Below are 61,705 nucleotides of genomic sequence, written 5' to 3'. Positions count from 1 at the left end.
GCAAGGAGAAATAGATAAAATGTATCCTTGCTAGCAGATAAGTCTGTTTCTCCTCTTCACAGAAGAAAGATAACACAGGGCAGGGCTACAATAGTGAGTGATCTCTGTGATAACCAATCAGAGGCTATCGCTGCAATCGTGATCGGGATCCAGTTGCCCCCAGTCTCAGGGCTGGCAACAAGACAAGAACCTTCTGCGATAAAAGATCCTTACCTAACTTGATATTTCTGACATGTGAAGCTCAGCCGGGATGTATGAACTCCCACATATGTTTAGGAGTTCTGTCACCCTGGCACAGCCAGTTGAAATGACCAAAAATCGCAAACCCGGCAGAAGACCGGGCTTAGATGTTGGTACTAGTGAGAAAGCTTGTGGAAGTCACATTGATGGATGAGAGGTGAGTATAGTTGGGCTTTAAAGTACATCTCTCACCTGAGAAATGCATTGCAGATCAAGCATACAGCAGGTGGAAGTCAGAAAACTCTGGTTCCTTATCTCTAAACTTGGTAGTGATGCAGAAGTCGTGATTATCACTGTGGCGTCTGGGCAACTTTAGTTTCGGAAAAAAGTCAACAATGTTAACATGTTTTATTTTTAATTGCAGGTTTGCTTTAAAATGGCTGACAGATATCCTGTAAATTCCTTTTGTTAGATTAGCAAAGTTCAGGAGCCTCTATATTGAATAGGTTATTACTTTAACACTTAATGCTGCATAGTTTGTGGTAAACCATGTGGATTGTACAGTCTGGTTGTAGTGTGTGTGGTGTCTAATGTCTAGAGGTTAAAAAAAAGTATTTCCCTTTTTAGACTGTACGTTTTGAAAGCTTTTTTTGTCATGGTTTTCATAGATCTAGCTAGCAGTGATTATTTCAGCACAAAACAGTTCTTTACACCTAAAGCAACAATTGTTTTGTTTATAATTAAATGGCCTTATTCCTAAATTCGGGATGGTGTTGAGTCCTGTCTTTCTGTTCTTGTCATCTGCAGGGGATGGTGTGTATCAGCGAGGAATGGACTTCATCATAGAAAAGTTGAACAATGGTGAATGGGTGCACGTGTTTCCTGAAGGTAATAATACTATTACAGGCTACCGACTAGTCCTATAAAAAAAGGTAATGTGGTCTCAAGATGAGGGCAAATGTGTGGGCCGCTAATCTTATCAGTGAGAAGGTCCTCTTGTCCCCCTGGGAATCGAGTGTATCTTCAAATGATGGCCGTGGCCAAAAGTTTTGAGAATGTCACAAATATATACATTTTTCACAGAGGCTGTTGCTTCAGTGTTTTTAGATGATTTTTGGCAGATGTTACTATGGTATACTGACATATAATTACAAGCATTTCATAAGTGTCAAAGGCTTTTATTGACAATGTCATTATATTTATGCATTTGAGGTGTTGACCCTTCTTTTTCAAGACCTCTGCAATTCTCCCTGGCATGCTGTCAAATAACTGCTGAGCCACATCCTGACCGATGGCAGCCTATATTTGCATACGCAATGCTTGAAATTTGTCAAAATTTGTGCGGTTCTTTTGTTCACCAGCCTCTTCAGGATTGACCACAGGTTTTCGATGGGATTAAAGTTTGGGGAGTTTCCTGGCCATGGACCCAAAATGTTGTTGTTTTGTTCCCCGAGCTGCTTGGTTGTCATTTTTGCCTTATGGAAAGGTGCTCCATCATGCTGGAAAAGGCATTGTTCATCAACAAACTGTTCTTGGATGGTTGAGAGAAGTTCTTGGATGGTTTTTGTACCATTCTTTATGCATGGCATTGTTCTTAGGCAAAATTGTGAGTGAGCCCACTCCCTTGGCTGAGATGCAACCCCCACACATGAATGGTCTCAGGATGCTTTACTGTTGGCATGACACAGGACTGATGGTAGCGTTCACCTTTTCTCCTCTGACCAAGGTTTTTTTCCGATGCCCCAAACAATCGCAAAAGGGATTCATGGGAGAAAATGATTTTACTCCAGTCCTCAGCAGTCCAATCCCTGTACCTTTTTTCAAAATATCAGTCTGTCCCTGAATTTCCTGGCCTTCTTGACACCAAGCCATCCTTCAAAAGTCTTCTTCTCACACAGCCGACTCAACTGTAGGAGACGGTTCTGGCACTTGCTATACTCTCTTGGGCATCCTGAAGCCTTCTTCACAACAATTGAACCTCTCTCCTTGAAGTTCTTGATGATCCGATAAATGGTTGATTTAGGTACAATCTAATAGCAGCAATATCCTTGCCTGTGAATCCCCTTTTTGTGCAAAGCAATGACGACTGCACGTGTTTCCTTGCAGGTAACCATGATTAACGGAGGAAGAACAATGCTTTCAAGCACCACCCTTCTTTTAAAGTTTTCACTCTGTTATTTTAACTTGGTCAGCATTACGGAGTGATTTCCAGCCTTGTCCTCGTCATCACTGACACCCGTGTTAACGAGAATCACTGGCATGATGTCAGCTGGTCCTTTTGTGGCAGGGCTGAAATGCAGTGGAAATTATTTTTTGGGGATTAAAGCGTAGTTCCAGGCCAAAAGACAACTCTGTCTTAAACAATAGTACACCCCACCTCCTCGTTAATAAAAAATATATTTATTATTATTACATTTTATTTATTTTTTTGGTACATTTTCTGCTCTTTTTCTTCTGGACTTCCATCATATTTTTCTGCAATGCCCCAAAAAAAGCGGCCCGATCCTTTTCTGGGATCCCATGGTGGGGCTCCTCCTTTTCAAATGCCCCCACGGAGAGCTGATTTCCATAGGGGCACTCATATGGGCGCGCTCCCGAGTCCTGCTGCGTCCATTGACACGGACAGCAGGACTCTGCCCCACCCCCTAGCTCCCGTGTCACTGGATTTGATTGATAGCAGCAGTAACCATTGGCTCCCGCTGCCGTTAATCTGTCCAACGAGGACCCGAGACAGCAGCTGGAGCTGCTGGGCTCATTCTCCTTGCTGGAACAATCGGGCTCAGGTAAGAAAAGAGGGGGCTGCTGCAGCACAGAAGGTTTTTCACCTTAATGCCTTAAAGACATTGCTGGATCTAGATGGGCTCAGGTAAGTATTAGGGGGGCTGCTGCACAGTTTTTGAGAATGCATTAGGCTAAAAAAAAAAAAAAACTTTTGACTTTATAACCACTTTAAGGCTACTTTCATACTGAGGCGCTTTACAGGCGCTACAGCACTAAAAATAGCGCCTGCATAGAGCCTCTCCTTTTGTCTCGCTTTCACACTGGTGAGAAGAAACAAGAAAAAAACTCTGGATAGCAGCACTTCGGAAAGAATCTATGAGTAAGCACTGATTTCAGTGTGAAACGCGTCAACACCCCTTTTCTGTATCATCTTTGCTGTGGATTGTTTTATGTGATCTTTAAAAGGATTTTCTTTCCGGAGTGCGGCTATCCAGAGTCTTTTTCTTGTTTCTTCTCACCTGTGCATGTATTAGCTGGCACCTGGGGCTCTCTGTCTGGAAGATATTCATTTGCCGTGACGGATCGGCCTGGAGCAGTGGTTTTCTCTTTTGTACTTGAATTTCTGGGTTTTCACACTGGAGCGCTGCGCTTGCAGGACTTTTTTTTTCCTGCAAGCCGCATCTTTGCAACGTTATAGGAGCGGTGTATTCTCCTCTCCTAAAGCACCCCCTCCCATTGAAAACAATGGGGTAGCGCCGCTGCAGTGGCACTTCTCGGGTGGATTTGCCGAATAGCGCCGCTAAAACAACTGTAAAGCGGTGCTCAATATAGCGCCACTTTACCTCCAACGCCCCAGTCTGAAGGTAGCCTAAGTGTTTCTTCTGTGCTTGGCACACTGGTAGGGAGATCGCTGCTTCTGAGTTATCTTGTTTTGCACATCTGCAACAGCTTCTACAAGGTGAAAACTCCCCTCTTATTGCAGAAGACTCCAGTATGGGCAGGAGGAACATGTACATATGAACTGTGGTAGGGAAATTTTACAACTGTAGCCCCCGAGAAATGTAATCGGCCAGAAATCCATTCAGACTTGTTATTGAATGATCCCTTGTTTATGTATAATTGAAATCTGAAATCTGCTTTTGCAGGAGCGATGCATCAATTATATATCTAGATGCAGTACGTGACAGATGTAGATATATCCCTTTTTTATTTTCAAAAGTTATGATTTTTATTTTTATTTTTTTGTAGGAAAAGTCAATATGACACAAGACTTTGTGCGTCTAAAGTGGGGTGAGTAAGCTTTGTTATGGGTTACACCTCGTACACACGATCGGATTTTCCCGCAGACAAAGCGTCGGCCAGGAACTTGTCTTGCATACAAACGGCACACAATTGTCGGCCAACAAACACAAACGTAGTGACGTGCTATGTGATTTTTCATCTCTTTAGCGCCACCCTTTGGGCACCTTCTGCTAATGTTGTGTTTGAGCATTGATTCCGAACATGCGTGTTTGTACTTTCGACTATTGTCCGATGGACATGTGTACATGCGCACGGAAAATCCGACAACAGACTGCTGTCTGCGGAAAATTTATAAACCTGCCATCCCAACATTTGTCCAAGTAATGTTGGCAAACAATTGTCTGATGGAGCGTACAAATGGTCAGATTTTCTGCCAACAGCCTGTCATCACACAATTACCATCGGAAAATCCGATCGTGTGTACGAGGCTTAAGATGGCTGTTTTGGTAAATTTTAGCTTTAATTCTTCATCATTTTACCCTTACCTTTTCCCTAGGCATTGGACGTTTATTATCTGAGTGTACTTCGAGCCCCATCATCCTTCCTCTCTGGCATGTTGGTGAGTTCTTTATAATATAATGCTTGTGTCTTGGGAGTGCCGCAACAAAATGGCTGCCTGCACTGATTCTTCTTTTGTTATAATGCAGGAATGAACGACGTACTCCCAAATGATCCACCCTACATACCTCGCTGGGGGCAGGTAAGTGTGGAATGTATTGAATGGTAGTCCTCACCAGCTACAGCTGGCTAGTTTTTATGTGTGTCTGTTTTGTGTTGTTTACCAGCCCCTTATGCAGTTGCCATGAGTTACTTCTGATTTCACCAGCTGAGGTCCTTTGTTCTTATTTTATAAAGTCCATGCACTAGTTGAATAGTGTATGGACTAAAGAAGATGCTCAGGTCTAATTTCTGCAAGCTCAGCCAAAAGTTTCTCAATAAAAAGGTAACTCTCTCTACTGTATTTTCATTGTGTTTACAGTTCAAGATATTATTGTCAAGTTTATATGGGAGTAATTCTGGATGTGATGAATGTGTTTTGCTCTTTTTTTTTATATTTAAATAAAACTAATAGAGTTTTGAGTCTCAATGCTCAACAATTCCTAAGATAAAAATGAATTATCCCCGGTGGATTAATAAGCTAACCTTGAGAGAAAGGAGTGCTATATCACGGCTTAACAGAATTTAGCATAGTAAGGCGCAAATATGGCTCCACCTATGCACATACCGGTACACAATTCCAACCTACAATATGCTGTACATAAGCACAATGTTTTTAAAACACTAGTACATATAATAGTACATAGTATTTAGCATGTCCTTTCATGTTTCAAAAGATCATGAGTTCCATTTTAGCAGTAATTTTGCTTTTCAGCAAATGCAACAATTTTTATTTTATTTTTTTCTTCATTGTAATTTGAAAAAAATATGAATGTTTAAGGCCCCTTTCACACGGGACAGATCAGTAATGATCCACCCCGTGATGATCCGCTTGCTCAGCGGGGATCGCTCCGTTTGTCCCCGCTGAGCCGGCGGGTGACGGGGCGGTCCCGGCACACTGTGCAGGGACTGCCCTGTCAGCTCTCCGCTCTCCTCTATGGGGATCGGATGAGCACAGACTGTCTGTCCGTGTTCATCCGATCCGCTCTGTAGACAGATAGAAAAATAGGATTTTCTTCCGTCTGCAGAATCGGACAATAGCGGAGGCGGAAGATATCGGGTGTCTGTGGATATTCATCCGCAGACACCCGCTATCCCATAGGGATGCATATATGTCCATATTTCATCCGCAAACGGATGGATGAAATACGGACATACGGTCCGCATGTGTGAAAGGGGCCTAAAAGCAAGATCAAGACAGTTTCATGTTCTCTCCAAAGGTCCCACCAGGTGTGGTAAGACTGCCTTTGGCGGCTATTTCAGTGCAGTCCCACTGCACCCCCTCTGAAAGTCAAGGCAAAATGCCTTGTCTCTGGTGTGTACTGAAAGTACTGCATCCAGCGTAGTGCAGGTAATCACACTCCGGGCGATAGAACTGTGGGACATTTCAATAATGTTCATAAAAAAAAAAAGAGGTGAAAAGCACCAGGATCGGCGTATCAACACTGTGCTGGTCTGGCTAACTGCGCCACACATTGGCCAATGCATTGTAATGCAGGGGCTGCTGTGAATGAACCCTAAATGTTTAAACTGTGGGCAACTCTCCAATTTTCCAAAAAGGTTCGCTGTATTTTGCCACTCGCAATAAAGCAGGCCTTCGCCCCAAATTAATATTAGTTTTGCCTTCCCTCTCCCATTGGAATATTTAATTTTAATTTTTTGTGCTGCAAGAATGATGTTCTCACTTAGGCAAGAATGATGTTCTGGCTCCCTCCTCCATGTGCCCTGCGACACATCTGCACTTGTGTAGGTTTCCTGGTTCATGCGCAAAAACAGTCTGTTCTGGCAGTTCCAAAACTGTTGTTATGGACGCACTCCCCCATGCAAATATGCCAAAGACCTCTGCCAAAACCACATTTGTGCCCACTGCAAAAATAAAATGGCAGTGCCAAACTAAAGAGACTGAAGTTTCTCTTAAGTGTGTATAGCCAGAACGTCTGTTGTCCTAGTGTCCTTTTATTGACTCTAATTGACCTGGTCACCATTGTCACCGGGTAAGTAATGGGAAACTAAAAAATGTTAATGTCACCAGAACAAGAGATGAGGGGAAGCCTTCCAATGAGGACACCTGTGCCCATCACATGCCTAATAGGGGAGATCCTCTCCATTTGCAGAGATTTCCTGTTGCATCTCTGGCTCAGGAAATTAAATGAAATCTCCCAATAGAGAGGTAGACAGTAAAAAAAAACAGAGGCTTAACCCCTTTTCTGCTCTATCGAACATTTCAAAAAATAAAAATAAAACTGCTCTATACCAACACTTTCTATCAGTTTTTTTCCTGGTTGGCCTCCTTTGTTGTGTTTATTACTAATCCACATTGAAAATAGAATTGTTTCAGTTTCACACCATAATGGTAGATATCTTTTTAATATTTTGATGGGTGCTAAAAAAACAAAAAGATCAGAAGCGCCTTCAAACATTTTGAAGGAAGAATCTTCACCTGAATTCTTCCATATAAATGACAGAAAGCTCTATGTGGAGGTTTTCTACTGATGATTGTTGCTCATAACTAACTAATCCACTCTCTTCCTTAACTTTACAGAAGATTACTGTTCTAGTGGGGAGGCCATTCAGTGCTGCATCTTTGGTGGAGAAGTTGAGAGCTGAAGACAGAACTCCTGTAAGACCCTTCTATATACATTCTCCACAAACATGGACTTTTCTTTGTATTTTCTCTTAAAGTAAACATTTTGAGCAAGCTAGACCATTCACACTGAGCATATCAGAAGGTAATGCATAAGCAGAGGTAATCTGGAGTGAAACCCTTATGTCAGAACAATTAGAAGAACCAACGATATGGCAGCTGAAGATACATGTACTGGAAATCTTAACTTTTCCTGCAGAAGTCAAGCGCTTGACCCCTTGGCGGCTATAGCATGGATCAGAACCAAGTGCCACATTCACTTGGTCCCTTGGAGAGTTCAGTTAGGATTTTTAAAATGAGTGATGGATATTAATATATAATGTAAACACACACACACACACACACACACACACACACACACACACACACTTGTGCTCATAAGTTCACATACTAATTTGATTTCTTGGCCATTTTTCAGAGAACTTTTCTTTCACTCGTGGTCAGTGTTTGGCTGAAGCATTTATTATCAATCAACGGTGTTTACTCTTTTTAAATGATAATGACAACAGAAACTACCCAAATGACCCTGATCAAAAGTTTACATACCCCAGTTCTTAATCCCGTGTATTGCCCCCTTTTAACATCAATGACAGCTTGAAGTCTTTTGTGGTATTTGTGGATGAGGCTCTTTATCTTCTCCGATTCGTAAAGCTGCCCATTCCTCTTGGCAAAAGTCCTCCAGTTCCTGTAAATTCTTGGACTGTCTTGCATGAACTGCATGTTTGACATCTTTTCAGAGGGGCTCAATGATATTGAAGTCAGGAGACTGAGATGGCCACTCCAGAACCTTCACTTTATTCTGCAGTAGCCAATGACAGGTTGACTTGGCCTTGTGTTTGGATCATTGTCATGTTGGAATGTCCAAGTACGTCCCATGCGCAGCTTCCTGGCTGATGAATACAAATGTTCCTACAGTATTTTTTGATCACATTCTGCATTCATCTTGCCATCAATTTTGAACAAAGTTCCTGTGCCTTTTGTAGCTCACACATCCCCAAAACATCAGCGACCCACCGCCGTGTTTCACAGTAGGGATGGTGGACCTTTCATCATAGGCCTTGTTGACTTCTCTCCAAATGCAGTGTTTATGGTTGTGGCCAAAAAGCTAAATTTTGGTCTCATCACTCCAAACAAAACTTTGTGGCAGAAGGTTTGAGGCTTGTCTCTGTGCTGTTTGGCGTATTGTAAGCGGGGTACTTTGTGGCATTTGCGTAGTAATGGCTTTCTTCTGGCAAGTCGACCATGCCGCCCATCTTTCCTCAAGTGTCTCCTTATTGTGCATCTTGAAACGGCCACACCACATGTTTTCAGAGTCCTGTATTTCGCCTGAAGAGATTTGTGGGTTTTTCTTTGCATCCCAAAGAACTTTCCTGGCAGTTGTGATTGAAATTTTAGTTGGTCTACCTGACCGTGGTTTGATTTCAACAGGACCCCTAATTTTCCACTTCTTGATTAGAGTTTGAACACTGCTGATTGGCATTCTCAATTCCTTGGATATCTTTTCATATCCCTTTCCTTTTTTCTACAGTTCAACTACCCTTTTCTGCAGATTCTTTGACAGTTCTTTGCTTTCCCCATGACTCAGAATCCAGAAACCTCAGTGCAGGCATGGATGAAAGATGCAAGGGTCTGTCAGGGAGTCCAGAAACTCATTGACCTTTTATACACACACACTAATTACATGCAAACAGATCACAGATGAAGATGGTTACCTTTTTTAATGGCCATTGAAGCCCCTTTGTGTCAACTTGTGTGCATGTTATCAGGCCAGAGTCTCCAGGATATGTAAACTTATGATCAGGTAATTTGGGTAGTTTCTGACTAACCATGAGTGAAGGAAAAGTTTTTGTTTTATCATTTATTCTCTGAAAAATGGCCAAGAAATCATAAATTCTGCCAGGGTATGTAAAAATAAAATTAAATAAATAATAATAAAAAATATATCTATATATATATATATATATATATATATATATATATATGTATTTTTTTTTTTTTTTTTTTTTTGTGCTCATAATATTTTTTTGTTATTAACAGAATGATGGGCAAGACACAGCCTGATTTTTGCAGGAAAAGTAATGATTTGTATGTAGCTTAAGCTGGTTGTATCTCTTTTTGACATGCTGTTTTCATTGAAGGTTGTCTGCTTATTTGATCTATTGCTTACTTTTAATGTTCCAGGTTTGACTAGTTTACGCTAAAGCCTAACTCAAGAATTTAAATATTTAATATATTTAAATTTAAATATTTAATTTTAATATTTAATTTTTTTTTTTTTTTAGCTTTGGGTAGAGTGGAAAAGAGTTACAATTTTATCTGTGGCCAGGGGCGGACTGACCATTGGGGCACTCGGGCAGTGCCCGAGGGCCCCATGCCACTAGGGGGGCCCATCAGGGTTGCCAGCCTCAAACCGGGGACAGTATGTAAAAATCTGTGTTTTTTTTTTTTTTAATTCCAAGATTATAGCTGCCGCCTCTGCAGTACCTTTTTCAGTGTGTGTGTGTGTACTGTATGTGTGTGTATACTGTGTGTCTGTGTGTGTATACTGTATGTGTGTGTATACTGTGTGGCCCCATAATCTTCTATTGCCCGGGGGCCCCATGAGTTGTCAGTCCGCCCCTGTCTGTGACTCAGTTGAGGAAATCCCCTCCTTTGTTTTCCCTTTTGACACTTGTACAAGCAGTGGAAGGTGCAGTTGTCACCAGGGCAGGAAGGCATTAAGAGCAATTAAAAACATTGGATGTTCTAACCTTTCCCATCTCTACTTAAGTGTGGGGCTGATTTACTAAAAAATGAAAAGTGCAAAATCTGGTGTAACTGTGCACGGCAACCATTCAGCTACTAACTTCAGCTAGTTCAGTGTTTCTCAAATCCAGTCCTCAGGCCCCCCCAACAGGTCATGTTTTCAGGTTTTCCATTATTTTTCACAGGTGATTTGATCAGTTTCACTGCCTTAGCAATTACCACAGCCATTTCATCTGAGGGAAATCCTGAAACCATGACCTGTTGGGGGGGCCTGAGGACTGGATTTGAGAAACACTGAGCTAGTTCAATTAGGCTTTGACAAATAACCTGGAAGCTGATTGGCTTCTATGCAGAGGTGTACCAGATTTGGCACTCAAGTTTTAGTAAATCAACCCCATACTTTGATGGGAAGATCAAAGAGTGAGATGGAAAGGTTAGAACTTCTAACAATGTTTTTATTGCCCTTCACGCTTGTGTCTGTGTCTCTGTTGTTTCCTATTATGCCTATGTAGGGGGAGGTAGGTGACCATCCCTAAAGCAGTTTGTGATGTGGAAAAATTGTAGAAACCAGGCAAGAAATCCAATGTAGTTGGTCCGTTCTTTCCCCAGGAATGGCTGTCCAGTCGGATTTCAAAGATAGTGTTGTGGAAATGCACTTTAAAAACAGGTTTCAGATCAGCTGAAAATGATATATTTTAACAAAGGATTAGCTATCCTACTTTTCTCTGCAGGTGGAGATGAGGAAAGTGGTTACTGACTATATCCAGGAGGAGTTCCATAAGCTGAAATCCCAAGCTGAAAATTTACACCAGAGTTTCCTGGAGCAAAGATGACACCACCTTAAGTGACCTCGGTGCACAGCCACCAATGCTGGCATTCCTCCAATCACCAGATGCCTTCCTGCCTGAATTACCCACCCAGACCTCCTGGCAATGGACCATTTTGGGGATACAAGAACACGGTTTCCATTTTAGCTTAGTTATCTATAATTACTGTGGCGCATGTGCCAGACTTGCTGCTAAATAATAATGAAGGAGAATGATTTTATGTTCTGCATGTGTGAATGAATACATTTTCTACTGACCCAGGCAACAATAACCACACAGTGAGGAATCGGGTTTCTAAAATATATTTGTAAAAACTTCCAGTTCCATTGATCTGTGCTGGTCCTAGCGATTTTTAGTAATTTTTTTTTTTTTTCTTAATGCAGACTTATCTGCCTAAATTTTAATAGTGGTATTACTGTGAGGGAGGGAAGGTCCATCATATGATTTGATATTACCCAAAAGTTGTGCTACACCCCTTATCTTGCCTCCATAGCACCACTTGCTAATTAATGCACATGAGCCAAAAAACAACAACTCAGGTTTGCTGTCAAAGGGCCTTCTGCCTGATTAGAAGCCAGTCCCCTCTTGCTAGCATTGAAGGTTGGTGGGCAAATGTGAAAAAAGCTGAGCATGCTACACATTTGCTTGCCGCACTCATTACTAGCAGGGCAAGTGTTATCCCAAGTCAAGTAGCTGAGGCACACAAAAGCCAAAACAGTAGATTGCTGAGCCTTGAATGGTTACCCACATCCTGCTATAATATTCAGCGACCAGGATGTCTCACTGGCTGATTGTCAGGCAGTAAGGTCCCTGATAGCCATTGGGCATGTTTAAATTACCTTTTTTATTTTATTTTTTTAAATAAAGCATAGCAAGGATAAAGGTTGGTCTTTCATGGGCAACACCTACATTTTATACTGAACCTTTCATTTCCTCATAGTTATTCATTTTTAAGAAACCATTACACCCAAATTAGATTTCTTCATTTAGGATAAATAGGAATGTGTTTGTTTTTTTTTTATTTTTTTTTTCTTTGCTCTACAAAGTGTAAGCCCTTGTACACACGGTCGGAGATTCCGACAACCAAATCCGTCGGATTTTGTCCGTCTGATTTTGTCCGTTTGGATCTTGTCCGAAACTGTTGCATGCACACGGTCGGACAAAGTTGTCAAAAAATCCGATCTTTCAGAACGTGAGGACGTAATTTTGTTACGATGGGACTACATTCAGGCTAGTAGCCAATAGCTTTGATGTAGGAATTTGATCTGAGCATGCGTGGCACTTTGTCCGATCGGAATTCTCTACACGTGATCGGAGTATGTCTGATCGGAGCAGTTTGTCGGAAAATATTTGCGGCAAGTTGAAAAATTTGGTCCGACGGAAACAGTCAGATGCAGACAACACACAGTCGGAATATCCGACAAAACGCTCTGATCGGACACATTCCGCCGGAATCTCCAACCGTGTGTACAAGGGCTTACAGCCACCCTGGACCCCATCATGCAGATCTGCCCCCACCCTTGGCAAAGCCAAGCTAACCATGTTCTTTTGCCCGTGTAATCTAATGGAAAATGCACTAAAGGGAGCATTATACAAGGCTCATTATATCTGTAGTGATAACAGTGGCTTGGTCTCCGTCTCATTGTCATGCTGGTGGAAAGAGAATGTTTGCCAGCATTACCCATGTAAAATTGAAGCCTGGTCCATTCCCAACGTTTGGAAATCAGTTTTGGGTGTTCTGCTCAGGTGACAAATTCTTTAATTTTATAATTTTTATCGCAAATGGTCAGACTAGAAGCCAGCAGATGTGGAAGAACTTGCAGCTGAAAAGGGCATTCTGTGACATGTAGTTCCCATAACAGTGCCTGGCTTCAAAGTAGGGCCATTCTTCATACAGGGTTTTGTTTTTATATATAATGAAGTGCAAAACTACCAGTTGCACACCGGATGGGGATTTCTATACTTTGTATCTCCCTTTCCATTCTTGTAAGTCTCATTGTCTTGTTATATTTTTCTATTTATTATAACAAAATATAGGTCAGACATTTGGTTCAAAGATTAACAATTTTATTTACTGTGTTTTTTTTATTTGCTTTTAGCAATATGGCTGAAAGAATTTTATACTGCTGATTTTTTTTTTTTTTGGCATCTCTTTCTAATAAAGATGGTTCAAATTTTCATTCCAATTTTCTGATGACATTTTGTTGATAAAATGCTCCAATTGCTGTGTGGTGGGTTTAGGGCTCATTGACATTATAGTTACATAGTAGGTGAGGTTGAAAAAAGACACAAGTCCATCAAGTCCAACCCATGTGTGTGATTACCGTATTTTTCGCTCCATCAGACGCACCTGACCATAAGACACACCTAGGTTTTAGAGGTTGAAAACAAGAAAAAAAATATTCTGAACCACATAGTGTACTAAAATATTTTCCAGTGGCCATGAAATGCAGAGTGACCATTGCCATAGAAAATATTGGCAGGGAATTGCAGAGTATGGCAGGGTATTGAGGGACGGCTGTGTCTGCACTTGTCACAGAGCAGCACTGTGGGCACTACAGATGCAGCCCACAGCGCTGCTGCCATCCGATCTCTCCCCTCCACTGTACAGATCTGTACACAGATCGGAGAGAGGAACCGGTGTCATCATGACGCCGGTTTGTTTACAAGTGATCGCTCCGTCATTTGACGAAGCGATCACATTGTAAACGGCCGAAGGGTGCACCAAGATGGCCGCCGCTCGAGCTAGGCTGAAGCCGTGTCCTTTCCTAAGGTCGAGACCGCAGAGCGCTTTGGATCTTGGCGGGGGGCATTGCTAATCGTATATTCGTGCCATAAGACGCAGGCACAATTTTCCCTCGTATTTCTGGGGGAGAAAAAGTGCGTCTTATAGTCCGAAAAATACGGTATATGTCAGTATTAAATTGTATATCCCTGTATGTTGTGGTCGTTCAAGTGCCTATCTAATAGTGTCTTCTTGAAACTGTCAATGCCCCCTGCTGTGATTCATTTGTTTTGAATGAGCTGTAAAAAAAAAAAAGCAAAAACGCACACCTGCACTATTTTTGACAATGCAGCACACTGCCATGCATAGTTACACAGTTAGTGAGGTTGAATAAAGACACCAGTCCATCCAGTTCAACCTGAGTGAGTGTCTACAATTGTCCCTATCCCTGTACATTGTACACTCAAATCAGTCTCTACCCTCAGGGAGCCACAATCCAAGGTCCCCATTCATATACTAGGGGCCAATTTTGGACAGAAGCCAATTAACCTACCTGCAGGTCTTTGGAGTGTGGGAGGAAACCAGAGTACCCGGAGGAAACCCACGCAGGCACAGGGAGAACATGCAAACTCCAGGCAGGTAGTGTCGTGGTTGGGATACGAACCAGCAACCCTTTTTACTGCTAGGTGAGAGTGCTAACCAATACACCACTGTGCCGTCCATAGAGTATGCAAATCCACATGTGATGCACTATACAACTGCATATGTGCGTTTGCATACCACATGTATGCTGCCATGGATTGGTGCCAGGAAAGAAAGATTACAAGGGGAGTATATTTTTTTCAGTTTTGGGGGGGAGGGGGGGTCAGCTCTGACTGGTTACTATTTGGAAGATGGAGCCTTCTGTTGTCATACTCACTAATATTAAAGTTGTATTAAACCAGAGCGATCATTTTATTATATTGCAGTTTACCAATTTTTAGATGAAAATTCAAACAGAGAACCAAGTGCAAAAAAGTGAAACCAAGGAGCCAAAGTTAATAACGAAGTCCCGCTGGACTGCTGCTACCGAACTCGTGACCAAATGAGAAAAGGACAAAGACAACAAGATTGGGGAGAGCAGATCCAGGAAGTGACAAAGAATCAAATGGAGATGAAATCCATGCAAGATTTTAAAACCTGTTTATTTCTGAAAAATAATGTAACGAATACACAGTAGAAATGGGGATGACAGTCAAAACAAAAGAATATAGGGGAGGATCTGGGTTTAAAGTGGAACATCACCCTCTCAGTCAACATTGACTATTTTTAGTCCTCATGCTGCTAGCATTAGTAAGTATTAAATTATATCACATTTACTTGTTTTGATTTAACAAAAAAATAAAAATTCTTCAATTACTTTCTGGTTTCCATGCCTAGGCAAATAATGCCACACAAACCAGGAGTCTTCAGGAGGGGAGGAAGAGTTTTCTCTGCTAAGAACACAATCCTGCCTGGAAGCTTGTGCTAAGGACAGATGGATTCCAGGAAATAATTGCTACAAGAATCATCTGTTCTTACTTGAGATGGCCAGCAGAAATGTTAGGGGTGATTTCTCAGCATAATAAATCGGAGACATGGATGGATAGGTGAGTTTGCTCTGAATATTAAAAATGAATGGACGGGGTTTGATGAGTAGGGTGTCGGTCCTCGGGCCAACCCTGAAAGTCTTGTGGGAGGGTGGACATAGGCCTTCTGGCTTGGTTTGCCCTCTCTTTGGGGGGTCTTCCTTCGGGGGAGCCCCTACCCAAGTACCTGGGTGGGTCTGTTTCGGCAGACCTTCCGGAGAAAGGCGGTCGTCTGGTTTCGGTCAGATGGGCCATGTATTGGTACCTCGGTCCCTGTCTGGAGCCTCACGCCCCGGGGGATCAGGGTAAGGTCCTTCCTCGTGGAGGACAGTAGGACACCCGTTGCACGTTTTTGTGTTCACTCTTGATGTGGGTGCGCTTTTTTTGGCACCAGGTGGAAGTTTTTGGTTGTTTTGCACGCCACAGGCTTTTCAATAAAAAAAAATCAACCCCGTCGGGTTAACTGCAAGGCCATCACCAGGGCGGTGTTTCACTTCATCTGGGGCTCCAAAATGGACAGAGTGAAGCGGGTGGTTAAGTTTATGGAACCTCTCGAGGGTGGTAAGGGAATGCGTGACATTGCTAAACTTCTGAGGGTGTTCTTAGCTTCTAACTGCATTCGCAGTACTTTGGTTGACAGAACTTTGGACTCTGGTGATAACTCCATGTCCTGTTTTTCCTCCTGCCTCCATTACGATCGCCGCCATTACTAGTAAAAAAAATAAATTATTAATAAAAATGCCATAAAACTATCCCCTATTTTGTAAACGCTATAACTTTTGCGCAAACCAATTAATAATCGCTTATTGCGATTTTTTTTTTTTACCAAAAATATGTAGAAGAATACGTATCGGCCTAAACTGAGGGAAAAAAATGTTTTTTTATATATTTTTGGGGGATATTTATTATAACAAAAAGTAAAAAATAATGCGCTTTTTTTTCAAAATTGTCGCTCTATTTTTGTTTATAGCGCAAAAAATAAAAATTGCAGAGGTGATCAAATACCACCAAATGAAATCTCTATTTGTGGGAATAAAAGGACGTCAATTTTGTTTGGGTACAATGTCGCACGACCGCGCAATTGTTAGTTACGCAGTGCCGAATCCCAAAAAGTGCTGTGATCAGGAAGGGGGGGTAAATCCTTCTGGGGCTGAAGTGGTTAAAGGTGTTTAGGTTGATGTCATAGTATATGGGTTGGATTAATGAATGGGATCCAGGCGGATGTTGTGGGAGATTCTCAGCTCCTGGTCGCTGTGTGACAACCAATAGGATCCTCGGTGCTCTCAGATAACGGAGATTATTGGGGGTGAGAGGACCGCGCGGCTCTATTTCCCCCTCATCGGTTTTAAATGGTTAATTTGCATAGAGCGGAAACCTTTGCAGAGCGCATGCGTATTGTACAGTTGGAAAAGGCGAGGCACAGATTTCAACAGCCAATCAGGTCCTCCGCGCCGCTCCCAAACCCTTGTGATTGACAGCGTCTGCTTCCAATGGGCGCGGCCGATGTCACCTGATCGCCGCTGGTCACATGATAGAGCTGTGAGTGTCAGAAGCAGGAAGATGGCGGCCGGTCGGGTTGTGTTGCAGATCTCCGCTCTGCTGCTGGTGGTGGGGCTGCCATGGCGGGTGACTTCCTCCCAGCAAGTGCCCGTCCTGCTGTGGTCCAGCGAGAGGTGAGAACCGCCGGCAGAGATCCTCCAGGCCGGGCTGACATTGGGGGAGAGATGTGTGTGGTGGGGGAGGGGAGTCCTCATCTCTGTGCACATCACTGCTTCATGTCATAGAATGGGGGAGTCATGTGACATCAGTAATGCACATGACGTCATTATTCACCCTGTGATGTCACCCAGTAGTATTGCACTGGCTGCTGTCCGAAAATGATTTATTGCTGGGTGCATATAAAAAAAAAAGGAAAAAAAGTGTGTGTGTGTGTGTGTGTGTGTGTGTGTGTGTGTGTATATATATATATATAAACACACACACAGGTTATAATTATTATTTTTTTTCTTTAATTTGATGAGTATCAGGATTTACCTAATTGGCAGAGAATCACATGACCAATAGACCTGGTCAGAGATTTGTGCGCTCCCTGCAGGTTAAACAAGATATTTGGGAGGGGGGCAAACCCTAAGACCCCTTTCACACTGGGGATTTTTTCAGGCGTGTTAGCATTAATAAAATAAAATAAAAAGGCGCCTGTAAAGCGCTTGAAAGAAGCCACAACTGCAATCCCAATGGGAAAGCCCCGAGTGCTTTAAGAGCCCTTTCACAATGTCAGCTCCCGAAAAATGCTTGTAAAGCGCCGCTTAAAGAGGAAGTAAACCCTGATGGGTGTTACTTCCTCTTTGGTTCCCTGGAAAGGTAAAGCATAATGGACTACTGTGCATCGCATCGCATCACATAGTAGTCCATTACGTGTCACTTACCTGACACAGGAGCCAGCGAAGTCACCGCTGTCCCCTGTAGTCCGCCGCATCCATCTTCTCGGTGGGTCTTGCCGCTCCACTGCTGTCATTCGACGAAGCCGCGATGACGTCACTCCTGTGCATGTGCCGTAGATAGCAGTGCCTGTCTTCGGGCAAATATCTCCTGAACCGTGTAGGTTTAGGAGATATTTCTTGGACCTACAGGTAAGCCTTAATCTAGGCTTACCTGTAGGTCAAAGTGGTTTGTAAGGGTTTATAACCGCTTTAAACTAGCAGCACTTTACCAGCATTTTTAGAGCGGTATTGGGGCACTTTTAACCCCTGCTAGTGGCCAAATAGAGGGTTAAAAGCGCCCACAAAATGCTGCTGCCAGAAGCGCTTTTCAGGCGTTTTGCAGGCGCTACCCATTGACTTCAGTGGGAAGGGGCGCTTTAGGAGCCGTGGTGTATTCACCGCTCCAAAAGCGCTGCAGAGAAGCTGCTCACAGGAGTTTTTTTGACGCCCTGCCAGCGCAGCGCCTCAGTGTGAAAGCACTCGGGGCTTTTACATTGGGGATTGCAGTTGTGGATTCTTTCAAGCGCTTTACAGGCGCTTTTTTTAACGTTAAAGTGCCTGAAAAACGCCTCAGTGTGAAAGGGGTCTAAAAGATGCATTGAAGTTGGTGCAGCCATAAGACTGTACTACAGAACAAAATATTACAGCGCACACACGCCGCTTTTCTGGTTGATAGTTTTTTTTTATTTGTTTTGTTTTTTTGAATGACGATGTTTACCTCTGGTGGGCTGTCATTCCCAGCACAAGATGGCGGCTACTACTGTTTGTCTTTCTCCCCATATCTGCAGGAAAGAGAATACAGAATAAAAAGATTGCTGGAGCCGGCGATGTGCTGTAACCCCCATAGTGGAAACTCCCATGAATTGGGCTTTGGCCTTCAGTGGCATCGCAGTGCGATCTGGGGGGGGGGGTGCTTTTATAGTATAATACAGTATGGATCACGATGGGAGCGACTGATCCTTGCATTATTTGGTCCTGTGGGAGAGACCACAAGGGTAGAAAAACTTTGCTGATAGTTCTTCTTCTTTAAAGTGGGGGAGAGGGGCGGTACTAGAAGCCGGTTGAGCTGTTCTGTAGTGCACACATGTAAACAGGAAACCCGCTGACAGGAGGAGAGGGCAGAGCTTTCGGAATATGCTGCTCACTTATTGTGCAATCAGCAGGTTGGGGGCCCTTCTGGCTTATAGAATTGCAAATCGTTTGGCAGGAAAAACTTTGCCAATACTTATCTAAAATAGTATATATTGTACCCGCTCTCACAGCAAAAGTGTTTATAAACTGAACTAATTGCAGGACGATGAGCTCTTCTCTTGCTGGCAGTAGTCAGGAAGGTGCTATTGGCTACAGCAGAGCGTTCTATATCCATGTAGCATACATTGTACCGTCCATGTCCTCGAAGGCCCTTCCAGTGGTGGGTCAGGGTTTGCCCCTTTAGGTGGGCTTTTATAAATGTTGCCGTCCTCCAAAGCTGAAGCTTGTCTGTTTGCCCAATGCTGGTGTGTGATGCAATGCAGGGCTGTAGACTGCTGGAGAATAGACGGGTCATGAGTTCCTGTTTCCATCTAGCTTCCTGGAACCAGTACATGATCTGAGCGCAGTGACTGGAAAGGTCTAATGTGACCACCAACCCGATTACAGAAACGTGGAAAACTCGGAGGGCAGAAATTGGGCAACTACAAGCCAAGATAACTTGGCATACCGGTCCTAGGGGTTCATTTACTGAATCTAGACAGTGAAAAATCTGGTGTGCTGTGCATGGTAGCCAATCGGCTTGTAACTTCAGCTTTGACAAAAAAACAAAACAAAAAAAAACTGGAAGCTGATTGGTTCCCAATTGTGATTGTACGTTCTCCAACTTCAGTAAATCCGCTCCGCTCTACATACAAGACGAGACTGCTCAGATCCGTCATGCAGATCTCTTCTCTCAGCATGCGCCAATCTCACAGGTCTTCTTTTGCAATTGGCCAAAATGTAGTAAAGTCTGAGATTTGCATCTCCAGTTTTCTTTTATGTGTAAGCCGGAGGAAAAAACATAAAAAGGTTCTCGATATGTCCGCTTTCTTCTAATCCACACCAGATCAGCGCAGAGTGGGACTGTGTACTGGGAATGTACAGAAATGTAAAGGCTGAATTTGATCACGTGGGCAGATTGTGATCATCACATTTTGAAGAGTATCTAAACACACAACATGGGTCATGTAACATGTCAAATATTGCAGCTCGCCAGTACTGTACTTGTGTGTGGTAGCTGCATTGGTTTTCTTTCTTTCTTTCTCAAATCGCCTTTCAGGACAACCCCGGAGAGAGTAGCTCCACCTTGCAATCAGGAAACACATGCCCACTTTAAAAACACCTCCTCCTCCTCCATGGCTTCAGTTATTGTGTTTCCTCCTTGGAGGAAGCATGTGCCTGAACCAGGGAGAGCTACACTCTCTGCAGGGGAGTAAGGCTTACCTTTTGTTGCAGGTTGTTTCTCTTTGACCCCCAGCAGCATCTCCACGGGGAGAGGACTCCTGGAGCTCCTGGTCCCGTCATCTCACGGGAGTAAGGACCCTCGGAGTGCCGGCGTCGGGTGCCCGGTGTCCGCTTGTTAGCGCAGGGAGGGCTCTGTTGCTGGCGGAGGCCGCTGCAGGTCAGCGGCATGGCTCCGTTTTCGGCGCCGGGTCCCGGGCGGCGACGGCGTCGTTCACGGTGACGCGCGGGCGCTCTGAGGGGGCGTGGCGCCGTGGTTCAGCGCCTGGAACGCAGGGGTCATGGGGCGGGTCAGGTGACCGTGTGCTTCCGCTTCCGGCCGGCCTTGATGACGCGGCGGCCGGGAAAATTTAAAATGAGAGCTGTTTGTAAAATAGCTGCCTCACTCAAACGATGGAAGAGTGCAAGCCAGCTATGGCGGAGACAGGCGCCCCCAGCACCGGTCCAGCCCAGGTACGTAAGGTGCACTGGCACCCTCTGCTTTACTGTGGGTATGTCTTTGTTTGTTTGTTCCCCCCTCTTGGGGGCCTGTCGCTGCAGGTCAGAGGTGGACTTCGCTCTGACCTTTTGCAGCCTAGTTCTGGGGTCTCACTAGTAGGTCTGTTTGGTGGTGGGTCTCTGCACTGGCTTGGTGTTAAGCAACTGGTTGTTGAGAGCTTTTAGTGAATTAAACCTGTATGTCGTTTCAGGAAAAATCACTAGGAAAAGCTAGACCAGGTCAGAGAAAATGTCCTTCCTGCAAAACCCCCCTCAGAGATTCATGGCAGAAGGCAATGTGCAGAAATTGTATCAGAGAATTGGTGGAAGAGGAAACATCTCAACAATATAAGGATTTGTTTTCTTCGGTTAAAGAGCTGACAAACTCCTTGAGTTCAGTCAGGTCCATCCTGGTACAAAACCCTCCCGCACAGACCGAGCCTCAGAACTTACCGCCCAGCCCCAGGGCGTCGTCATCCAGACAGGTGGAAACTGAAGAGTCTGGAGACGAAGGGGGTAGTACTCTCATCTCCTTCAGGGATTCTGAGGAGGAGGAAGAGGAAGAAGATAGCAGGGGCTCCAAATTCAAGCTATCACTAGAGGAAGTAGATGATATTTTAAAAGCAATCTACACTACTCTAGAAATTCAGGAAGAAAGAGTACAACTGTCAGTTCATGACAAAATGTACCAGGGGTTGGACGAAACAAAACGGCGAGTTTTTCCTGTCCACAGGGTCCTCTCAGACTCAGTGAGAAAGGAGTGGAAGGACCCAGAAAAAGCCCCTTTCTTCTCTAAAGCTCTCAAAAGAAGGTTTCCCTTCGAAGATAAGGACTCAGAGGTTTGGAATAAGAAACCTAGAGTCGATGCAGCTTTCTCGCAGGTATCCAGACGAACGGATCTAGCCTTTGAAGATATGGGGATCCTTAAAGACCCAATGGACAAAAAAGCTGACTCCATCCTTAAAAAAGCTTGGGATGCCGCGTCAGTCAGTCTAAAACCAGCAATGGCAGCTACGGTGGTGGCCAGGAATCTGGAATGTTGGGTAGAGAAGCTGAAGAGCCATATTGAGGCGGGGACACCCCGCAAGGATCTCTTAGAGTCCTTTCCACTGATCCTGAATGCAGTCAAATACATGGCGGATGCATCAGCAGAATCAGTTAAACTGGCCGCTAGGTCTTCGGCTCTTGTAAATTCAGCCAGGAGAGCAGTTTGGCTGAAAACATGGTCTGGGGACACTGCCTCTAAGGTCAAGCTGTGTGGTCTTCCCTTCTCGGGTGACTTGCTCTTTGGTCCTGATTTAGAGTCTGTGCTGGATAGAACAGCCGATAAAAAGAAGGCTTTTCCAGCTAAGAAAAAGCAGATTGCCAAAAAGAATTTTCGTGCTTTTCAGCAGTCCCATAAAAAAGACCAGGAGCACAAGAGCAGATGGGGTTCACAGAAGGGCAAAGGCAGGGGTGGAGTCCTCTTTAGATCTCCCCCAGAGCAGTCCCCTAAGAACAAGTGACAATATCTCCCCAGTGGGGGGGAGACTGTCAGCTTTTCGCGAACAATGGGACAGGCTGTCTCCAAATCTGTTCGTGAAGAGCGTTGTCGATCAGGGGTACAGGTTGGAGTTTTCAGAACCACCCCCGAGCAGGTTTTATGTGACAACATTGCCAAGGGATCAGGAGAAGGCCTCTGCAATGAAGCTGTTGTTACAGGAGCTGATACAGCAAGAGGTTCTGATTCAAGTCCCAGTAAGCCAGCAGGGCGGGGGTTTTTATTCACATATTTTTCTGGTGAAAAAACCCTCAGGGAAGTACCGTCTAATCCTGAATCTGAAATTCCTGAACAGGTTCATTCGGTACAAACATTTCAGGATGGATACAATTTTCTCCATCACAAAGCTGTTGACCCCAGAATGCTTCATGGCATCCCTGGACCTAAGGGATGCCTACCTTCATATACCAATTCATCAGGCATCGCAGCAGTTCCTGCGCCTGGCATTGAAGGTAGGGAGTTCGGTATGGCACCTCCAATTCAGGGCTCTGCCGTTCGGACTCTCGTCCTCTCCCAGGGTCTTTACGAAGATTATGGCAGAGGCTTTGGAACCCCTGAAATTGAAGGGGATTCCAGTTGTTCCTTATCTGGACGACCTTTTGTTTTTTGCAGACTCCAGGGAGCAGGTCCTAGTCAATCTCCAGAGGGCCCAGTCTCACCTCGAGGGCCTGGGATGGCTTCTAAACCTAGAGAAGTCAATCCTGACCCCCTCACAGGAAATGAAATTTCTGGGGTATACATTAAATTCGATTCTCCAGAAAGTTTTCCTGCCGTTGGAAAAACAGGAAAAGTTACAGCTAGCTGTACAGCGGATACAGAGCAACCAGACAGTCTCAGTCAGGATGGCTATGGCAGTTCTGGGCCTGCTTACGGCAGCAATCCCGGCTGTTCAGTGGGCCAGGTTCCATTCCAGACCCCTTCAGAGGGAGGTTCTGTCAAGCTGGTCCCATCAGGATCCTTTGGAAAAACAGCTAAAAATTTCGTCAAAGACGAAAAGGGCTCTTTGGTGGTGGAGAGACCAGGCAAACCTCTCAAGGGGCCTGGTGTGGACCTTTCCTGTGGACAAGCGCCTTACTACAGACGCAAGTGCCTGGGGCTGGGGAGCCCATCTGGATGGTCAGACATCTCAGGGGGTCTGGTCCAAACAGGAAGCTCAAAGATCATCCAACTGGAGGGAGTTGAAGGCGATCTTTCTGGGTTTAGTGGCATTTCAGCAGAGTTTGAGAGGCCACCATGTTCAGGTGTTGTCAGACAACACAACAGCGGTTACCTACATTATGAAGCAAGGGGGAACCAGAAGCAGGAGCTTGATGGAGCTGGCCAATCTGTTGTTAGCCTGGGCAGAACAGAACACAGCCTCACTATCGGCAGTGCATCTGAAGGGCTCTCAGAATTTGTTTGCGGACCTCCTAAGCAGGCGCAAATTGCTAGAGGCAGAATGGAGTCTGAATCAGGAAGTGTTCCTGATGATCTCCGAGGCCTGGGGGGTTCCTCAGGTAGACCTTTTTGCCAGCCAGCAGAACTCAAAGGTGGACAGATTCTTTTCTCTTCACCGAGGAGATGCAGCAATAGGGTTGGATGCATTCGCTCACCCCTGGCATTACCAGCTGTGCTATGCCTTTCCCCCCTTTCCTCTAATTCCACTAGTACTGAGGAAATTCAGGGAAGAAAGGACAGACTTAATACTAGTCACTCCTTTTTGGCCAAAAAGACCCTGGTTCGCGGGTCTTCGAAACCTAGCCTCGAAGCCCCCATGGAGGTTACCACTCAGAAAAGATCTGTTATCCCAGGGGACAGTAAGTCATCCAGAAGTGGAACTCCTGCAGCTAACCGCCTGGTTTCTGAGGAGGACCTGTTAAAGGCTAAAGGTCTCTCAGATAAAGTAGTAAAGACCCTGCTGTCCAGTAGGAAGGCAGTTACACAGGCAATTTACATGAAGGTCTGGAAAAAGTTCAACTCCTGGTGCAGTTCTAGAGAACTCAAGGTCAAGAGCACGGTGTCCGTCTTGGAGTTTCTCCATGAAGGAATGGAGAAGGGTCTCGCAGCCAGTACCCTGAAGACTCAGGTGGCTGCCTTATCAGTTTTCTTTGAAAAGACTTTATCTAAAGAAACTTTAATTTCTAGATTTTTTAGGGCTCTTGCTCGAAATAGACCAGTAGCCCTTAAAGACTTTCCCAGTTGGGATTTGTCTACAGTTTTACAGGGTCTCTCGGGAGCACCGTTTGAACCCTTACAAGAAGCTTCTTTACAGAAGGTGGTTTTAAAAACAATCTTTTTGGTGGCCATCACCTCGGCCAGGAGAGTCAGCGAGCTCCAAGCTCTAGCTATTACAGAACCCTTCCTTAGAATTTATCAGGACAGGGTGGTACTGAGGACGGATCCAGCATTCCTACCGAAAGTATCCTCAACTTTCCATCGATCACAGGAAATAGTGTTACCTACATTCTCTGCAAGCCCAGCAAATGCAGGAGAGGAAGTTTTTCACACATTGGATGTGAGAAGGTGTCTTTTACAGTTTCTGAAAGTTACTAAAGAATTTAGAAAATCAAACGCCCTCTTTGTGATATTTTCTGGATCACGCAAGGGGGAGAAAGCTTCTAAAAGTACGCTGGGTAGGTGGCTTAAGTTGGCTATAACAGAAGCCTATAAAGCAAAAGGAGAAATACCTCCCTCAGGTATTGCTGCCCACTCTACTAGATCCACGGCAGTTTCCTGGGCTGAAAGGGCCGGTGCCACGCCTGAACAAATCTGCAAGGCTGCCACTTGGTCCAGTTATTCGACATTTCTCCGGCATTACCGGTTAGATCTACTGTCTGCAGCAGATCAGGCCTTCGGCAGGAAGGTACTGCAGGCAGTAGTCCCGCCCTAGGGTAAGTTTCTCGGTTATCCTCTCCGGGGTTGTCCTGAAAGGCGATTTGAGAAAGACTCAGTTAGACTTACCGGTGACGGTATTTCTAAGAGCCTTTCAGGACAACCGTTACTTCCCTCCCTAGGTTATGCTTAGTAAATGTATTAAGTTCTACCATGGTGTTGTGCTTTCTGTGCTTTGTTTTCCAGCGTCGGAAGGCCACAATAACTGAAGCCATGGAGGAGGAGGAGGTGTTTTTAAAGTGGGCATGTGTTTCCTGATTGCAAGGTGGAGCTACTCTCTCCGGGGTTGTCCTGAAAGGCTCTTAGAAATACCGTCACCGGTAAGTCTAACTGAGTCTTTTTTTTTTTTTTTTTCTCCTGGTGGTTGTGCCAGTTAGGCCCCTTTCACACTAGCGGACTGATCGGGTCCATTTGTGAGTTTTTTTTTTAGGTAGACCCAATCAGACCCTCCAGTCTACTCTATGGAGTGGTCGGTGTCAGCAGCCAGTTGTCCATTGACACCTGCCAGCATCCGATTCTATCTGCTAAAAACATGGAGATGGGGATTCATGTGCCATCCGTCTGACAGATCAGGTGGCAGCCGGGTCTAAGTGGCAGGTGGCCGTCCATAGAGGAAAGCTGTGTTGGTGTCCATTCTGCATAAGCACAGCAGACGCGGACCGGCCATCTGCCTCCCCAGCAGGGATCAGAAGACAAATTCCCCACTGGGCAGAAGGTCTAAAAACGACATTAAACCTTCAGGTTTTTTCCCTTTTTTAAAGTAACAAACCTGGTATACTTACCTGCTCTGTGCACAGAGCAGCCCCAATCCTCCTCTTTAGGGGTGCTACTGGCTCCTCTCTGGTGAGTGTCCCCATAGGAAGCAGCTTTCCATGGGGACCCTTGTGTAGACTCGCTCCCGAGCTGTCATATCTGCCTCCTATTGACAGACATGGGCAGCTTAGGACCGCTCTCTTGCACGTCGCTGGAATAGGATCGGGCTTGGGTAAGTATAAGGAGAGTGAGGGGAAACGTGCAGCAGAGTTTTTATTTTTTATTTTTTCTACCTTTTTAATGCTTAGAACAAATTAAGGTATTAAGCTATTTTTTTTTTTCTCTTTCGCTCATTGACGGACACAACTCCATTAATCTTGACCGTAGGGTTATTACGCCACCTTCAGGAGAGGACTAGGTAGAACATGTAATACATGTGAAAAACAGAACTGTACAGTTCTGCCCAGGGGGCGGTCCCTCTGGCAATAACCCCTCAGCCTGCTTCCTGCAGCTCGGTTTTTTTTTTCTGCCTAGTGAAGGACCTAGGCTCTCTGCCGGGACCATCGGTCCTGGGGATGTTTCTGGATTTTTGCCTTTTGCGCAAGATCCTGTGATCTTCTATCAACAGCCGGCTGGGTGACAGGCTGGATAATATAGTTCCTTGTAATCTCCCCAGCCTGGCCATCAAGCGTTCCCAAATCCCGGTACAAATCTATTCTGCATGACTGGGCCAGGGGTCCTCCAGGAGGCTCTGATCCTTGATTAGGGGTTGAGCTGGCTGGCTGTGCTGTCATCTACTTCTCTGCTGGTGTCCCAAAAAAGTATCAAAATTGTCCGTGTCCGCCATAATGTCGCGGTCACAAAAATCGCTGATTGCCGCCATTACTAGTAAAAAAAATAATTTTTTTTATAAAAATGCCATAAAACTATCCCTATTTTGTAGACGCTATAACTTTTGTGCAAACCAATCAACCGCTTATTGAGAGAGAGAGATACTCTAATTTTTTTTTTTACCAAAAATATGTAGAAGAATACGTATCGGCCTAAACTGAGGAAAAATGATATCAATTTTATCAATTTTTTTTTTTTTTTCAAAATTGTTGCTCTATTTTTGTTTATAGCGCAAAAAATAAAAACCGCAGAGGTGATCAAATACCACCAAAAGAAAGCTCTATTTGTGGGGAAAAAAAGGATGCCAATTTTGTTTGGGAGCCACGTCGCACGACCGCGCAATTGTCAGTTAAAGTGACGCAGTGCAGATTCGCAAAAAGGGGCTTGGTCCTTTAGCTGCAAAATGGTCTGGGGGCTGAAGTGGTTAAAGTAGTATTCCGCCCTAAAACTAAAATCCCTGCATCTACAGACATCCATGATCAGCGCTGACCTATCTATTCCCTGTATAGAAGAAATCGGTATACTTGCCTTTTCTGAAGCCAATCCGATTAGTCTGGACTTAAACTTTAAAATGATAGACTAATCGTTTTCTTTTTCAGTGGGGCAAACATACAAAATCGGCAAGGGATCAAATACGTTTTCCCCTCTCTGGTATTCGCTTCATCTTCCATTTTAATCCATCCAAAAAAGAAAAGTCAGTTGTAGACGGACTCGGTAATATATTTTATTCAATGTGTAGAGTAGACACTAAAGTCAGACTGAAACACTGTGGCGGTTCTTTACGAAAGGCAAATCCACTTTGCACTGCGAGTGCAGTCGCATTAAATCTGAGGGGAAGATCTGAAATGAGGGGAAGCTCTGCTGGTTTTATCATCCAATCATGTGCAAGCTAAAATACTGTTTTGTTTTCCTTGCATGTCCCCCTCAGATCGACAGCGACTTTACTTCTAAGTGCACTTGTAGTTCAAAGTGGATTTTCCTTTAGTAAATGACCTCTTATAATGTGTGTTGTATCATTATGCAGTATAGCCAAGACATAAGCATAGGTTATTTGCACAGAAACCAACATTCCATCCTATAAATGTTTTCCATTGTATAGTGCGGGACACAACAGCCTTTGTAATAGTCTTGTGATGTGGCTTTTTGATTTGCTGCAGTTCCTGGAAAATAAGTGGATCATGTGCCGTGACCATCTGCCGCACTGGCTCTGCAATCTGTACAGTGTGGGAAGTTTAGCGTGATGGAGATGCATGTAGGGCCTTTTTTTTTTTTTTTTTTTTTTTTTTTTTTTTTATTAGGTTTGTTCACACAGGTGGCTGGCGGAAGGGGTGATGAACGGGTTGAGTCACATTGTTACCATCCCCCCCCCAACTGCTACCCCAGAATGTGACGCGATGGCCGCTGGGGAAGTTTACATTTGTTCTGATGCTTTGCATTGCAACATTGCACTTTTACTTCAAGTAAGACGGGTGGCACCACCTATCTAACTTGTCCCTTCAAGTCAATTTAGACTGGACCACAGCCACGTGCCGGACATGGTGGTTGAGGTGTGGTAGTTCAAGATTGGAAAAAATCCCCCCGGGATCAAAAAAAAAACATTGAGCAGGAGACGGCGATGCTGCCTCTTGAATGCTTTGAAAACAAAATCTACCAGTTTTCTGTTTTTCACTTTTCTTCTAAAAAATCCCCCACAGATTGCATGTCAGGGATGGTAAATGAGCGTTTCAACTGATAGATCACATTAATGTTCTGTAGCCCCATGTAAGACAATCAGAATTCAGCCTTCAGAGGGTCTGTACCCCCCCCCCATGTAAGACAATCAGAATTCAGCCTTCAGAGGGTCTGTACCCCCCCAGCGGCCGTGCTGCTGGTAGCCTGCAGCTCTGACTGTAGCTATACTTCCATGTAAAATATTGTGCTGTATACGGCGCCTGTCGCCTTGTTACTAGAGACTGTAACCATCCATTCACATTCTGAATTGTCTGAAATTGAGACTTGAGCTGTGGGTGGTTTTCTTGGCACCACCTGCTTGTTGTACAAAAGTTAAACGTAAAATTTGACTGTTGACCAAAATAGAAAATTGAGACTGTGTGTCTATGTATATAATAATAAAAAAAAATGATATCTCTCCACTTCGATACCGGGCACTCCCCCCCCCGCCCGGGCCAGTGTTCAGCGCTGTCATGCGTTTTGAATGACAATTGCACGCATGCTACACTGCACACACATGAACTTGTTATAATTTTTTCACACAAATAGAGCTTTCTTTTGGTGGTTAATTACCACTGAGTTTTTATTTCTTGCTAAACAAATGAAAAAAGCCCAAAAATATTGACAGAAAAGAAACCTTTTAATTTCTGTTATAAAATTTTGAAAATGTTTTCTACTTCTGTTGTGAAGTGATGAGGCTGCTCTGATGGGCACTAATGGGGCTGCGCTGGTACTCGGGGCACTGATTATCAGTGCAAATGTCACCGGATAGCTGGTTATCGTCTTTCCTGTAATTGGCTGTTTACCGCTGTATGTGATCAGCTGTGTCCGAAGAGGACAGGGCATCCACAGAATTTGCCCTCGAGGCAGGGTCCTGGGGGGATATCAATAGAGCGGGGGGGGGGGGGGGGGTCTCCCAGAACTCTGACTGTCCTGTAGCCGTCTTTTGGTTATAGAGCTGATGGCAAGTGTAAGGCGGGTACGGACAGCTGATGGAAGCCCCGGCACCAAGAAGCAATTTCTAGTTAACCTGGCACCTGGGCTTTTTTCGAGCCCTGCAATAGCTGGCACTTCAGATTTGTCCTTTTTTAGCATGGATGGGGGGTAGACAAGTCATTTTCTCTCGTTCAGGCTGTGTATGGCAGGCTGTAGACTGCCTTCAGGTAACGGTGGCTTGTTAATCCGGCCATAAATGAATCTGGGCCAGTTCAGCAGGCACCAGGTGAGATGCAATTGATCTGTGGGCAGGCTGGTTGTACTGAAGTCGATCCATCAATCAACTTTAGTACAACCAGCCTGTCAGATTTATTGCACGCAATTTGTGGCTCCCCGCCAACACAATAGCAATGCGGGATGCATTCCCCCATTAACATTGACTGTGCTGATGGGGGGGGGGGGGGGAAGAAATCTAACGATTTTGTTTGCAGGAAAGAAGATTGCTTTATCTATGGAATGCTTTAGAGACTGATTTCATATTCCTAGAGACTGTTAGAGGTTGATTTTTATGTTTTAAAGGCCTCCTTCCTTTTTAGAGAGAAGTGAATTAATCAGAATTGGGCAAATAACAACATTTTTCTTAATTGGATTTGCTTGACAAGTCTCATTCTTATATTTATTTATTTTTTTTGAAAAAAAAAAATTGTGCTTTTGGTACAGCATTTGTAGCTTGTTGGTGCTTTTATGAAAACCATTTGTCTAATTCTACTTATTCACTCCATTATCTGACAGTTCCCTGTGGAACAACGAGCCCGGCACACATGGAGGTCATGTGACAACCGATCGCCAGCTGGGTCAGTACTTGGACTCTGCACTGATTAGTGGCCCCCGGAATGTCTTGATTTTCCTCCAAGATAAGGTAATCGATGTATGCTCACATCAGTTTTCCTGCTTTTTACTAATTTATTATTTTGGGTAAGGTTGAGGTTCTTTGCACAAAGGGCGGCATGTTTGCAGGAAGACCCGGTGGTTGAAAGTTTCTATTAGTGGTTGTAAACCCTTACAACACACTTTGACCTACAGGTGAGCCTAGATTAAGGCTTACCTGTAGGTCCAAGAAATATCTCCTAAACCTACACGGTTTAGGAGATATTTGCTGAAAGACAGGCACCACTGTCTACTGCGCATGCGCGGGAGTGACGTCATCACGGCTTCGTCGAATGACAGCAGTGGAGCGGCAACACCCACTGAGAAGATGGATGCGCCGGACTACAGGATTTAAGATTCTGAGACTGGACATGCAGTTGATGGAAAGAGGAGATCCGTCCTGGCTCTACATTCCACCTGCTCAGTGCAATTGACATGCTTCAGACTTCTGAATGGGGAAAGGTGGTAGACCTGAAATTCTAAACTGAAAGCCACTAAATGTGTACTTGGCACACCTTTTGGGTATTCAGTCCTTTATCAGAATCTTCTGTACACAGAGCTTGATGAGGAAGCCGGGTTCCCACTCTTTACCTATATGCAGATGTTGCAGGTCTGCTGTTTAGGCTGGGTTCACACTGAAGTGATGCGGGAACGCTGCGAATCCGCGGCGGGTTCACACTGCCCTATGCGAACTGCTGGGAGTGTCAGTGAAACCTTAATGACACCCCCAGATCAGTTTGCAAATCGCAGTGCGATCTGCAAACTCGGACAGGAATCGGATCGCATGGTGTGAACCCCCATGCGATCCGATTCTGCTGCGGACCAAAAAAAGGGTCCCGTGCGAGTTTGCAGCGGGTGCGATGCGAATTCAGCCATACTATCTGTATACTATCTGTATGGCTGAACTCGCATCGCACAGAGATCGCATGTGATTTGCACTGCAGTGCGGTGCGAATCACATCCGGGTCTCCTAGCCGCAGCAGTGTGAACCCAGCCTTAAAGTGGTTGTAAACATTCAAAAAAATTTTTTAACCACTTCAATTTTCTTCTTTGTATAATTCAAAAAACAAACAAAAAAAAACATATATATATATAAGTTCATTAAATATCTGAAGTTATTAAATGATAGAGATATATATTTAAAAAAAAAGGAAAGAAAAAGACAAAAAACATAAACCAAACAAGCCTCGCACCTCTCATATCAAATTCACTTATCATATAATAGGAGCAGAAATACAGCTGACTAATAGAATTAAATTAAGCTCCCTTAATATCAGTCATCAAACTATGGAAGTTCAGTTTATCTTTCTTTCTTTTTTATATGAATTTCTTCTTCTTCCTCAGCTCCTTACTCCCAACTATCTGCATTGCCTTTATTCATCTCTACTAGATAAACCGTCATAAAGTTTACTAGGTTCTGTCCACCATGGCCATATTTTACCAAACGATTGTGGTGTATCTCTATGCTTTGTACGTTACTTTTTCTCTTAAGTATATAATTAAGTTTATTGACCCATTGTTTATATGCCATCTGCTGATCCTCCAACCCATAAAGTTTTTGTAGAATAATGGTTAACTATAACTTGGCACGCATGTCGGCATGTTATCCTGTTGGACATCATCACGTCCAGAACCGCTTCCGGACCATCAATCTACGCCAGGCGGGAAGTGGTTAAATAACATAGCTGTACGTGGCTTCTCTGTGGAATGGTTTTGCACAGAACCGCCACAATCTTCTTCTTCTGGGGTCCCCCGCTGGCGCTCCTGGCCCCTTCTCTTCCTCGGCTGCGCCCCTGGGGAAAACCACTTTCCATGGGGGCTCCCGGGTGGACTCCCCCCCGTGAGTGCCGCTGCTGAGTCCCTCGTAAGAGACAGCGTGACTTGGCCCTGCCCCCCTGTCACAGCTTTTGACTGACAGCAATGGGAGCCAATGGCTCCTGTTATTTGTCCAATGAGACTGGAGCTGCTGCGCTCGTGCACATCACTGGATTGGGCTCAGGTTGGGGGGTGGGGGGGTCTGCTGGGGAGCTGCAGCACAGGTTTTTTATCCTGATGCATAGAATGTACAAGAGTAAAAGCCTCCTAGTAAGGATTGTGACAGAAGATCATTTAAGTCATGCAGATGACAGAACCGAACACTAACACTTTGCTGCTGTGTTTTGCATGATATCTGCTTTCTGTTCCCCTCTTTGCTCCTATCACATAAATCTGTTATTTTCTAGCTGAGTGTTGAAGACTTTACAGCTTTCGGAGGAGTCTATGGTAACAAGCAGGACAGCGCTTTTCCCAATCTAGAAGTAAGTGGAAACTACTTGTATATGTTTTATTGCTGGGCATATTTAAAGTGCTACTGCAGCAGCCTCAAACACTTTTTTTTGTAACTGTTACTGTCAAATCCTGGGCACTTCTGGGTAGACAAAGCTTAGCATTGCCACCTTCTAAACATTCCTGTTGGCCCATTACATTGATGGGCTGCCTCACTGGCCAGTTGGAATGTGCAGGGCATAGGACGCGAAGGGCAAATTTCTGCACTACAGGCATTCCTAGGCCTTTGCCAGTAGGTGCGGCCTGAAATTCGGCCTTAGTTGTATATTGGTGGCTGCCAGAGGTATGTGTATGTTACAGCCAATCTGTTTAATTTTAATTTTGACTTTTGCTATTTTCACATGGCATAGCACTAATTTAGTCCTGTCCACAGTGTGTGTGTGTGTGTGTGGTGTTTAAAAAAAATAAAATAAAAAAAATAAAACTTGTCATACTTGGGCCTCATGCACATTGGACATTTTTGCTATCTCTCCTAGATGCCTTTGCTCCTGGCAGCCGTGTTTTTGAACTTCTCTAAATGCCTGTTTGTGCTTGGACACAGGCTAATGTGCAATGATGTTTAGCGGCAGAAAAAAGACAGATGCCTCAAAGAAAAGACCCAAAAATTCGTCCAGTGTGCATAAGGGTCTTACCTGGTTTTGCACAGAGCAGCCCTGATGCTCCTCTCTTGAGGTACCTCGCTGGTGCTCTTGACTCCTCCTGCCCTCGGAATGCCCCCATAGCAAGCTGCTTGCTTTAAAGGGCACTCACGCAGGCTCGCTCCTGGGCCACTGTGTGTGTTCATTGGAACGCAGCACCACTTGGGCATGCCCTCTGTTCTCTTCTCACTGGCTGTGATTGACAGCAGGAAGAGCCAATGGAGGGGAGAAAGCTGTTGCTCTCAGGCACAATGCTGTATGGAAAGTGGACTCGGGTAAAAAATGGGGGGGGGGTTTGCACACAGATGTTTTTCACACTAATGCTGAGCATGCATGAAGGTAAAAAAGTTTTATACCTTTAGAACCACTTTAACCTTTACCAGACTAAAACAGCTGACGCTAGGTAGACTAGTATGCCTAGATGTCTTTCACACTGGGGCATTTTTCAGGCACTTTTGGGCTAAAAACAGTGCCTGGAAAAAAAACGCCTCCCCTACAGCCCCGGTGTGATAGACTGAGTGCTTTCACACTGGGGCGGTGCACTTGCAGGACATTAGAAAGTCCTACAAGCCCCTCCCTGCCCATTGAAATGAATAGGCAGCGCTGCCAAAGTGCCACTTTTTGGGCACTATTAACCCTTCAGCCACTAGCGGGGGTTAAAAGCGTCCTGCTAGTGGCCGAAAAAGCGCAGATAAAACTAGTGGCGCTTTAACATGGCCCGCAAAGGTAACGCTCTCATTGGCTGTGCTCATAAACAAACAAACTGTCAACCCATCCAATGACTGGTTTCATAACTGATCACATGTGCAGCATCATGGTAGTTGTAGATTAAACAGAGGCAAAGATGGCGGCTTCCTTGACTGAAAACGACAGGGGGGGGGTTTACTTAGGCTTTTAAGATGGGAATGAGGATATGCAAATTCCCCCGGTCACTCCACGTTTTTTGCATTATTTTAAAAAGAGAGGGAGAAAGAGTGCAAAGTACAGAGATGGCTGACACAATATTATACCTCTGCAGTCTCTCTACAGCAGCCTTTTTCAAATGGGGTGCTTTGGCAAAATGCCTAATAATTGGCCAAAAATAATATACAAGCCAGCGGGTGGATGAAGCCCTTTAGTTAAAGCCACAGGTTTTTATTGTACACAATTACAACCTTCAAGCCACCAACATCCAATGATCTCATTGGTCGATAAGGACATCGGGCACCTGCACAGCATCCTTGTTTGTGCCTCCCCTGCTCCTCCAACACAGGGGTCACATTAGCTAAAGTGAGACAGGAAACCTTGGAATACTAGTCGGTACCACTGTGCAAAGGTGTGATTGCTTTAGAATGGGGGTCTCCAGGCTACAGCCTGTGGGCTGGATGTGGCCCTTTGTTTGCCTTTTCCTCCCTTGGGTCACTAATTGTTCCACCTATACGAGGCACTGGTCCTTACACTGACACCAATGATGGGGTGCTATTCCTCCAACTGAAACCAATGATGTATTTTTTTTTTTTATACTCGCACTGACCACCAAGCCTCTACCATTTTCTTCTCCCACTGGACAGCGCCCACCCCCCACTAAAATTTGAAAGGCAGTAAACTGGCCCTTTTGTATCGAAAGTTTGGAAACCTGCTTTGGCAGAATAATGTTGGGTGTCCTACATGTGTGGGTGTTGCTGCATTATCTAAAACTATTGGTTTAGTTTTTTACATTTTTTAGAATGGGGGGCCTTGAGATTGTGAAGAATTTTAAAGGATACCTTGACTGGAAAAACGTTGTGAAACCCTGCTCTAGAGTGACAGAATCATGCTTGAAGGAGATGAGCCTCAGACACTGAAATACAAAGGGTTTTCCTATGTTGACATTGCCTTCTGGAATTGCTGGTCACCTGGCTGCCACACTGGTCAAATTGCATCTGTAGTTCAGTCTTTGACCCAGAAAACGTTTACATATGAGGTTGTTCTGAGGCAATGGCTGCGTACTTCAGTCACTGGAGTAGAATTAGCCAGACAACTAGCATTTTCAGAAAGGGGGTCCTACATATTTCTCATGACTAGGGATGAGCTCAGGCGTGTTCGCATGGTCCACGTACAGAGCCCACCAGCGGCACAGCGCTGCGCTATTCACAGGCAGTGAGACATTGCCCCGATGTGCGGCTCCAGAGATTGAGCAATGTCTCACTGCCTGTGATTAGTACAGCGCTGTGTGGACTTCCTGGCGGGCTCTACACGTGGACCATGCGAACACGCCTGAGCTCATCCTTACTCATGACAGGTTTGCTATAAATCGGGGGGGAATCTAGATGTTGCTTTATTGTGGAACTACAGCTCTCAGAATCTACCGATATGCTCCGGGTGGAAAACAAATCCTGACTCGCTGATTTAAGGCCTGGTGGGGAGGTTGCTTTAATCCCTTGTCTCTAAATTTTAGAGCATTATGGAGTCCTCGCCGTCTTCCCTGGTGCTGCCTTCAGTGGACTGGTATGCTGCCAACATCCTTCCCACTTACCTTAAGGAGAAACTGGGTGTCAGCCCACTTCATGTGGATCAGTCCACCCTACTAGAGCTGAGACTGAATAAAAGCATCCCATCGCTACTTGTCGTAAGGTTACCGTATGCGAGTAGGTGAGTCTTAAAGGCATTACATTGTTATTATTTTTTTCTACTTTTAAATTGTGATTATGATGGGATTAGATGGCAGTGTAAAGGGTCTAAACAGCCACAGGCCAGCTAAAAGGTAAAGTGGTTTCAAAATATGTATTCAGTGTATATTCTTTCTTTTTTCTCTAGTAATGGAGTAATGGCAGCCAAAGATGTCCTCCGAGCCAATGGTAAGCCTGTATGTAAAGCTCACCATTCTTCCATGCCTGCTGGGAACTGATATTCTTAGATGTGGGTAGAAAACTTGTACTGAATCATCTGACATTCCAATTCTCACCACACCAGATGGTGCTACTGGAGTGATCTGTCCGACATCAATTCTCAATCTACTGGAGTCCACCTTGGGACCCGAGCTAAATATATCTTTGTCATTGCTCACTGACTGTAAGGTTTGCAGAAAAAATAAGTTGATACTGAGCTCCAAGCAGCAAACTCAAAATCAATATAATGTTTGTTCACTTGCAGCTGGCAAATGTACCGGCATCTTTCTTGATTTGGGTCTTCTATAATCCATTTTTTATTTTTTTATTTTTTTTTGTAAATTACTTTTTATTGAGCTTTTTGACATGCAAGCAAACATTAACCCGCAAAAGGCGGAAACAAAAAACATCCCAGTGTAAAAAACGGGGACCAGTCCCCACCCCCTGTGAGGGGGAGAAAGAGGGGGACAACTCCCGGGTCTTCTATAATCTGCTGTCCTCTTTGAGGGGGGGGGGGGGGGGTGTTAGGGCAGCACAGTACAGCAAGCCAGGCTCTGCCGCATTGCACTTCCTAAAAGACGAGCGAGCAGCACATTGTGTCCAGTTAAAGGCTTGAATGGGTCACTGATCAGGCTGTATGGCTCAGGTGCAGTAATCTGATAGACTTAAGACAATACAAGCTGTGATGTCTGCCAGGTCTGTTTTGGATTTTGGGACTTGTTAAGCTGTAAAAAATAGTTTGGGGTAGAAACGCTGTTTGTCAGTCTGCAAAAAAAAAAAAATCTTGGTGTTTTCACAGCATTCAAATGCTACGAGCTCACAGTTGTCTTTTTATTGTGTCTCAAGAATGTTTTTGTTGCTGTGGACAGAAACCGAAAATGTATCTACAGAGTGCAGGACGGGCGCTTCTTTTTAATGCTAACGCTTTAGTATTCGTTCTTGTTTTTAATTTAAAAAAATGGGATTTAAAGAGGATTGGAACAATTTAAAATATTGAACATGTAGCATCTACAGGGACGAGTACAACGGACTGCAGATCTAATGCTTAAAGCGGAAGTAAAACCATCCGTAAAACAATTTAATTTCCAGACAGAAATGTAACACTCCCATTGGTTGTGCTTGCATCCAATGGCTGGTGTCATAACACGTGCAGCATCATCGCAGTTGTAGATTAAACAGAGGCAGAGATGGCAGCTTCATTGCCTGAAAGAGGGAGGTTTACTTACACTTTAAAAAAAAAAAAAATTATATCTCTCTCCATCTCCATCTCTCCTGCATGTATCCTTATATTTGAATAGTCACCCCCTTCACCTGCTAGGAGCCTCGCAATCTTCCCGATTCTGTGGGTGGAGTCGTGACGTCGGACACCTCCGCCCCCCCCACTACACTCCCACGGCCATCCAGCGCCGGTGAGACGCATGTGCAGGAGTGACATTGCGTTCTGTGACGAAAGCAGAGCATACTCATTTTACTCCTGCGCATTTGCAGACCAGGAAGCATGAGAAGGAGAGGCAAAACCATTGGAAATTGTTGTACTGAGAGAAAATAGTGAGGATTGGGGGGGCGGTTTCTTAATTGACAGTTTGCTGTTTATTCGGCTGTAAATCGCCAATCGCCTGTACTTCTTTTGTCAACTCCCTTATCAAGCCCGCAGTCGCTGTGTGTGTGTGTCATGTTTGCTGGCATCTTGGGAGCTGCAACATGTAATCTCACCTGTTACACTGAACTTCTGCTATGATCTCTAACATCCAGTGACCACATGACTTCAGCGTGCCCGATTATGCTGAGGTGGGGAACATCCAATCCTGTCAGAGCAGCAGAAGTGGGGGAGGGAATTAAAAAATAATGCACGTCTCTTGGGCTAGTACATGAGATATGTAAATTGCCCGTCACTCACAGCAAGGGGGAGGATTTGACAGTTTTTCTGTTTGTCCAAGATTTATCTCCCTGAACAATAAGAGGATTGCTCAGAGGTGGATTAACTCTGTGACAAGACTGGGCTCAAATGATAGGAAATCTTATACTCTACATTATGACATAAAAAAAAAAAAAAAAAAATTTGGGTTTACATCCACTTTAAGTGGTTTGAAAGCCAAAAGTTTTTTTACCTTGATGCTTAATGAGCAAGGGGGGGCGGGGTTGAGCTGTGTGTGTGTGTCTCTGTGCGTGTGCCCCCATAGGAAACTGTTTCCTTTTGGGGGGTGCACAGAGAAGAGGAGGAGTCGAGAGCGCTGGTGGGAGACCCCAGAAGGGGAGGATTGGTCTGCTCTGTGTAATATATTGCGCAGAGCAGGTAAGAGGTTTGCTAGTTGTAAAAGAGAGAGAGATATCTATATCTCTTTAATATATAGATAATATATCTAGCAGTCTGTCATTGATCTCTTTCTTTCTTACAATTGCAGATGAAGTCATTGGACAAGTTTTGAGCACGCTAAAATCGGAGGGCGTGCCTTATACTGCTCTTCTCACAGCTCTCAGGCCATCTAGGGTAAGTGTGTGGTGTGGTTTTTGTTCTTCTCATCACAAATGGTAAACCAATCGCACCAGGTGCAAAAATAACAACCATGTCCATACTTTGCTGCTCTATGTAATGGTTTTGCATAGAGCAGCCTCGATCCTTCTCTTCTAGGGCCCCCCCCCCCAAATTTAGTGTCCCCCACCATAGCAAGCTACTTGTTATGTGGGGGGCACTTGTACATGCCGCTTCTAACACCCCCCCCCCCCCCCTGCAAAAGCTTGTCTACATCAGGGCGCTGAGCTCTCAGCAGCTGTCTAGTCATAATTTACCAGTCCTTGTAATTGTGCCCATAGGGAGTAATAGAAACTTTTTTTCCTACCACTGGGGCAATGTAAAAGAAGCACGTAATGCTAGAATTACACTCGAAGGGGAGAGGTTTGTCATGATGTATGTTTTTAAAGCCTAACTCCAGGTCTCTTATGACTTTAAATAACAATAGAGCACTGGGGGGGGGGGGGGGATGTAATAAACCTGGAGCACTCAGAATCAGTGCAGCGGTGCATGGTACCAAGCTTCTAACTTCAGCTCTTTCAATTAAGCTTTGACAATAGAACCTGGAAGCTAGACCATTCACAAAGTGTAGAGCACCCCACGCATGCACAAGCTTTGCTTATTCAAGATGCTGGCAGCTTGACCTGAAGCCGATTGAATAATTGGCTCGGGTGAGGACAGCCCTGGATCCAGGGGCGGGTAAGTGTCCCTATATTAAGTCAGCAGCTACAGTATTTGTAGCTGTTGACTTTTAATTTTGCGGGGAGGAAGAGGTAATCAACTAGATGCAGGCGACCTATGAGAAGCAATGTATACATTTTATGCAACTCTTCAGGAAACCATAGTCTTGGTACAGTGCTAGCAGGCACCCGGTTGTTTCCAACCTCAAAGAATTTTGAGAATTTTGTCTTACACATGTTATCCACTAAAATTATAATGTAAATGATGGGAATTTACACTTGGCAACTTTCCCCGATTCCCTCCTAAGAATTTCATGATGGTTTCAAAACCAAATTCTTCTTTTGAGAAGCAAAGTCCAGCTTCTCTTCCTTTTTTTTTTTTTTTTTTTTTTTTTTTTTTTTTTTGGTTGTTGGCAAGGTGAAGGGTCCTCTTTCCTTCATGATGGTTTCATATTTGTTAGGCAGGGGTGATGTGTGCATTGGCCTTTTTCACCTATTAATGCAATTGAATGATGGTTAACGTTGCAACGAAGTTGTACAGGGGGGCAAAAAAGTATCTGGTCAGCCACCAATTGTGGAAGTTCTCCCACTTAAAGGCCTTTAATTGTCATCATAGGGATCACCTCAACTATGAGAGACAAAATGTGGAAACAAATCCTGACAATCACATTCTCTGATTTGGACAGAATTTATTTGCAAATTATGGTGGAAAACATTTTCTCAATATCAAAAGTTCATCTCAATACTTTGTAATTGCCAACAAAAGGATATATAACAGAGGTCAAATGTTTTCTGTAGGTCTTCACAAGGTTGTCACACACTGTTGCCGGTATGGTGGTCTCCGTGTCCTCCATGCAGATCTCCCGTAGAGCAGTGATGTTTTGGGGCTGTCGCTGGTCAACACGGACTTTCAATTCCCTCTGAAGGTTTTCTATGGGGGTTGAGATCTGGAGACTGGCGAGGCCACTCCGTGACCTTGAAATGCTTCTTATGAAGCCCCTCCTTCGTTGCCCAGGGTGGTGTGTTTGGGATCATTGTAATGCTGAAAGACCCAGCCACGTTTCATCTTCAATGCCCTTGCTGATGGTAGGAGGTTTGCACTCATATGACCTTCTCCCAATCCTCTTCTGGATCATCCAAATGCTCTCTAGCAAACCTCAGATGGGACATGTACTGGCTTAAGCAGTGGGACATGTCGGGCACTGCAGGATCTGAGTCCCTGGCGGTGTAGTGTGCTACTGATGGTGGCCTTTGTTACGTTGGTCCCAGCTCTCTGCAGGTCATTCACTAGGTCCCCCCGTGTGGTTCTGGGATTTTTGCTCACCATTCTTGTGATCATTTTGACCCCACGGGGTGAAATCTTGTGTGGCGCCCCAGATCGAGGTGGATTATCGGTGGTCTTGTATGTCTTCCATTTTCTAATTATTGCTCCCACAGTTGATTTCTTCACACAAAGCTGCTTCCCTTTTGCAGATTCAGTCTTCCCAGCCTGGCACAGGTCTACAATTTTGTTTCTGGTGTCCTTCGACAGCTCTTTGGTCTTCACCATAGTGGAGTTTTGAAGTGTGACTGTTTGAGGTTGTGGACAGGTGTCTTTTATACTGATAACAAGTTCAGACAGGGGCCATTAATACAGGTAATGAGTGGAGGAGAGAGGAGCCTCTTATAGAAGATACAGGTCTGTGAGAGCCGGAAAACTTGCTTGTTTGTAGGAGACCAAATACTTATTTTCCACCATAATTTGCGATTTCTTTCAAAAATCAGAGAATGTGATTGTCCGGATTTGTTTCAACATTTTGTCTCTCATAGTTGAGGTGATCCCTATGATGACAATTACAGGCCTCTCATCTTTTTAAGTGGGAGAACTTCCACAATTGGTGGCTGAGGAAATAAATACTTTTTTCCCCCGCTGTGTATGGAAAGTGTTTGCATGGCCATCAGTAGGCAAAAAACAAAAAAAACAGATGAGTCGCTACATTTTTTAGGTTGAACAAATACTCATATTCCGTGATAAGTTTTGTCACAATTATCTGTCTAGAGCAGTGAGTGTTTCTCAACCTTTTTAACTTTTGAGGAACCGCTGGCGACAAGTCTGGGAGCTCGGGGAACCCCTGAATTTTTTTTTTGGGGGGGGGGGTGTGATCTAAAAAGTATACCCTTATTGTGCCAACTTTCCTGACTGCACGGGGGGGATGCTGCACACAGGGGTGTATTTTATTTTAAGAGATGTGGGTTGTGTGGCTTTTTTTTTAATTATTTTATTTCTTCTTGTCTCCTCTTTATGCAATTTCCTTTTTTTTTTTCCCCTCTTCAGGTGAGCACAGAGGCTGACTTTGGGGTGGCTAATCTGAGGCGTCAGCTGCTGGCCGCAGATACCCCACAATACCCACCTGTGTCTTTCAATAACACAGAGAACACCCCGTGTATCCTGTTCTGGGCCGTTAACATAACCCTACACCTTGAAAACACTGTAAGGGATCTCTCTGGGAGTACCTTTTCTGGAGCAGGCCCACAACTCACTGCAGGCTCCAGCTGCGACCTTACTGACTCAAGGTGAGTTGATGGTGCTATTGTTAACCACTTGACCCCCCCCCCCCCACCCCATGACCAGTCAATTTTTTTGCAATACTGCATTACGTTACTTTAAAGTGCTACTAAAGGCTTTTGAATGAGAAAAAACAAACGTTATAATTACTTGCCCTGTCTAATGGATTTGCGCGGGGCAGCCCGGTTCCTCTTCTCTAGGGGAAGAGATCTATTCTAGTCCCTGCTTTGCAGAGACGCAGCATCCTCCCTTCACCCGTCAGAACTGTGATCAGCCTTGTTTACATGGGCACATCTCAGTTCTCTGTGTATTGCCGACGATCGGTGGGTGCCGGAGGACATGGTGATCGGAACCCACAAATTGGCTTCTTCTGTGAATTATCGCAGCAGAAGATGCTCGCCGGCGGCAAGCACGCCCCCTGCTGGTGGTGGAAGTGCTGGATCACATGTATAGGTGATCCTGTGCACAGCTGCTGCCCTGTAGCAGTAAAAGTGCCATATGGCAGTCGGCAAAGGGTTGACGTGTGATGCTCAAATGACAGCTGTAGAGGTGTGACTGTACTGTAAATGCCATGAGTGATCCAACATGGTAGAAATAATGTCAAGCTATTGTGAAATGCAAACACACAAGCTCGCTACTTTAAAGTTCTAAAAAAAGGACCAGCATTAAATGCTTTTAGTTTTAGAAAACCCTTCCCTGGAGTCACTTGGTGGATGATGAACTAAATTCTTTGCCATAACAACTCCCAACTTTTTTTTTTTTTTTTCCTGTAGAGTAGAATGAGGAAGGGTATCATTGGGACAGACTCTCTCTCCAATTGAGATGTGAGGTAGTAAAAAAAAAAAATCTATTTTTGCCATGCATTATCAAACCAAATATTGCCTGCGTTGAGAGAGGGTCCCCCCCCCCCCCTTACTTCCCCCTATGGGCCACAGGGATGCACTTAGTTCTGCACTCCTGTTACCCAGATTCAGCTGACAGCGGGCTAAAATCTGCAGGGATCTCGACAATGTTGGGATCTGCCCAGATGCCTGGCCACTGAGCGAATAAACCGGCTGCTCTCGCCTTCTCCAAAGTCTGGCGCTCCAGTGAGTACTGGAGGTGCAGATCATAGTGCTGGTAATTGTCACCGCTCTCTACTCACTGAGAACTGAGCGATCGGTGGTCATGTGATCGATTGGTTCTCGGTCTTGGAGACAGAGGGGGACAGCCGCTGTATCACTAATCTTGGGGGAATATGATTGTTGGGGGTTTTTATTTTTTGGTCACGCTCTCATACAAAAATACTTAACATATTCTCTTTATTTTGCATGTTGCAGGCTAGTCCTCAATTATGACAATGGATTGAAAATTATGTAAGTATTAGCAGGATTGCTGCAATTTACATATAATCCTGATGTTTTCAGTGTGCATACATTTTGGGCTGTTGTGATATTTACCTAAAAAGTAATATTTAATAGATGTTTATATTTTTCCCTGCTTGCTGTCTCATATTTTACATCAAGGCATTTCCTATGTAGATTTTAGATCTCACTGAACAGCTGTCAAAATAAAAGGAGTTGCAAAATAAACCATACAGAAAACACATTGTTTTCAAACCATTAGCCTAGGTTTCCACTATAGCGACCTGAAATGCTTTTGCTGCAATTTTGATGTGAGTTGAAGCAATGCCTGTATTATTGAGGTCTATGGACCTCAAGTCACATCAGTCAGACCAATGTAGTGCAGGGACTACTTTTGAAGTCGCACAGATATGAATGGTACTCGTGGGATACGACTTGCCATGTGACTTTGCAGTGCCAAGTCGCACTAGTGGAAATGTAGCCTTAGAGAACTTCAACTTGCACTGAAAAATAATAGTAACTTGCATGTACTTGGCTGCACTAAAAAGCAGGAGGCAGAATTTGTATATGTAATGAGAAAATACTTTAAATTTATATGAGAAACTCAAAAACATTTTGTGGGAATAGGCTGAGTTTCTGCGTTTTTTGGAATGATGAAAATAATTAGTATCAATCTGACAAACTAATGGCAACAGCTGCTGCATAAAACCAAACTCCTTTTTATCAAAAAACCAAGCCCCCCCCCCCCCCCCCCCCCAGGAAATGCTAACTTTCACATTGGTTGTGCTCTCAACCAAACTTTCAAATCATCCATCCAATGGCCGGTATACCATCTATAACTGATGACATGTGCAGCATTATGGCAGTTGAAGAATCATTAGAGGCCAAGATGGCGGCTTCCTTGACTGAAAATGATAGAAGGGTTTACTTCCACTTTAACCAGTGTAATTTCATGAGATAATTTACAAGAGCGTGTTTAGGGGCGGACTTAGGGCTGGGGCAGGGAAGAGGTTGGGTGGGGCAACTGGTGATGAGTAACTCTTTAGGCCTGGCTAGGACTTGAAATTTTGAGCCGTGTATGTATGTGTACATGCATACATACATACATACATACATACATACATAGCTAGCTTTTTTTCAGCAGGAACTAGGGGGAACTCTGTTCTAACACCTCTGGCTCAGATCTTCTGCTCACCACTATCATTTGTAAATGCAGAAGCTGGACTTCAGTGTTACCAAGTGATCGCTTATCTCCCAGTAGCTCCCACAGTTCAGATCCCACTGAGTGCTGGACAGGGACAAGGGAGGTATAGAACAGGTGCCCGGGTTTCAGTGCAGTCATGGGCAGGGAATTTTTTTTTATTTTTTTATTTTTTTCCCAAACCATTTTTTAAATGTCCTGTGTGCATGAGGCCTAAGACAGGAACTGTGACTACAGTACAGCACCTTCTTATTGCTGTAACGTATTGGGGAGGTGTTCTATAGTTAATAGAAGATGGCTGGTATAAGCTAATAACATTGTTTTGAGAACTTATTACGGTTTTCAGGACGTTTTAAAGATTTCTGCCAAGTATTTTGTTCTTTATGAAAAGGTTCTTATGCTGAAAAAGTAAAATGAATGCAGCTGCCACATAATTACCTTGAGAATTATTTTACAAAAGTTTATTGATGAAGTGAATACAACAAATAAGTGCAACAATGTGATGGTTGCATTGAACATAGGATAGAGAGGAGGACCCCAACAACGGGATGTTATTTACATGGTACAATATTTATCAGTACACAAACCTGGAGCATTTAATTTGCGCATACAAGGGGGGGGGGGAAATGAATGGCCAGAGGTGACGATCGCTGAATGCTGCTTGTAACCATACATCTATTTAGAGGACTGAAATTAAAAGAAAATCTTAGGCCCCTATTTTAAACCGAGGGCAGAGACTGCTCTGCTGTGCACTGCAAAGTTACTCCACATGGTGACCTGCATTCTACATCCTCATAAAATGGGATCTGCGGCGTGGAGCCTGCTGTATAACAAGAGTTCTCATTGCTTAACCTTACACAGACAATTTCCTGATTGGAGGAGATGCCGGTCACTAAATTGCACTCTGCTTGCTTTCGAGTTCTGAAGCAAGCAGAACTTCAAGCTGAGCTCCATCCAAAAGTAGAAGTTCTGCTTTAAGGCCTCCTTTCCCCCTCCTTTTTTATGTAATAGCACTTTTTTTTTTTTTTTTTTTTGCGGGTGGGGTTTGGGAAGCAGGTACCTGGTTCTGGCAGGTGCCCACTCCCACGTGTATCACCTAAGCGGTCTGCAGTCTTCGGGGACAAAGTCAATAGGGACCATTTACAAAGTGCAGCGTGGTTCACGCATGCGCAGTGGGCACCTGGCCGTGAAGTCAAAAAGCTGTGTGCAAGCCGGGTGCCCACAGTTGAGATACCGGCAGTAGAAGACTGATGGAAAGAATGGCTCGGGTAAGCACATGTCTGGTTCCAGGGAGAAGTGGGTATCGGTTTTTGTAGCTGCTTTTAAATAAACCCAAATCTGACATGCACATTTGTAAAGCGCAGCATTGTGCTTTTATAAAGGTGCATTACTTTTATTTTTTTTAGAGACATTCATGCCACACTGCTTTTTCTAGGCCTTTTGTTCCAATTTCTCTTAGAACAGAAAGCTTGTCCCTGCCCTTTCACACTTCTTATAGAGAAATCTTGAAACAGAAGGGTGGAGCCAAATTAGACTTTAAAGCGGAGTTCCACCTAAATGTGGAACTTCCACTCATTTGTCTCCTCTTCCCCTCCGGGGCCACATTTGGGTTTTTGACAGATGTCCTGTTCTCACTTCCTGGAGTCCGTGTCGCGGCCCATGACATCACCGTCCGGGCTTCGTCCTCCCCCCTGTCGCCGGGCCAGTAGGAGAGAGGAGAGGGGCCTTGTGCATGAGCAGTAGGGTTCCCGGTGGCACCTGCGGTGCTGACATCGCTGGACTCCAGCACAGGTAAGTGTCCTATTAAAAGCAACTGCAGTATGTGGTGTTATTATATATATTATGCATTTGGCTTCCTATGTCCCTGGATCTACTTTTGACATGTGGTTGTACTACCACTTTTACCTACAGGTAAGTCTATAATAACAACGCTTGCCTGTAGGTGCTGTGAATATCTCCTAAACTTGTACCATTTTGGAGATATTCACTGTATCTGCATGTGCCAACGTCATCGGCACTGAAGAAACGTTTCGCTTGTGACGTTTCTTCAGTAGCTGTGCCATGACTAACCGCTCCTGCGTGCAAGCGAGGGAGTGATGTAATCGCAGCTCCGGCCAATCACGTCGCTGAAGCCCGCAAACTCAGAAATAACTCCGGGAGACGTGTCGCTGGCCACAGTGGTGTACGGGGACCGCTGCAACAGCTTCACTCTGAGGAAAGTATTTCATAATGAGCTAGTATGTGTTTTAATATAACGTACTCTTCAAAGTTTGGGTTTACTAGAGTAGATCTGTTTTCTCAAGTCTATGTTCACAGGGATCTGGGTCTACAGTAATTTGCCGGTGGTCCCCTGACACAGCAGTGTTGCATAAATGCCATGTAAAAAGAGTCTGCTTCTGGTGGACCTGTGCACTGTGAGGACTCCTAGATGGGTTTTAAAAATTTGTAAAACGTTCATTGAAATCGTATAGATGACAAATTATTCTGACTTTTACTGTTCCTCGTCTTCAGATTCCATATGAGCAACCGCCGGTACAGCGTGTCAGGACGCAATTGGACCACTTTGGACCGCATAGAGGTTTTTAACGGAACTCACAATGCTACATTCCTTGCTCCCCAAGCAAGCATGCCCAGCATCTATTCCTTCCACTGCCAGTATGTCAGCAGTCTTTCCACATTTGGTCCAATCCTGATCAATAACAGCAGCCGAGACTCTCCCGGAACAAAGTGGAATCTCCACATCACAGAATTCCAGGTAAGCCAGGTTGGGGTGACTTCATGTGCTTGCACACCTTTTTTTTGTTTTAGAAATGATTCACACAGGTGCACAGACCCATACAATCCTGTAGAGGGCGGTGTTTATCTACCCTGGAGGCACCGGTCCATTCAGTCAGCCTGGTAAAATTCAATGACTGGCTGATCTTGCGTGGATCTTCACTTGCATCTTTGTGTACATCTTTGCTAAATTGATGCATTCAGAGTCCTGTCTGAGGACTGCATGGATGTACACACAGATGTGTGCGTGAAGATCAGTGTAGTCCTCAGTCTGGCCCACCTGCGCCTCTTGGGCGGATGCACACAGCCTTCCACTTGGATGTATGGGCTTGTGTGAATGAGCCCTAAATAGAAACTTTTACCCTCTTTGTCATAAACACATTGTCATGAATAAACCGCATGTCAATATGTGCAACTACCAAGCTTATTAGTTATTTGCAGTATCTCAGTTTTGCCAGCAGGGGGTATTTTGACTCATCTTGTCTTATTATACCAGATCCAGGGCTTCAACGTCACCGGCCTCAAGTTTGCCTACGCCAGCGACTGTGCCGGCTTCTTCTCTCCTGGCATCTGGATGGGGCTCATCACCACGCTGCTCTTTGTCTTCATCCTGACCTATGGGCTCCACATGGTTATGAGTCTGAAGACCATGGATCGCTTTGACGATCCTAAAGGACCTTCTATCGCTGTACCCCAGACTGAGTGACCCTCCTGTTCCTACACAAGCCCAACGATCTGACCATACCTGAACCTCATTTCATTTCCATCCTTCTCTATATCCCCCACTGCACCTACATTCCAGACTTCTTTTATTTTTATTTTTTCTTTTGGGGGTGGTGTGTGTATGTATGGTCTTCTGCAAGGGCTGATGGGATGTTCTGTGTACATACACTTCACAGAAATGTAAATTGAAAAAGCTCATCAGGCAATAAGTTTGAGGAAATGTGAACAGACCTTCTTTTCTTTAATAGACCTTTGGTAGGTAATGCTTCTGTTTTAAAACTTTCTTTTTTTTTTTTTTTTTTTTTTATTTCAGTGAGTGAAGGAGTCCATCCTAATGCCTAAACTAGCATCCAGCTTGTCAGTTCACTGTAACTACACTTGGGCACTGGTAGGGTTCGTACGTGTTCATATACTAGTAGATTCCATTGGTATTAAAGAGGACTAGTCCTGACTAAGCCCATGCAAGAGCCCTTATATTAATATTTTGAGTTTGAATAGTAAGTTTGCAGGCTTACTAAATGCAATTATACTTTGTTCTCTTATCTAGCTTAAAAATACCCCGTCTCCTGACCAGACCATTTGCTGAACAAAAATGTTCCCTTATGATTGAGCCTTTATTGTGTTTTATGCATGTTCTTTACCTGTATTATGTGTCTCCCTTGTGTCCAAAAGCCCTGAGACTGATGCTGGGCATCACCATCTTGGATGTGAGTTCAGCAGCCCTTGGTGATTTAAAGGGGTCACTCTACAGTATTCCCCCTTGCTGCGGTAATGTAGGGAGACGATGGGCAGAGGAGCTGCCGGTGTAAACCTAGGCTGATGCAACAAGGCTGAAAAAGCGAAAATCAAGTGTTTTTATTGAAAGGGGAGGAACCAGTGACTGTTATATTATTTTTTATAAATACAGCGGTTTAGGGTTTACATAGACTTTACTTTGCCTGTGTCTGACAGTTGCTGTCCTGTCTTGACTTCACACACTCGACCTGGGAAATGACAAATAAGCGTCCTTTCACATGGGCTGCCCGATCGGGTCCACCTCTTTTCAGGCAGACCTGATCAGACCCTCCAGTCTCCCCTATCGAGTAGCGGATGTCCACTGACACCTGCCGCCATCCATTCTGATCCTGATGCAAAAGGTATGGTCCTATTTTTTCCATCTGTCAGTTCCCACCCGATTTCCCTATAGAGGAGAGCGGGACTGTCGGCGGTCATCCGCCAGCTCAGCGCAGATCAGCGCAACGTTTTCCCCACTGACCAAGTGGAACCCGCAAGACAGGCGCCTGTGTGAAAGGGGCCTAAGAATTATACCAGTACTCTTTAAATGAATAAAGAAAACGGTGCTGTGATCGGTCAGTCTTCTAATGATCTTGCGATTACAAGTGGGCATGAGTCTAAATTGCCCCACTACCCTGTTCTGTTTCAGAAAGGACTCCAAGTAGCACTTTCCTGATGGGATTCCTATTGTTGCCTGCTTGTTTAAAGTGTATTTGTAGTCTTTCACCTACAAAATCGAGGGAGGATCATTGTTCAGCCAGTGTCTGATATACCAGGGATGCCCAAGTCAATCCTTCAAACAAATGCCATGTGACCGGCTACCAGCGGGAGGCCCAAGCATTGGCTTCTTTATAAAAAATAAATATTCCACTTGATTTCTTTGAGTTTCATGTAACATGACTGTGGGGATAAGAGGGGTGCCACTTTTAACTGTAGGTTCTCATTCTGGTGCTTTCTATGTCAATTATCATATCTAATTGGAAGTCTGAGATTCTCCTCAGTGGCCGTAGTGGGTGGCCGAGCTGGGAGGGCAACTGCAGATTACCTGCTGCCACCAGAGCTTCCTGAGAGATGATTGGTGACAAAGTCCAACTGCGTTTGTTTGTGTAGACTTGAGCTGACCATACACGGATTAAAATTCAAGCGGGACTGGTCTAATTTATATCGGTCCACATGTTCCCCTGTTTGACAGAAGTTGACTAGACAATTTCTTGACTTCTGTTGCAAAATTTTCCATCGATCAGCAGCTGCAGCCACTTATCAGCGGTGGGCGCTGCTTTCAGTAAAGGGCGGATTCTTCCGTCCACCTTGTTTGTGTGCGAAAGGAATCCGGTCCGCTGGCGAAAAGAAAGTTACCAAATATGCCCAGCTGATCTGTCCTGTCTAAACCACAAACCTAACCACGTATGTGGCTCAGTCCACAAGAATCACTTTGTAATCCCCACAATGCCCATCAGAGGGCAGCAATTTGATGTATAAATTCTCTAGAATGTGTATATAGTATAAAGTGAAGAAATCTATTTATTTGTGTTTTTTGTTTTGTTTTTTTCTTCTTTTTAGTTTTAATGCTGGTTAGGCAACCCTGGGAGTTGGCAGCTGCTGTTGAAAACGGCCTGTATTTGCTGGGATTAATAGTTCCACAATGGCCTCTAAGCCTGTAATAATTTTTTTTGTGGATGTTTGTTGTGTTAAATGCGCTGGTGTACATTTTCCAGACTTTATCTGCAATGTAAAGTGTTCTGAGATCTGTGCAATTACCTCTGTAACGCCTCACTGTATAACTTATGAAGAATTGAATAAACTGTTGCTGTGTACTGTTTGTCTGTTATCTTTGTCCCTTCATGTAAAGCTGGACACTAGGCAGGGGAAATAATTCAATCGTATATTTGAAAAAAGTTGTACTTATTTTACGGTGACTACTGCTAGTAAATGTGCCCGAAGGCTCCATAGTATGGTCCGGTTCTATTGCCTTGTACAGTGCCGCTACACTGAGATCTTGCTGACAGCATTGTAAGAGGAGCTCACGGGTGATAAAAGCAGGCAGTCGAGCCTACCTAAACGCAGCCACTCGCAGCTGTGATGCTTTGTGGATTCTGGAATTTATTTTTTTAAATGGCTGGTCTCATTTAATGGGCATTACCACTGACCAATACAACCCATTCAAATAAATTGGTTTGTGAAGCAATCGCATGCAATGCACACGGTTGTGGCATGGTGGGTTTGTTATTTTGAGGGTTTAACCACTGAGCACCTAAACTCCCTTTCTAACCAGACTGATTTTCAGCGCTCTCATTTTGAATGACAATTACTCAGTCATGCAACACTGTACCCATATGAATTTTTGTCCCTATTTATTTATTTTTTCCCCACACAAATAGAGCTTTCTTTTGATGGTATTTGATCACTGCAGGTGTGTGGGGTTTTTATTTTATTTTTTTCCCCACTATAAATTTTTCTTCATAAATTTTAGCCAAGATTTATACTGCTACATATCTTTGGTAAAAAAATAACCCAAATCGGTGTGTATTTGGTCTTTGTGAAAGTTGGTCTACAAGCTGTGGTGTAAATTACTGACAATCACACCCGATGTACTGAAGGCCTAACAAGCCAGGAAAGTACAAATACCCCCAAATGAATCCTTTTTTGGAAAGTGGACATTCCATGGTATTTAGTAAGAGGCATGGTGAGGTGTGTGTGTGGCGGGGGGGGGGGGGGGGGGTTATTTTTATTTTATTTACATCCATCCCCCCCCCCCACATTTCTTTATAAAAAATTTAAGAATTTTTTTTTTTTTTCTCTCAAAATTGTCATAAACAGGATATTTCACACACGAACAACATGTGCATACCACAAATTACACCCCAAAACACAATACTCCTTTTCCTGACTATGGTGATACCACATGTGTGAGACTCTTGTACAGCATGGCCACATACAGAGGCCCACCATGCAGGGAGCACCTTCAGGTGTTCTGGGACATAAAATACACATTTAATTTCTTGACTACCTCTTGCACTTTTGAAGGCCCTTGGAGCACTGGGACAATGTAAAGTCCCAAAAAAATGACCCAAGTTTGGAAAGAAAACTCCCCGACCTATCATCTTTTTTTTTTTTTTTTTTTTTTTTTTTGCCACATCAGCGAATCTTTACCTGAGACTATAAATCAACTTAACGTTCATTGTTGTCTCTTAGAATTAATCTTCACATCATTGTGGCTGTTTTCTTGTTACTTACTTGTATAATTAAATTTAAAATATTTATCCAACTTTTATTTCATATTTCTTAAAACTGTTCTTATATCTTACTCCCAATATTTCACTAGAATTATATTAAAGTTATACTACCCCCCCCCCCCCTCCCCTTTCCCCTTGTCAGTAGTGTCCCTGCTCCTGATATCCTGGTCTTTATGGTCTTAATTGTGCGGAGAAACTCCAATCTCGCTTAAATTGTTTCCAACCTCTCCATTTTTTTAGAAATATTACCCTTTCCTCTTCTTCTCTCAGACACAGGCTTTCCATATTATATATTTCTTCTACCGCATCTACCCACTCCCATGTTGTTGGGCACTCTACCTCTCGCCATTTTTTAGGGATCAGTTTTTTCGCAGCGTTTAATAGATGCGGGATGATTATGTCCTGGTATTGTTTAACCCCAACCTCCGTGCCATGAAAGAGTACTACCCAGGGGTCTGGTTTCAATGCTGTTTGAGTTATTTCCTTAATCATTTGAAGGATCTTTTCCCAATATAGTTTAATTTTGGCACACTCCCACCAAATGTGTGTCATGGTACCTGTTTTTCCACAGCCCCGCCAGCACTCGGCGGTCCCGCCTAGCTGGAATTTAGATACCTTATCCGGGGTGTTATACCATCGGGAGATAAGTTTGTAGTTCATCTCAGCTGTTTTATTATCCCTTGCCGAGCAGTGTGTCATTTTCAATATTTTATTTATTGTTTCTTTACCTTTTTGTGATCCCAATTCCCTTTCCCATTTGTTTATATATGGCGGCGTATCTTTCCAGCTAGTCCGCATCAATAGCCCATATAGCTTTGATATTATACCCTTTGCACTGTCAGCCGTACAAAGTTGTTCCACCCCTGTCAAATCCTTTTCAGATCTAATCGGCTGGGGTAGTTTTTCTATGAAACGGGTCAGCTGCAGATATCGCCACCTATCCCTTCTCATAAATCCCATGTGCACTAACTCTTCATGTGAAAGAAGTTTCCCTTTTTTAATTATATCTTTTATTTGTGACCCCTCTAGTCTTATCCAGTTCCCTCCTATCACCCCTCTACCCGGTGGGAAATATTCGTTGTCTTTTAAAGTTATCAGTGGCGAATTATAGTGTCCATTTAATCTTTTATACTCCTTATCCCATATCTTCAGTGCAATCTGTGTTAACTTATTTGTGTCTATATCTAGTGCCCTGTATTTTGGGGGATTCCATATTATCTTATTTAATTGTGCTTTACTGTATGTATATTCTAAATAAACCCATCTTTTTTCCTCTTTTTTTTTTTCCCTTTTACCCATTCCACAATTCTTGATAAGACTACCGCCTGATAGTAATACTGTAAATCAGGGACCGCTAATCCTCCCCTCCCTTTTTCTTGTTTTAATACTCCATGGGAGATCCTAGGTTTTTTATTATTCCATATAAATTTGCTCATTATTGCTTTTAATTTTTTGAAATAGCTGGGTGGGATTTCAACTGGCAACATCTGGAATTTATATACAATTTTTGGAAGAATAAACATTTTATACACGTTTATTCGACCTATCCACGAGATCGGTCTATTACTTGCTCTTCTGAGTTCAGTTTTTATTTCATTCAATAAAGGGATATAATTTAGGCGGTATATCTTATCCAGAGTGTTTGCCAATTTTACTCCCAGGTATTTCAAATCTTTTGTCCATTTAAATTTACTTTGTTCTTGGATTAGTTGTACTTCCGTCGCACCTACATTTATATTGAGGATTTCAGATTTTATTTGGTTGATTTTGAAGTTTGATAATTTCCCGTACTCATCCAGGGCCTTTGTTATCTTGGGCAGAGAATCTACTGGGTTACTTATATAAAACAACACGTCGTCTGCATATGCTGCAAGTTTATGTTCCTCTTGCTCTGCCTTAATTCCGCTTATTTCCGGGTTGTTTCTGATTGTCGCGAGTAGGGGTTCCAACGAGAGCACAAAAAGAAGAGGAGACAGTGGGCATCCCTGTCTGGTTCCATTTTCCATCTCAAAGGAAGAGGAGGGCAACCCGTTGATGTTTACAGTCGCTGTCGGGTGGTCATACATCATTTTAATCCATTTGGCCATCCTAGGGCCTATGCCCATTTTATCCATTGTCTGGAACATAAATATCATCTAAGGCATAATGAGTCTTTTAAACATGGGTGGGCGTTTTTTTTTTTTTCAAAGTTGTCCATTTTTATACAATATTTCTAACACATAGCATTTACTCACCAAAATAGATTCTCCTACACCTGAGTATGGTGATACCACATGTGAGAATTTTTTACAGCCTGACCACATACAGAGGCCCAACATGCAGGGAGCACCATCAGGTGTTATAGGGGCATAGATTTAAAATCTAATTTTGACTACCTATTACACCTTTTTTGTGAGGCACTGTAGTGGCATGGCTGAGGATGAATCGCAATGGCTGAGGATGAATCGCTGACTATGGCTGTGGATGACTCAGGATGGATGGGGATGGCTGAGAATGAATGAGGGATGGATGGATGGACAAGTGCAGGAATTGGTACAGAGCAGCACTATGGGCACTACAGATCCAGCCCACAGCGCTGCTGCAACTGATATATCATACTGTACCAATCGGTACAGAGGGCAAGAGCTAAGCCAGGCATGTGCTGGCTTGTTTACAAGTGATCGATCTGTCATTTGATGGAGTGATCACATGGTAAAGGGCCGCTGTCACTGGCCTTTTACCACGATCCGTGATACGGCAGTCTGGTCACGGATATTCCAAGGTGCATGCGGGAGTAAGTCTGCGAGGACGTCCTAGTACACTCACACCCCCCCCCCCCCCTTCCAGCCCCCTAGTGGTTAACCCCTTCACTGCCATTGTCATTTTTACAGTAATCGGTGCAATTCTATAGCACTGAGCTCTGTAAAAATTACAATGGTCCCAAAAATGTGTAAATTTTCCGTGTCTGCATAATGTCGCAGTCCCAATAAAAATCGCAGATCGCCGCCATTACTAGTAAAAAATAAAAAATATATAAAAATGCCATAAAGCTAACCCCTATTTTGTAGAAGCTATAACTTTTGTGCAAACCGATCAATACATTGCCATTTTACCAAAAATATGTAGAAGAATACGTATCGGCCTGAACTGAGGAAAAAAAACATTTTATATATTTTTGGGGGATATTTATTATAGAAAAAAAGAGGAAAAAAACTGCGCTAAGGTGAAACATAAAAATTAATCATATGTGATGCTCTTAAATACGAAAGATTTGGCTGCAGCTTAACTGTCACATAAATACAGCAAAACAAAACGAAAAATAATAAGCCGTGCAAAATCACATAAACATCAAATTGTGCAAAAAAATAGGAAATGAATCATGAACTATTAGTATCCTCTACACATAAATTGATATGCACTTATGTCATAGATAGTAAAATACATATATGAGTTATAAATTCAGGCCATGCAAATCACTCATTCCTTGCAGTATAAGATCACATAGCATATGTCTATAATAGTACAGACTCTAAAAAAACAGCTCTAAACAAAACACACACCCAGTGTATGAACAATAAGTCCGTGTGTATAAATCACAGCAAACTACTTTCAAAAACTGTGAATAAAGTCCTCCACAGATAAACTGTAAAGGATCATAGAAAATCCATTGCTGGGTCCATTCAAATAGTGCTTGATCCACCACCAAAACACGATTAAATTTGCCGCTTACCAGAAGGACATGACCCCCCACTACAGAGGGTCACAAAAAACCTTTGGATATAAACTAGTCTTCCAGCCAAGAGGGGTCCTCAGTGTTCTCCTTGCGTCACCACTCCAAATAAGGGTTGTGAAGAAAACACTCCCAGAGGTCTTTCTTATAGATCCAGAGGGACTCAGGGTAGGAGCATCAAAGCCATAGAAGAAAGATGGAACTGTATGGAGATTGGTGGCGTTAGAAAGAAAAGATCAGCCTCTGTGTCCTGGCAGAAACGAACACATCGTCCCGGCCGGAGATTTCTACCTGGAACAAACAAAAGGTTTTTGTGTGTGCAATCAAATACTATATATATATATTTTTTATTTTTTTTTTCCCCCGATCTAAATGGAAACACTGAAATTAATTAAATCGTTCATTGACTGACACAACATCTTCATCTTGACCTCCGGGTTATATCGCCCCCTTTAGGAGAGGACTAGGCAGAAAGTGTTAACAGAAACACTTGCACAGTACCACCCAGGGGACGGTCCTACTGGCTATCACCCCTCACACTGCATCCAGCAGCTCAGTTTTTTCTGCCTAGTGTAGAAGGACCGGGCTCCTGGTGGGACAATTGGTCCTGGGGATTTTTTTTTTTTATTTATTCTTAATTTCTGATTCCTGTAATCTACAGGCTGGTAACCACGGTTCCGGTGGAAGGGACTCCTGGTTATAAGGACCCTGCTAACAGAAGAGCCGATACGGTTGCCCGGTCCATGTTTATGGTGGTGGGGTCAGTGTTGGCCACGGCCCTAGTGTTCCAGACGCTTCCTGAATGGGAAAAGTTGTTGCACCGTGAGTTGGAGGAGCAACCGGCTTCCCCGGTCTGTGTAGAGCTGGCGGAACAGTTGGTGCAAGGTCTTAAGTATGTCTGTCTGTGATGTGGCCTTAGACATGGCCCGAGGCAGTATTTACGGTTGGGGGGGTTAAGCAATATGGCCAGTACTGACCACCGCACTTGTCGCAGACACGGAACAGGCATAACTTTTGCACCGCGAATTGAAGAAGCAGCAGGCTACTCCCATCTGCGTGGAACTAGCAGACCAGTTAGTGCACGGTCTTAAGTACGTTGGAACGTGGCTCTGGATACGCTTCCTCTGCTATCCAGGGTTACAGCGTCAGCAGTAGCGCTGAGGCGCCTGATTTGATGAAATGCTGGTCGGCATTTGAAAAAGCCGTGACGGCTCTAACCTTCCTTGGTGAGCGGCTCTCTGGAGCCTCGTTGGATGACATTAAGTATATCACAGGTGGGAAGAGTACCTTGCTCCCACAGGCCAGGAAGACGAAGGAGCCATGCTGCAAGGGCCCTCATTTTCCGCTCAAGAGTTTTTTTCGTGCGTCCGGGACTTCGGCTAAACGCTCCCAGTCCAACAGGGTAACCTTTGGGGACAAAAGCGTACCTGGAACTGCAAGCAAAAGTGCTACCACATGAAGGTTTGCCCCCATCCGTCATACGGGCATGGGGTTGCCTTCGGGAGTTTGCAGCCCGTTGGGGCTCTCGGCTATCTGATTAATAGGTCTGCGAACTGATTTCCTCGGGCTACAAGATAGAGTTCCTCTCTTGGCCACCAGAGTCTTCCCTTCCAGCATACCCTTACTCCCGACTCGCTGGGAGTCCCCATGGGGGCAGTATGGGACCTGCTAAGCCACAGGGTGATAGTGGCGGTTCTGGAGTTGGAAAGGTTTCAGGGGTTCTACTCCAATCTGTAGTCCCCAAAAAGGAAAGATACGTCCAATCTTGGACCTAAAAGCCTCAATTGCTTTGTTAAAGTATAGGGGCTCAGAAAAGAATCAGCTCCTCAGTAGTCGCTGCACGCCATCAAGGGGCCTCCCTGGCGTCTTTGGACATCCAAGGTGCGTACCTGCACATACCTATATGCTTCAGGCATCAGAGGGTTCTGTGAATTGCAGTCGGGGGAAGCCCACTACCAGTTTGTGGCTCTCCCTTCAGCACCCCGAGTCCTTATCAAGGTATTGACTCCAATTTTGGTGTTGCTGAGACAATGCGGGATCGCAATCGTAATGCGAGTTCTAGGCCTCATGGTGGCCTCCCTTGAGGCGGTACCATGCGCCCAGTTTCAGAGTCTTGCAGAAGGAGATATTGACAAAATGGGACATATCCCTGTTATCCCTCGATCGGCAGATTCAGGTGAGCCAGTCAGTCACTCCCTGCTTTGGTAGCTAAGGTCCCCGGAACTTCAGTCCGGGAAGTTGTTCCTACCTCTGCATTGGACTGATCACGACAGACGCCAGTCTGACTAGCTGGAGTGGAGTACTGGGAGTACAGTCGACCCAGGGTCTCTGGTTGGGTGAGGAACCCAAGTTCCCGATCAATGTGCTTAAATTCCGAGCGATCAGACTTTGCCTCTCCACATGGTCAATGAAACCACGAGGGCGTCCGATCAGGATCAGGTCAGACAACGCCATGGCGGTGGCATATGTCAACCATCAAGGAGGAACAAGAAGCTTGCCTGCAGCACGGGAGGTCGCTCACACCCTTCAGTGGACAGAGCAACAGGTACCGGCCTAGGCGGCCATTTACATCCCGGGAGTAGAAAGCTGGCAGGCGGACTACTTTAGTCACCAGGTGCTGGACCCAGGAGAATGGGCGTTGCATCAGGAGGTGTTCAGGCTACTTTTCCTGCGGTGGGGCCCACCAGACGTGGATCTTCTGGTCTCCCGTCTCAATCGGAAGGTGCCAAGATTCGTATCCAGGACAGAGATCCTTGGGCAGACACGTCGGATGCGCTGGTGGCTCCGTGGGATCAGTACCGACTGATCTATGCCTTTCCTCTGCTAAAACTGTTACCGCGTCTGCTCCTCTGAGGCTGAGGGGATTCCAGTAATACTGATTGGCCTCGGCGTCCCTAATGCGCCGCCCTAGTACGCCTGGTTGCGAAGGCTCCCTGGCCACTGCTGTTGCGAGAGGACCTTCTGTGTCAAGGTCCAATTCTCCCTCCTATTTACCATTGCTGGTTCTAATGGCTTGGCTGTTGAGAGCCAGGTGCTAAGGTACCGACGCCTATTGGACTCGTTATCTCTCAAAGTTGTGAGCATGGAAATCTTCTTTTCTCTTTTATATTCACCGACCGACACAGCTCCTCTCTGTAACAAAATGGGTTGTTAGCCCTATCACTGGAGATTACTAGGCAAAGTTGGAATGCAACACTTCAGAACTTTTAGTTCCGCCCAGGGGGCCGTCCCTAGGCTAAAATCCCCACAGTCTGCCCTAGCAGCCTTAGTTTCATTTTGCCTAGAGAAGGAGATAGACCTAGGAACCCTGCGGGCCCATAGGTCCGTGTTTTTTTGATGCAGAAGCTTGGATTTTTGCGCAAGAAGAAGATCACAGGATCATTCAATCAACAGCCGGCTGGGTGACAGGCTGGTTCACTTATCCTTGTAGTCTCCCCACTCCGGCCATCGGGCGTGTGCAGGTCGCAGCTACAGCTCGGCAGGCCACGACATACCTCAGCTCCAGAGGTGGTCGGTGAGCTTTTATGCTCCGGGGCGTACATATGATCGGGCTACTGATGTCTGCGTCACAGTATGCCGGCCCAGTAGACTTCCCTGTACTGATCAGGAGTTGGCTACAATGGAATGTCTCCCAGCTCTTCAGGACTGGTAAGTACAGCTCTCCCTGTCTCGGCAGGGTTGAGCAGCTGGGCATTCCCTGGGAGGTCGATTCGGGGGCCCCTTCACCCCCCTCTCTTCTCTCCCCTGTCCTTAACTCCCCTCCTTCCCCCCCCTTATGGGGGGGCTGTACATGTACTGAGCGGTGTGTGCGCCCTGGGCTCTCACCTGGATTCTGGCTGTGCTGGGGTGCCTGGGTCCTGTGTGCTTTAATCCCGGAGGGTGCCTGTGCAGTTTGCCCCTATGTTGGTGCAGCGCTGTGTCTGCCACATGTTTTCTTTCTGCCTCTCATGGTGCAGGCTGGCGGCCATTTTCAGTGTGGGCAAGGGACAGCATGCTTCTGGGCTTCAGGCGGCCATTTTTCCAGTGATTCCCTATTCACAACACTGGCGGCCATTTTCTTGAATGGTGGCATCCGCGCTCTCTCTCTCTATATCCAAGATCCTGCTGTTTCTTCAGCAAGGTGTAGACCAGAAGTTGGCGTTCAGCACCATCAAGGGGCAAATTTCAGCTTTGGCTGTTTTTTTCCAGCGATCCCTGGCATCTCACTCATTAGTGAGTACCTTTGTTCAGGGGGTGTGACATGTAGTCCCTCCGGTGCGTCCTCCGTTACCTCCGTTGGATTTGAACCTGGTGGTGTCGGCGCTTCAGAAGCCGCCATTTGAGAAGATCAGGGAGATTCCCTTGTTGACCCTTTCACAGTAAGTGGTCTTTCTAGTGGCCATCACATCGGCCAGGAGGGTTTCGGAATTGGCTGCATTGTCATGAAAGTCGCCTTATCTGGCCATCCACAGGGATAAGGTGGTGTTGCGTCTGCAAACGTCCTTTCTACCAAAAGTGGTTTCGGCCTTTCATATCAATGAGGACATTGTATTGCCATCGTTGTGTCCTAAGCCGAAGCACCCCAAGGAGGTGGCCCTTCACGCTCTCGATGTGTTTAGGGCTCTGAAAGTGTACTTGTCTGCTACAGCTTCCTTTCGGAAGTCAGACTCACTGTTTTTCAGTGGCTGGTCCTAAGAAGGGTATGGCGGTCTCATCGGCCACCATTTCCAGGTGGATCAGAGAGATTGTAGTCCAAGCCTACACCTTGAAGGGGCAGGTGCCCCCTTTTCTAGTCATGGCCTACTCTACAAGAGCAATCAGAATGTCTTGGGCCTTTCCGAGACCAAGCGTCTGTCGCTCAGGTGTGTAAGGCGGCGACCTGGTTGTCTGTCCATACGTTTACCAAGTTCTACAAGGTAGACGCCAGTTCATCGGCTGATGCTGGGTTTGGCCGCAAAGTTTTGCAGGTGGCCGTGTAGTTGCAATTGAGTTTTTTCCTGGTTTTTCGGTAAAAACGCAGTACTGTTTTGTTACTGCACTGTTGCATTACCTCCGCTATGTTGCGGTCTTGGGGATCACTCCTGTTGAGGATACCGGGTTATATGGTGGAGTTTCCACACACTGCTGTTTTGTGTGGGTTTAGTTTTACTAGTTCCCACTTGCCATGGTGGATGAAGTTTTTTTTATGCTCTTTTTTTTTTCCCCCCCACCCCTCTTTTGGCACTGCTTGGGGACGTCCCATTTAGTTACAGAGAGAGAGGAACTGTGTCGGTCGGTGAATATAAGAGAAAATAGGATTTTTGTACTCACCGTAAAATACTTTTCTCTGTATTTCACCGACCGACAGCACCCACCCCTCCTTTTTTCTACGCTATACTGCTTGTTGACATACTGAAGCTGCCTGGAGCAGTGAGGAGGGTTGATAGCACAGGGTCCGCCCCCCAGGGGCGGGATTAAAGTTCTGTGTATTGTGTAACAATTTTGCCTAGTTCTCCTAATGGCAGGCTATACAACCCATTTAGTTAGAGGTGCTAGCCCCAATTTTGGTTTTGCATGGACAACCTCCTTCTGAGAGCAGGTTCCGCCTCAGAAATAAGGAAGGATGTGGCAATCACTATGCAAACTCTTTGGGAGTTTGGTCGGGTACCGAACCTACAGAAGTCGGTGTTTGGTGCCAACTCAACGCCTCGAGTGCCTGGGCCAGTTTCTGGGCTCCTCAGAGGTGAGAGTCTTTCTCCCTGCGGACAAGCTGCAGACTCTTCAAGCTGTGGTGAAGTTGTTGATGTCCTGCAGGTGGTCGTCGCTGCATTTTGTGCATGCGAGTCCTGGGTCTCATGGTAGCCACTTTTGAGTCGGTACCGTATGCTCAATTCCACACTCGAGTCTTGCAAAAGGAGATTATTTTAAAATGGGACATATCTCCATTGTCCCTGGATTGTCAAATTCGGGTGAGCCAGCTA

General features: G+C 44.6%; 2 protein-coding genes across 2 annotated transcripts; both read left to right on the top strand.

Annotated features, from left to right (window-relative positions):
* Positions 1 to 987: 987 nt before the first annotated feature.
* Positions 988 to 13,256, top strand: TAFAZZIN (tafazzin, phospholipid-lysophospholipid transacylase; the record flags this gene model as incomplete). The annotated part of the gene is given in 6 exon segments (XM_077463276.1): positions 988 to 1,068; positions 4,150 to 4,191; positions 4,700 to 4,762; positions 4,851 to 4,903; positions 7,403 to 7,480; positions 10,981 to 13,256. Coding segments are annotated over 6 exon segments (419 nt in total), but the record flags the coding sequence as incomplete, so codon positions are not given.
* A 3,660-nt stretch (positions 13,257 to 16,916) lies between these two features.
* On the top strand, positions 16,917 to 50,643 carry ATP6AP1 (ATPase H+ transporting accessory protein 1). The gene is made up of 10 exons (XM_077463275.1): positions 16,917 to 17,081; positions 30,331 to 30,457; positions 32,688 to 32,762; positions 35,845 to 36,038; positions 36,204 to 36,244; positions 38,677 to 38,762; positions 41,778 to 42,016; positions 43,328 to 43,363; positions 47,064 to 47,307; positions 47,824 to 50,643. Exons 1-10 carry the CDS (start codon positions 16,969 to 16,971, stop codon positions 48,031 to 48,033), a joined length of 1,365 nt encoding a protein of 454 aa, XP_077319401.1. The 5' UTR covers positions 16,917 to 16,968; the 3' UTR covers positions 48,034 to 50,643.
* Positions 50,644 to 61,705: the final 11,062 nt, after the last annotated feature.

The sequence above is a fragment of the Lithobates pipiens genome, unplaced genomic scaffold, assembly GCF_037356315.1.
Source record: "Lithobates pipiens isolate NorthernLeopardFrog02 unplaced genomic scaffold, aLitPip1_a1.2 Scaffold_3, whole genome shotgun sequence".
NCBI classification, from domain to species: domain Eukaryota; kingdom Metazoa; phylum Chordata; class Amphibia; order Anura; family Ranidae; genus Lithobates; species Lithobates pipiens.
The sequence above is the reverse complement of the archived record's forward strand: the minus strand, read 5'-3'. Positions and strand labels throughout refer to the sequence as shown.

Excerpts from the sequence above, each read along its gene's own strand:
- ATP6AP1 (XM_077463275.1), top strand. The coding sequence starts at position 16,969 with ATGGCGGCCGGTCGGGTTGTGTTGCAGATCTCCGCTCTGCTGCTGGTG. Across the intron at positions 36,039-36,203 it reads AGGTTACCGTATGCGAGTAG|TAATGGAGTAATGGCAGCCA; the intron begins GTGAGTCTTAAA and ends TTTTTTCTCTAG. Across the intron at positions 38,763-41,777 it reads CAGCTCTCAGGCCATCTAGG|GTGAGCACAGAGGCTGACTT; the intron begins GTAAGTGTGTGG and ends TCCCCTCTTCAG.